At 41.3% G+C, this 72,089-nt stretch overlaps 2 protein-coding genes across 2 annotated transcripts; one reads left to right on the forward strand and one right to left on the reverse strand.

Moving 5' to 3' along the window:
• The first annotated feature begins 32,772 nt into the window (after nt 1-32,772).
• LOC134225116 (uncharacterized) lies at nt 32,773-34,090 on the forward strand. The gene is made up of 2 exons (XM_062704913.1): nt 32,773-32,817; nt 32,874-34,090. The coding sequence occupies exon 2, from the start codon at nt 32,876-32,878 to the stop codon at nt 34,022-34,024; it is 1,149 nt and encodes a 382-aa protein (XP_062560897.1). The 5' UTR covers nt 32,773-32,817; nt 32,874-32,875; the 3' UTR covers nt 34,025-34,090.
• Nucleotides 34,091-34,168: 78 nt separating this feature from the next.
• Nucleotides 34,169-47,398, reverse strand: LOC134222280 (uncharacterized). Its single transcript, XM_062701425.1, has 4 exons — nt 47,218-47,398; nt 35,864-36,015; nt 35,465-35,794; nt 34,169-35,400 (listed from the first exon to the last, which is right to left on the reverse strand). The coding sequence occupies exons 1-4, from the start codon at nt 47,328-47,330 to the stop codon at nt 34,169-34,171; spliced, it is 1,827 nt and encodes a 608-aa protein (XP_062557409.1). The 5' UTR covers nt 47,331-47,398.
• Between the last annotated feature and the right edge of the window lie 24,691 nt (nt 47,399-72,089).

A 72,089-nucleotide genomic window follows, 5' to 3' on the forward strand; every position in this document is an offset into this window, starting at 1 on the left:
ATATTCTTGGGAAATGAAATGAAATTATTAATTTATTAATTATCAATTAAAAAAGTTATTCGTATTGTATACTTGCTACAGAGCTTCCAATTCATGACCAATACCTAATGATGCTCCTTACTGTCAATTTAGGATTAGGAGCAGAAAATTAGTTTAACACTCATTGTTATAAGAGACCGAGGAATGCTCTGCATCTTCGTGAGCGCTACGGGGAAGGAATCGTTGGTTAGTTGAGAAGGTAATTCATGTGAAGCCTTTGGTAAGCGACTAAATATTTATTGTAAACGAAGTTATTTTGAAAACAAGAAGACGAAAACTGTGTTTCAAATCAATCTAACGCAAGATCAATGTGCTTCGTTTAATAAGCCTTTACAACACTATCGATTCCGCACTAAATAATTTTGTGCTCTTCGTTGCAGACATTAGTTTGGCACTTCACGTTCTCCAACACTAGCTGGCGTGATCAACATCAACACGATCGATTGCACACTGGTTAAACAAATTTCTGCTACGCGAGGTAGATTTTTTTCACTTCACGTTCTCCCGGACTAGCTGCCGTCCCACGATCGATTCCGCATTCATATTGTGCAAATAGTAAAAACAATATTATCAAATTTAAATTTGAATCTTGGAAGAATACTGAAGACATTTTATAGAAGAAAACTACATACGTATTTGTCGACTAAGAATGGGGTTATGTGGTAAGCGTTAATAGAAAAAAAAATTATAACCTAAAGTTTTGAAAACAACTTTACGATTTTGTTCAGCGGCGCAGCCAAAATTTTTGATAATATAAAGTCTGGTTCAAGTTTAAATTTGTTTCGAAATTCCGCGAAATTCCGTTAAATTTCGTTAGAAGCTAGTTTTTTCTAGCGAAATTTTTGCAATTTTACGAAACGAAACGAAATCAAGAAATCAGATTTCGCCTTGCTCAAATTCCGCGAAATTCCGCGGAATTTCGTTTCGAACCGCCTAAAACGAAATTTTTCGAAATACCGCATATGCTTAGCGCACTGAATGGACCTCCACCAAAGCCGTTGACGAAGCAGAGTCTCGCACGTCAACTGCAGTGTTTCGGCTTTTGAGACTGCCGAGCGCACCAGGACTTGCTGCTCTAGTCGAATCAACAGCACCGATTCGGACGTGTGAATGCACTGAGCAAAACGAACCGGTGGATAAATAATGTTACTAACGACTGAGTGACTCGATCACGGGCGTGAGTGTGAAAGTATAACACCTTCTAGTACCACTAATAACTTTGTTGTTTTCAGTACTTTCTTCGTTTCTGGGCTGGATTTCGTAGTGAAGAAAACAATTTAGAATCACTTTTGCACTTCAGCACGCTTGAAAAAAAGCTAAGCCAACAGTTGTGTTCCGTTTAGCAGGAAATGAGGTCGTCCAACCAGCTAACAGGCATTTTCTTGTCTTCCCATATTTTTGACATAATAGGGTGCAAAACTTCATAATGCTGCTCACTGCCTTGTTTGAGAAGTTTTGCCGGGAGCTGGTCCTTCCCCGCAGCCTTATTGTTGTTCAGCTCTTTAATAGCTTTTTTAACCTCATATTGTGTAGGCGACTCCACAGCTTGTCCATCGTCGCTAATATCTATTCTGTTCACCGATGCACCGTCACTTCCACTATTCAACAAATTCTCGAAGTGTTGCTTCCACCTGGCAGCCACTTCGGTTTTATCTGTCAGCAAACTCTCTTCTTGGTCGTTGCACATGACAGGAGGCGGCGCTGTCTGTCTACGCACGCCATTGACAGTCTCATAAAATCTCCGCATATGGTCCAATGCACCGAATGAACACAATGACGTTTGAGACGGGCGCTGTTTACTAAAAATGAACACTTGCATGAACTCGATGAATGAAAAAGTATTCATTCTTAGTAAACAGCGCCCGTCTCAAACGTCATTGTGTTCATTCGGTGCATTGGACCATAATTCTGCTCCATTTTTTCCTGCGCTCTGCTAATCACTTGTTCTTCATACTCTTTCTTATTCCTGCGGTGGGTTCGTTTTTCGGCTACTCTTGCTTTCTTGTACCGATCTCTATTCGATTGGGTACCCGACACCAACATCCGGCTTCTGATAACGTTCTTCTCGTCTCTCACTCTTTGACACTCCACATCGAACCAACCCGCCTTGGGTCACCTCTGTGCAGTGCCTACCGGTCTAGGATGTTTACACGCGGGAAATATTCTCGACCTCCTGGGCATAGTGTATCCTGTACTTGCCACACAAGATACATAATCATGCAATGGCGGGCATAGAAAAGCTTTCAATTAATAACTGAGGAAACGCTAAAAGAATACTAAGTTGAAACGCAGGCCAAGTTCCAGTTGAAATGTAGAGCCAATGAAGAAGAAGAAGTTCACCAAAAAAGTCAACGAAACAATCATTAAGTTTTCACAGAGATAACACCTCAGTCACTAATCTAACTTCCCTATCTCATTGATCGCCACAGTCGGTTTTGATCCCATAAACATGTACATTGATCACATAATTGAAGGATTTCAAAACATGTAAAATGTAAAATGCACAACCACTATTCTATAGTTTCAGAAATACAGAGTTGGATGTTTAAATAGATGCAACAATATTCTCCTGATGACTATGGCAGGCTTGGTATTAAAATAGGTAGGCAAGATATTCTGATAACATGTTTTAAGTATATTCAAGCATGTTGCACCCGATATACAGAATAATAATGTCATCAATAGGACCTAACCTGTAAAAACCCTCTGTTACCCTACTTTGCTTAATTTATTTATTGTTCTCCCATCGAAAACGATTAAACTGCATCGCAAATCCCAGAAGCTGGCAAAGCATGTGAACGCGCCCGAAGCGGGCAGGAATTCCTGAACATCGCCCTTCGGCGGCGGCATCTGACGTGGTCTGATCTCCGTGCTGGCACTGCCTGTTGGCCGTATTAGAAAGTCCGCAGATGCTTGAATTATTTTAACACGTTCGAAAATTCCAACCAAATCAGCCGGCGAAATCTTTATTTCACACTGGCTTCGACGCGTTGAGTTCCCGAGCGGAATATGAGAACAAAAAAGTGAATATATGTTTTTTTTTGTTGTTTTTATCTTTATTAAAGAGACTTGCAGCAAAAGATATTTTAGTTACCAGATAAAGATTGTCGCTGTCGTCGCTGTCTGGAACATCTTTTGCTGGCAAGGATAGGGGATCTTAATGTCAATGAAGGAAAAATACATACGATTTGACAGTTAGGTACCACACATGTTTCGGACAGCAGAACAAAGGGAACCGAAGCGACAATCTTTATCTGGTAACTAAAATATCTTTTCTTGCAGCCCTAGGCTGGCTCGTCTCTGGATAACCATTTTTGGTCATTCCGATTGAAACTAACTATAGTGCCGTTATCTGATAAAGTGACGTACACGCCGTTTTCCAAAAATGGTGTTAACGAGTAGTACTTATCAAGCTCTTGAACATAAAATTAGAAAACATGTAGGGGAACTGTTCCTTGAATTCGTACCATGCACCCAAATCAATACCTTCCGAAAACAAAGAATTGATGCACAAATTGTTTTATTTCTCATTTTTGTGATTTTTTTAGCAGTGAGCACGCCGGATAACAACAAAACACGACACAACTTGAGCCTAAATTACCTTTTGTTAAGTCGAGTCAAGTACGAGACACTGAAGACGACCTTACTGTTGAGGTCGAAATACGTATCTGTCAAGGTACAATTAAGTGGTGGAATTAAATGGGACTGTACAAACTCGTCTTATGACAACTAAATTACCTGTTTTGCGAATGTTCTTGACATAGGAGCATGTTATAAATAATGGGACAGATACCCTATGTTGTAAATTGGCACACACGTCACATTTTCAGATTACGGTAGCACAGAGTGCAATCTGTGTACATTATTTTTTAAATAGTGAATTTCAGATATATTGATTTTTTGGTCACATGTGCGTTAACTCATCTAGCTGTGAGTTGCACAATAGGGCAGTTCAAATTTCAAAAATGTTCGAAAATTCCAACTCCCATATGTCTATTAGCATCATTTTGATAATATAGAAGTCCTGGCAAAATTTCAGACAATTTGGTGGCCAATTAGGGGTGGCGCGAAGTCAATTTATGTTTATATGGAAATTTGTATGGAAAAACATTACAGCCAGTGCCCAATTTGTCAACCGTTAAAATTTCACCGGAAATCGCGAACGTGCTCCAACAAATATAAATGTGCGAAACTCGAAAGAACTTCGTGGATTAAATAAAAAAACAAATAAATATTATCACATAAATGTGTGAAAGAATGGTTGATTAATACTTGACGCTTTGCTCATTTTTTATAATTTTGACCCATCTTTATGCCATCTCACTTTTAAACCCTTCGATCTTTTAACGATCGACCATTTGACCTTCGACCTTTTGTCCTACAACCGTTAATTTTATCTTTTGTTCTATTTTTCGTCATTTCAACCTTTTGTACTTCGATCTTTTGACTTATTTTTTTTTGTTTCGACATTTTAACCCTTCGACCATTTGACTCAGATTTTTTGCTTCGAAATTTTGTCCCTTCGACCTATTGATCATTTGACCTTTTGACCCTTCGACTTTCGTCCTTTCGACCGTTTGACCCAGATTTTTAGTTTCGAACTTTTGTCCCTTGGACCTTTTGACCCTTCGACCTTATGTCTATTCGATATTTTGACCTTCGACGTTTTGTCCTTTGACCTTTTGACCTTCGACCTTTTTTCCTACAACCACGGTATGGCGTAGCGTTGCGCTCGAGTTGTGGTTCCTCAGGGAGCATCTTTCGGATGGCCATAGCTTCGTGAACAATAAGACAAAGACTAGAGAAAAAAACTGAGTAAGAAAAAAAATAGTTTTTCATTATTCATGCTGTTTCATGTCCGTCCCCTTTCAGAGCGGGGAGGGCTCTCGAGTCAACTCAGAAACATATCTCGCCTTCATAAACCTTCACAATAGAGCATGGAGAAAAAATATCCATTTGTTACTGTGTTCTATAAAACCAGCGAATAAACTTGAAAATTGCTGAGCTAGGCTTGGATTTTATCAGCATATTTAACAGATTTACATGAACTGAGTTTCTCGGAGACGAGCCAGCCTCGGGCTGAAAGTCTCCTTAATAAAGACACACAAAAAAAAATTGAACTGAGTTCAGTGCGAGTTGGCTCTTGTTTCAGAAGGTAGAACGATCGTGCGATTTGCCGAAATTTTGTGTTTTGCATTGCGCGGCCGGTAATAAAGTTAACCAGTTCAGTGCGTGTTGGCTCTTGTCTTGTTTCGGACGGTAATAAAGTTAATTAGTTCAGTGCGTGTTGGCTCTTGTTTCGGACAGCAGAATAATCGCGCGATTTGCCGAAATATTGTGTTCTGCATTGCGCGGCCGAGATTCTCCGAGTTTTTGGTTCTGATTTTAATGTTCGGTGAATAAGTGTGCGGTTGAACGTGTTTTGTATATAATGCGAAACATTTGTAAATTTCATGTTACTTTGTCCTCCTTTGGACGGTTCGTAAGTAAATTGATGAATATATTTTAATATTTTTTTCAGCATATACTGTTATTGACAAACGCTCTATATTGTCGAATAGAGCTCCCTATTATTCACCTTACCCACTAACACAAATTTTCCTTCCCGAGACATCTATGAAGGTAGTATGGGTTCCCTGCATCTTCACTAGTAGATGTTGAACTAACATTCCTTCCCTTCCTTCCGTGATTGTAAGGACGTGGCCAGGTATACAACTGCTACTGTATAGGAAAAGGTACTAATCCCAAGTACCAATTTGCGACAATATACAGTAGATTGCTCAATTGAGCATTGTATAGCCACCCACGATTTGTACAATCACATATGCTATGCTATGCTATATGGAAATTTGTATGGAAAAAACTTAAAAAAATTTCAAGTCTCCCTACTACTGTCAAATCGTGATGAATTCAAGTAAACATCCTCAACCTCCCTTTTCGAAATCTATATAAATGAAACCTGCGGATAACACATTAGTTATGAGTAGATTGAACGATTCTATTGACAGTGTGAGTATGAGATAAATGGCTAAAATGGTGTGATTAGCCTCAACGTAGCAGTGGAAATATAAATCAAAATTAATGAGTTACCCACTGGTTGAGCTCAAATAGATTCCAAAAATTGAGGTTGGGGATGTTTATTTGAGTTCATCACGAATTAAGAGTTGTAGGGGGATTTGAATTAATTTTAAGTTTTTTTCATACAAATTACCATATAAACATAAATTGACTTCGCGCCACCCCTAAATGGCCACCGAATTGCCTGAAATTTTGCCAGGACTCCTATATTATCAAAATGATGCTAATAGACATATGGGAGTTGGAATTTTCGAACATTTTTGAAATGTGAACTGCCCTATTGCACAACCAACCGAAATTAACTGAAAAGCATTGACAGACAGCCTCCTTTGATTTTATTCAGTTCAGTTGATCGATTCATTAATTTAGATCTAAGGGAAACCATATGACGGTACAGTTTTGTTTCCACTCTCGACTCGGGTAGTGCAGGCTCAGCGCATCCTATTATCTCGACCCCCCCACCCGACGCGTCGTTCCAGGCTAGGGAAGGATGAGTGTGAAATTGATTGCCTGCCAAGATTTGCCGACGATTGCGCGATTGCCATTCAATTCGAGGACGGTGCTCCTGGTTTGAGGTTTCGCTCAATCTTCGTCGTGTTGTATTTCGCGCTTCCATCAGAAAAGATTAACTCTGGAATCTTTACATCCCAATTTTCATTGAATTCAGTTTTGTTCAATGGGATGCAACGACTGACAGGACAAGTGAGATAAATTTTTCTTATTTATCTGGGAAAACGCTGCCAGGCTGATGAATGAAGTTTGAATCGTACATGTTTGCGAGAGAAAAGAAAAAGAAATTTACTGCGAATAAGAAAGACTGCTGCGAATTGTTCTTAATCGTCAATTATGCAGCTTTGTCACCTTTGGTAAATTGCCATAGACAGCTGATGGTAGTACTACCGTGTGGGACCGAAACGTGTCCAATGCTGAAAACTGTTCATTTCATGATGCATTGAACTCATTGTTTGTATGTTTGAATGTATGGTCTTCTGTACCCATGGATCGATTTCACCTAATCTGGAATTCATTCTATTCTAAGAAAACGATTATAGATTGTGTGGAAGAATCGTTGCGAAAAGGGGGAGGTGAGATTGTAAATTATTTTTATTTCTTTTTCTTCTTATTCATTGCCATTACATCCAATTAGAACATTGCCACCTCGCAGCTTTTTTTTTGTTGAGACTAGAAACCATTCCACTGGTTGAACTTTTGTTAGTGTTTTTTTTCTTTCGCGAGTTTTCTAAGCTAAGTTACCAATTTTTGCATTTGTGAGGCTAACAAGATGATACTTTTATGCCCAGAGAAGTCGAGAAAATTTCTAGACCGGATCGGGAATCGAACCCAGGTTTGTAGCTGCGAGTCTTACCGCACGGCTAAGGAGGGCCGAATTAATAAATGGCAATCTTCTGAAATGGGACGCGCATTTTCGTTTTGAGCTGATTGAGTGTTTTAAGTCCAGCATGTTGTAGAATATCTTAGCTCCAGGGAGTAAGCCACTTGAAAACATTAATGTGAGTATATATTATCTGATATGTGGATGTCAAAAGCATATTAATAGATGCGGCCAGTTATTTCTTTTTTATTAAATTTCCATGTCACTGCATCTGTGCCTGCCTTTGCAGTGTTAATTACAGTGCGGTTATATTTATGTAAATATACAAAAGAACATAAATCCACCCAGATTACATAAGCTGATGTCACGTTTTGGTCAACAGGCACGGCCCTAGTCAGGGAACAATCTGCAGCCAGAGCGGAGTCAACCCGGCAGAGAGCCGTGATGAAGGATTAAGCGCTAATCGCATTAATACATCGCGTGGATATTCAACACCCTTTCGACAAATTTTGCATAGCCTTTGCTTTGCGTTTCATGCCGGCTCGCTGCACCAGGCACGACGACACTTGCACACGCGAGGCACCCAGCAGGGGCGTCAATCGGCAAATACAATTATTTCCAAATGAACATCCTCGCCGATGCCACACGAGCTTCCGGATTGTGCGGTGGTGGTAACAAAATTTGCTGTTTTTTTTTCTCTCGCGTAAACTGGCGGCGGTAAGGGAAATTGGGGCAAATGATTTGGAAGACAAAAGCTTATGAGCACCATTCAAATCTTAAATACAGTCATACCTTGAGATAAGGTAACTCAATTTTTATTTTCGTTACGTTATATCGAGGGTTGCTGTCCGGCATTGTTACAATATCACGTAACGTACCTTTCAAGCTTTAGCTACTGGGTTCTCCGTAGTGCTGGGCGAGATCGTGATTCATCCTTCACTGCCACACACCGTTCTCTTGCACACCGCAAAAAATGGTCCTAACCACGCGTCCCTCATATACCCCGAATGCTTGCAAGTCCTCCTCGTGCATGGTCCAAGTCTCATGTCCGTAAAGGGCTATGGGTCTTATGTGCGTTCTGTACATGATGTATGTAATGCGGGTGTTGATCTTTTTTGACCGCAGTTTCTTCTGGAGCCCGTAGTAGGCCCGACTTCCACAGATGATGTGCCTACGTATTTCACGACCAACATGATAATAACTTAACAAAATCATGTTTTAGATCTGCGATGAAATCAAAAGACTGAGATGAGATATGGTGAGGATACCCCATTTTCGCCTATTCGTAGTAACAGACTGGAAACACACAATAGTCACAAAAATGTGCTCGATACGACTACAAATCGAGACGCTTTCACAGCTCATAAAGGGTGACAACATAATTATATTTATTATTATTGTGCTCCCCGTAGATATTAAAATTTATAACGTATATTCCTCGGTTGAGTGATTTTTTCGTGCACGTTTAATTGTGCGTTTTTGCATCATGCAAAGTTTGTGTTCGTCGTTTTTTTTTTGTTGTTGCTGTTGCCATCGACCGCTTTATGGGATGCGTATTATTGGGACGACGATGTGTGTGACAGAAGGGTCCCATTATTGTGCTCCTCACCCCTCGGAAGCGGTTCTACCACCCGCTGTTGTCAACTAGTCTTCCTTTGACACTGTGAGGCACTGAAATGGATCCAACTGTGAGACGTGGGTGCAGCCAGCCAGCCAGCCAGTCAGCCAGACCAATGCTGTTCACGGCTCGATGATCACGCACGTTAATGTTGAATGATGCCGTGTGGTCGATCGACAGCAAACAAATTGACTAAAAATTATACTTTCCACAGGCTTTGATGCTCTACTGAAATGTATCACGCATGCAACAGTGTAATATAATGGGAGATTTATTTCGCCTGCATGACCACAACAAGTTTGAAACAAATCCGTTTGTTCAATAGAAATAGCTGACGTTCTCGTCCTTTGTGATTTAGGTTGAATAAAGATTATTAATGTTAGTAGATACCAATGCTTCAGAAATCAAAGACAAAATTCCAAATCTTTGCAAATAACTACTGGGAAATTTGTTTGATATTTGAGGAAAAGTGAGTTATCTTAAGTGAACTTAAGTAAAATGGTCTCCAGAGCCTTGCGAGCAAATACGTAGGGTTGCCAATCCAGAGATGGCGAGTTCGATTCTCGGTTCGGTTCTGGATGTTTGCGTAGATACATACTTATGCAATGGCGGGCATAGGTTTCGATTAGTAAATGAGGAAACACTAATAGAATATAGAATAAGTTGAAAAGCAGGCCAAGTTTCAGTTGGAAAGTAGAGCCATATAAGAAGAAGAAGAAGAAGACTCAAGTGAACTCTTTGGACGCTATGGGAAGTGACAATTACGATCTGCAAATTACCTATGATAATTCTTACGACGTCTGTCTTTTCTATATTGGATACACTTTGCGATTGCGAAAATCGGAGACCGTCACGAAGAAATGATAGACTTTGAGCCGTTTCTCGATGGATTTCCAATATTTTTGGACCATTCGATCAAGGATGACGCTCCATTGTATTGTTCTAATAATACAAATTTTCAACTATTTTATTATTGAAAATTGGCAAACAATTTAGAAACAGTAAAACAACCAATACCGTGCATGCATCACAAGCACAGACATCAAAATCAAGCGACTTGCGGACTTGGAGCTAATCCTTAGTTCGAACAAGATTTCACGCAGAGCGGACGCAGCGTAGCGGAAACAGCAGCAGGATGACACTGGTAGCATTTGCAACGGAAAACCACCGCATTGATGGTGGTCGTCGGCGTCGATAGTCATCATTCAACTTCAACGAACCAGCATTTTATGCTGACAATTTATCAGATTGTTTACCTCCTACTGGTGACCACTGGGATTACTTTTCAGGATGGTTTATTATTTGGTTCACTTGATTTGTGCGCTTGATTAATTTGGTTGTGGCTTATTTATAAATTCACATCATTTAACCATCGTATATCTTATAAACTCCTTGATTGGTGAAAGAGGGGCCTGGGTAATTAAAAGGTGGAGTTAACGAAATGTTTACATGCTCTTTATTTTATTTTGTGTGAGCCAGTGCTCACTGCGAGGAAAAGTAGATTAAGAATCTCAAAACTGTACCATCAAACATGACAGCTTTTCATTCTATTCTTTATTGGAGTTTGTAGGAGGGTTGCATTCATGACGGGATGGGCAGAAATCTATTAAATTTATTTTCAGAAGATTGGACCTTTTTAAAAATTTATGTTTTCCGAATGAATTAACGGACCATGTTGAATTCTTGAAAAAAAAAAAATAATTGCAAGGGTGTCGTTTTGAATTATTGTTTCATCTTGCCCCGCACCACGCAATTTCTATTTGTCCCGATGAGTTGAAAATGTGGAGTAATTTTAAACGACCAAAATACAAAAATTAAGACTGGTCTTCCATCGATTTGTTATAATAATTATGCTTATATAACATTGAATGATTGCCTAGCGTGAAAATTTTAAGAAAAATCTCTTTCAAGCATCATTCTGATACCTGTTTCATTGGCACTTCAAAGGTGCGTTTAGGGGAGTAGTTTGTTGGAAAAAATAATCAGGGCCTTCGGTCATTTCCGTTCTAAATTACAGCTACCGTTTCAACGTACCCCACATTTCAACTTGCCCCGGTATACCTTATTCAGTTTTTGCGTATGAATACAAGAAGTTTGAAAGCTCTGCATTTCATAAACTGATGTATAGTTTAGGCGATTCCTGCCCTGTAAATAACTAGTTGATCTCCATATTTTATTTAAAGATGGTAATGCCTATCCACAAACTTTCGACGAATGACGAATTTATATTCGACTTAACTATTCAATCATAGATAATTACTTGAAGAGTCAGTCTTCCAGCATATTTCGCGAACAACCAGTAAAATTTTGTTTGAATTTAAATTATGCTAAAAATTTTCAGAATTCAATCTTCTCTATATAATTCATTTTCTTACTTTTATTTTGAAGATACGCATTTTCAACCTCTGTTTTGTTCTTAACTCGACTGTTCCCATTTCTGAAAATTTATTTTGTATTTTATGACCTAATCGAGACTTTTCTCCATATAGTTTAAATGATTTAAAAAACTATGTCAAACATAAGGAATTTTTTTATTTAGTAACTTGTCCTCTTTGTTCAACAGAATGTCCTTCTTTTCGTCATGATTTTGGTAAAATGCCCTCCTTTGTGAAAATTCGACATGGTCACCCTGCATATGGATCACAGAAACTAGTGTGCAACATGTGTGCTGCTCGGGTTAAGATGAGAATTTGAGATATTTGGTAGATGTAGATCAAATAACACATAACGAACGAACATTTTTGTTTCCATTTTTATTAAAGTTATTAAAGACGGATTCCACGCAGAATGACATGTAAATAACGAATTTTCAACATCTGACGTTTAATCATCTTTCTCTTGCACACGCTCGGGAAGGATAGGATTTGTATTCATGCGGAAACGCTTCGGAAGCGTTTCCGTATGAAAACAAACCCTATCTCGTCTATGCGCGTGCAAGAGAAAGATGATAAACGACAAAAATTGGCCATTTTCAAGCCCCCCTCGTCACTTTTTTTGTACTTACTTTACTTACTTATGGGTCCTGTACACCTCCGGTGGTGCAAAGGGCCGACTTGAAAGATCTCCATCCTGAGCGTTGCCTGGCTATCGCTTTAACCTGTTGCCAGGTTAGATTTCGGCCGACTTCTTCTATTGATTTATTGAGGCTTCACCACCATGAGCCTCTGGGTCTGCATCTGCTGCGATGTCCCGCTGGGTTCCAGTCTAATGCTTGTTTACAGATTTCGTTTCCGCCCCTACGTAAAGGTGTAGCCGACCCAGCCCCACTTCCGATCCAGAGTTTCAGTTTCTATCGTCCTATGGTGACAACGACGATGGAGCTCGTTGTTTGAGATCCAGTTGTGAGGCCATTAGGCCCGAATTATATACCGCAGGCATCTGTTAATTGTAACCGTTCGCAAATCGTCTGAGAGAATTAATTAAACTTTGGTGGCTTTAGCGCCACTCTCGCGTACGAGAGACCACCAGTCTGTTGACTTGCCCGACCCGAATGAATTTTTGGAGACAATTCCTCAGTTTTTCCGGCGGTGTGCCGAAGACGAAGGTTCTTCCGGCGGTGTGCCGGAGACGAAGGTTCTTCCGGCGGCGTGCCGAAGACGATGGTTCTTCCGGCGTTGTGCCGAAGACGAAGGTTCTTCCTACCGTGCTGGCGACGCAGTTGTCGCGATGGCGTCGTGATACCGGCGGCTTGCCAGTGGGCGTTCGATGCTCCACACGATGGCGGCGTGAGCTTGTGTCAAAATGGCCGAACTAAAGGTGCGGAGGGAGTGGCGGCTGGACGGAAAGCTTCCGATTTTAACTTCCCGAGAGCGTCCGGAATAACCGTTCCCTCGAACTAGTAGCCCACTTTCCCTTACGACCCGGCTTCACGTACCTTTCCGATTCACCGGGCGAGGACTAAAAGAAAGCTACTAATTCTCGGTTCGGGTTCGGTTCAGCGTACGATAATTGGTGACGTACGGGAACCGCGCTCTCGACACCTGACCACCAGGGGGTGTAACGTAATGGTGGTCTTATCAACAGTTTTTGGCGACTGTCGGGTGGATTTCGCTCGACTATCTCACGAACTGCACTCCCCTCCGTTTGACTACCTCGTAAGGCGGGCCTTAGCGGACACACAAGCTCAATTTGGTCGCACTGCGACCCACAGCAAAAAGGACGGAACCCCAATTCGACTCCGCTGGTCGTCACACAATTCCAGCCCGTACAAAAAAAGCGCCTACGCGCTGGAAGTCCAACGCGAATGCGAACGTTAGTCGTGTGCAAAATTATAGTCATAAATTTAAATTACCTTTTTTGTCTCTATATCTACTCCGGCAAATGGAGAGAATCTCGAAAGTGTCAGACGCACTGACCGAAATAAGCAGCTATCTGGAAGACACCAAAAGATTTTGCTTCAAGCACTTCACTTCACACCACTGTTCTCAATTATTACCTTCTGCAAACTTTAAAGGAACACGTTTCACTTTTGTAGAAATACTTTAAATTGTTCGGAACTTGGAAACCGCGATACTTCTCTTCCTCTAGTGCGAGCGAAAATGAACGAGCTTAAGGATTTCTACCTTCAAGAAACCTTGAAGGACAATTACTGGTTATGTACATAGATTCAAATTGCGATATCAATTTGGCGCCTTCCCAGGATCGAGCAAATGGTTGAAAAGAGCTATCTAGTTTCAGGAGCCATTACTGCACTCACTGAAACAGTATACCACTTTGCTTAGCCGAGACGCAAACCGCTCGACATATTTCCTCACCCGAGACAGTCAAATAGTCGGGCAAATACTGATAATACTATGGTCTCGCTTTGGACTGTGAATCGTCAAGCCGACTTAACGAATTCAAGCATTATTTTGCTTAAAAAGAGAAAAACGTCCAAAGCTAATTAAATTCAAACAATCTATTAATTACAACAAAAAACTAGCAAAAAATAATCGATGACAAATAATTAAGCTTCAACTCATTTAAATAATATTTTACTTAAAAGGATAAAAACGTCAAAGCTATTTATTAATTAAAAATAATAATCTAATTTCATAATATATTTACAAATGATTTTGCTTAAAAAGATAAAAACGTCTGAAGCTTTAAGCAAATTCAATAAAATTATTCCAAAAAATCCACACCGCGTTACATAATGAACATCTGCAGCCGTTGAGTGTTCTCCACTGATACACACCATGTTTCGCTAGCGTATAACAGCACAGATTTCACGCTAGAGTTGAAAAGTTATATTTTGGTGCGTTCACTTATCTGCCTGTTTTTCCAGATATTTCTTAAAATCGCAAAGGCAGCCCTTGCTTTCTTGATCCGTGCGCCTATATCGATCATGGTACCGCCGTCTTACGCCATTTGGCTACCAAGATATTGGAAGCCTTCAACATTCTCCACTGGTTACCCGGCTACTGTGAAACTGGAAGGAGTCACCGTTTTTACATCCAACGATTTGGTTTTGTTGACTATTATTGTTAATATCTTTAATAATGAGTTTTTCGGCCCTGGGCCGGTTCACCTCGTGGTTTTGTTGACGTTGATGACTAAACCTGCCGAGGAGGAGCGCTCGGCAAGGTCATTGAGCTTACTCTGCATATCAGAGCGCCGCGAGGAGTGCAACGTCATCAGCCAATTCGAAGTCGTTTAGGTGCTCCATGGTTATAGGCTGCCTTAACAGCCCGCGGTTTGGTTCACGGTCAATCGCATCTACCAGAATCTCATCGATTACGATGAGGAACAGTAACGGTGATAGAATACATCCTTGCCTCACACCAGCTACGACCCGGATAGGGTCACCCTTTTTGGGCACCTTCACTAAGATACCTTGCCAGTCGACCGGGAAAGTTGCAGTGTCCCAGATATTACGAAATAAACGATGCAGTAGTTGAGCGGATGTCATGAGGTCAGCTTTGAGCATCTCGGCTGATATGCGGTCGACCCCTGGGGCTTTATTCGATTTCATGCTTTGGATGGCTGTTTGAATCTCTAGCAGTGATGGAGCTTCGGTATTGACGCGTGTTATACGTCGGATCCTAGGCAGATCATGCCGAGGTGGTGATGGCCTGGCTGGCACTTGAAAAAGTTGTTCGAAGTGCTCGAACCAGCGTTTCAGCTGGTCAGTTGGGTCGGTCAATAACTGATCATTCGCGTCTTTCACAGGCATCGTTGCATTCATATTCGCCCTGCTTAAGCGTCGTGAGATATCGTAGAGGAGGCGAGTGTCCCCAGTTGCGGCGGCTCTCTCTCCTTCGTCGGCCAGAGAGTCTGCCCACGCACGCTTGTCCCGTCGACATGAGCGTTTTACTTCCTTCTCAAGAGCCTTTTTTGTAGCAGACCTCTAAAAGTTTTGTATGGATCGTCACGCAGCTCTCAAAACCCCCTCCCCCTAGAGGCGTGACGTACTTTGAGGATGGCCCCCTACCTATGATGGTCGTAGGGGAGGTGGGAGTAAAACGGACAGGGGTGCGTTAATCTTCCTCTTTTATATACATAAAAATGAATTTCTGTCTGTCTTATAGACAACTAACTTATAGACTCGGAACCTTATAGACTCGGAAATAACTGAACCGATCGGAGTGAAAATTTGTATGTAATTGTTTTTGGGGCCGGGGAAGGTTCTTAAGATGGTTTTAGGCCCCTCTGACCTTTGGAAAAGGGGGCTCCCATAGAAATGAAACACCAATTTCTTCACAACTCGAGAATTAATCAGATCGGGTCTGCATGTAAATGAATGAATATGAAGTACATACATTTTTACACCTAAATTTTGTATTGTTTACCTCCGAAATGGCCTTCCCGAGAGCATCTACATCTTCGTCTACGCGGATGACATCCTGCTTGTGATAGTCGGAGACACTCCGGCGCGAACGCGCTAGTCTCAAGATTAATGGGTATCCGATCCCAAACCGGAAACTCGTCAAGGTCCTAGGAGTCTCCATTGACCGAGGACTGACCTTTGTCCCTCATTACCAAGCGGTCAAAGTCGGTTGCAAATCAAGGATCAACCTTGTTGAAACTTCATCAAGACCGCATAGGACGAACAACAGGACAACTCGGTATCGTGTCGTCCAAGCGCTGATTGACAACAGACTGCTGTACGGACTGGAACCGACTTGTGTAGCACGTTGTGAGCTTGTCAACATACTCTCCACAGTCTTCAACCAATACCTCCGCATAGCTTCCGGACTTCTTTCTTCCACACCCGCTAAGGATGACTGCACCGAAGCAGGTGTCCTCCCATTTCCCATCGTGTGCAAGCGGCTATTTGTCCAAAAGCCACCGCATACGCTTCCGCCACATCCGGAAACCATAGGAATCCTCTCGTTGTTCAAGGGGATCGGATCATGCACACGATTGCCGGCGTCAGTCTCCTCCCGGTGGCTATGGTCCCATGGCATGGAGCGAAGAGCAGGCATTCCTCCACAGCCAACATAAACAGCTTCATTGCGAGGCGCTTCAAAAGAGGGGAAAACATGGAAGCTTTTCGAAGATCGGTCGTCGAGTTGCTACACACCGGGTTTAGGAATCATGAGCATCGGTACACTGACGGTTCCATTTCGAGAGAAGGCTTAGGCGTTACTGGGAGTAACCTAACGGTTTCGGACAGCCTCCCTGCACAATGCAGCATCTTCTCAGTGGAAACCGCAGCTCTGCTGATTGCTACTACTACCTCCTCCGACAAACCGGTCCTAGTTCTGACTGATTCTGCCAGTGCCATCGCTGTGCTACAAGTAACCACCCGAAACACCCATGGATCCTGGCCATCCTCGCTAGCGAACATCAGTCGACAACCTTTGCCTGGATTCAAGGGCACTGTGGGGAGCCAGGCAATGTCACTGCGGACATTCTGGCTGGAGTCGGTCACCAAGGCCAGCGTTTCACAACATCGGCTCCCTCAGCTGACGTTAAAGCCTGGATCAAATAAACTCTATTACCAATATAGTCCACTCTGGCTGATTTGAAGAGACAACGCAGTAGGCCGTGGTGTCACAAAAAGCAATCAATGTAGTGAAGAGACATTCCGAGGGGTGTATGATTCAATATGCAGCATAACATTTCGAAATAATGTACTAGAAATCATCCCATGACCCCATTTTAATATCTGAGTTTAAAAATAAAATTTTGAGAAATGCAACGCAAATTTTTCAAAATTATAAATTTAGTGTAATTTTTGAAATTATCGCACCCCTTGGCTATCGTTTTCAGGCGTTAGTTATGGGCCAAACACAATTGATACGTTTGCGTGCGTTTTGACAGATTTCCCATGAGAAAACTGTCAAAACGCACGCAAACGTATCAATTGTGTTTGGCCCATTACATCGCTCCAGCTACGCAACCTACAAAAGATGTTTTGGTTACCAGATAAAGATTGTCGCTGTCGTCGCTGTCCGGAACATCTTTTGCTGGCGAGGATAGGGGATATAAATGTCAATGAACGAAAAATACATACGATTTGACAGTTAGGTACCACACATGTTTCGGACAGCAGAACAAAGGGAACCGAGGCGACAATCTTTATCTGGTAACTAAAATATCTTTTCGCAATACCGACAAATATACGAGATGCCTTAGCTGACGATACCGCTAGCCTATCTGTCCTCATCTACTTCCTCAAAGATGGAGGACTGTACCTGACCTAGACCTAGATCCAGCTTGGACATTCCGGGCATCCCAACCCGGGTATAAGTCCCACACACAGAGGTGTGCAAGCCTCCCTGGCCTTCCCAGGGCTGTAAGACCCCACGCTTCCACAGTTCCCATGACTGCGTTTCCTTCTCAACTTTGCTAACATCGTCTCCTCATCTTGTTACCTGGGACGGGACTTGCAAAGAGGAAAAAATGTAACTTCATCTGCAACCAGCAAGCGCTGTCACGAATTGTCAGATGCAACCAGCACCCTTTTTGTGTAAAAGTATTGGTATCCCTCAAAAAGTATTCCGAATGATTTTGTTTTACGAGTACTTTTTCACTTTGAAAAGTATTCTAGAAAAGCCGGACAGCTTAATATTGAATTGTTATGAATACGTGTTTTATTTCCGATAGGAAAATCTTTATAAAAATAAGTTTACAAATCCGTAAATCACAAACACTTTATTGTGCTCAGAAGATTCTACCCGGGATTTAGGTGAAACACTCAAGGAAACAGTTGAGAATCGATGATCAACTGTGATGAAAAGAAGAACAAGTGTCAAAACAAGGAAAAAGAAGCCGTCTTTGCAGGTCTCGTCTCAGCTTGTTACCAATCGACCAAGTCCTGTGTAGCAGGAATACGAAAGCTGTCGCTCTCAGAGTGAGCCACGCATTCTGCTTTTTATTCTCCCTTATGTATTTAAATGCGATCCGAATATTGTCATCGTTTAACTGACGTTCTGATCAGTTTATTGCGGAAATCCTGCGCTCGGAATTGTTTTTTGTCCTTCGCTCTGAAAAGTTACCCCTTTTCGGTCGGTTTTATGGATCAATGTTATGCGCTAAGGTTGGGTTTCCTATCTGGCTGCGACGATTGATCTCCGGAGAACAGCGAGACTCAACAATTGGATTCTTGGACATCCGTAAAGCCAGAGTTGGCCACCCGGCCCTAAATTTATCCATGGAGACTGCCAACGTGATTGATGTCCTGTTTCATTGACCAGCTTAATTTTATGAACCAACCAAATTTTCAACGTTTTTTATAGTGTGTATTGGTTATTTATTTTCTTTGTTAATTGCACCCACGCTTTTTCAGCACCCACCTTTGCCAGTTGCTACCTTAGCGATGACAATATCATGACAAGTGGAGATCTGAAGTCATTGCAAAATTCACAGAAATCAAAAAAATACCTCTGAAAATTTCAAGCATTCATTGAGAAAATTCAAATTTCCGAGTTTTATTCAGATCAGATCAATGGCATTTTTAAATGATTTTTATTGAAGTAACAACAACAACAACAGCAACAGGCAACAAGGTCGAACTGCTGCTTATCCGTGAAGAGCTCTGGCGCTACGTTCACCCGGGTGTAAAGCCAGAAGATGAAGATGACGAAGATTGGGAAGCAGGTGACGCGAAAGCAAGGGCTACGATAGGACTGCTGATCGAAGATAATCAGCACGGACTGGTTCGCGCTTCTCGAACAGCCAAGGAGGCCTGTATGGCGCTGCAAAACCACCACCAGAAAACGAGTCTAACCTTGAAAGTGTCGCTGTTAAAGCGCATTTGCGATAAGCGTTTCACTGATGGCGACGATATGACGGAGCACCTGTTTGAGATGGAGGAGCTGTTCCCTCGTTTGGCCAATGCCGGGCAGGAACTGGAAGAAAACCTCACCGTCGCGATGATTCTCAGGAGTCTTCCCAGTTCCTACGATACCCTTACAACAGCCCTCGAAAGTCGTTCGGATGACGAGCTAACATTGGAGCTTGTTAAGAGAAAGTTACTCGATGAAACGTCCAAGCGACAAGGTACCGGCTCCAATACAGCGTTAAGACTTGGTCATGTTGTCAAGAAGAAGAAGCCTATCATTTGCCATTACTGCAAAAAAGGCTGGGCACAACCAAAACGAGTGCCGCAGATTTGATCGTGACTCGGGAGGTTCCAAACCACAGATAAAAATTGGCAGCATACCTGAAACCATTTCATTCGCACTAGCTGTAGATACTCCTTCTCCGAAAACGATCGTGGAACCAAGCCGTGGGTCGTAGATTCCTGTGCCACTCGACACACTGTGGCAGATCGAAAGTTTTTCCGGGAAATACGCGAAACTGAGGTTAAGTTCGTCAACTTGGCGGACGGAAAGCAAGTGAAAGTGTGCGGAGAAGGATCCTGTGTCTTAGAATGCGTTGACGAAGACGGAAAGCAACGTGCACATAAGTTACGCGCTACACGTTCCAAGCCTTGCAATGAATCTGTTGTCGGTGCCGGCATTAGTTCAGAAGCAAAGTACAGTTATTTTCGACGCGGAAGGCTGCCGGATTCTTTGCGAAAATGCCACTATCGCTGTGGCACGCTTGAAGGATGGACACATCAAACCACCCACGGACGTCGTGATGGTGGTGGGTGGTCACTACAATAAAGACTGTCATCACGTTTGGCATCGAAGATTCGGACAGCGTGATCCGAAAGCGATTGATCGTCTGCTGAAGGGCAATTTAGTGGACGGCCTGACAATCCACGGTTGTAACGTCGCCGAAGAATGCGAGTGCTGATTGAAAGGTAAGACCCCACGTACCGCTTTTCCATGCGAGTCAGTGTCCAAATCGAAGGAACCAATGGATCTGGTTCATACAGACGTTTGCGGTCCGGTGGAAGTGTCGTCGGTCAGTGGTTTTAGGTATTTCATGACCATGATCGACGACCATAGCCGATACTGTGTTCTCTACCTGCTAAAAGAGAAGTCGGAAGTGACCACTAAGATTCAGGAGTATGTCGCGCACGTCAAAACGCTGTTCGGACGAAAACCAAAGGCTATCCGCTCTGATCAGGGCGGCGAGTACAGCGGAAAACAGTTAAGAGTCTTCTACAAGCAAGAGGGGATATCTGCTCAGTACATCGCGGGTTACAGCCCCCAACAAAACGGTATAGCGGAGATAAAAAATCGCTCCCTCGTCGAAATGGTAAGGTGCATGCTTTTCGATGCACAGCTGGAGCAACGTTATTGGGCAGAAGCCCTAGGTACAGCAGTTTACCTCCAGAACGTTCTTTCAACCAAATCTCTAGACGTCACACCATACGAACTGTGGACAGGCGTGAAGCCGAAGGTAGACCACCTGAAGATATTCGGCTGCTACGCTTGGGTTCACATACCGAAGGTGAAAAGGAAGAAGCTGGACGCCACGGCACAGAAGCTAATATTTGTGGGTTATTCGTCGGAGCACAAAGCCTATCGTTTCCTAGAAAAGGGAACTCGAAAGGTCTACGTGAGCCGCGATGCGAAGTTTGTCGAGAACGATGCCGAAAGAAATCGACCGAACGTATCTGCGGACGTCGGAGAGGATCAAGGAATTTTATTCGATGTTGGTTCCCAGTCAAATAGTATCCCAAGAGAATCCCGATTCGAAGCGGAAAATGAAGAGTATGACTCAGCAGTTGAGGAGCAGACCCCTTCAGAGGGCGAATTTGAAGGCTTCAGTGACGCAGAACCACCCCTCCTCGGAGAAGACGACAACATCGAGTCGAATGAACTAAGAAGATCAACACGCTCCACAAGGGGCATCGCACCTCAACGCTTCCGAGACGTCACCAGCGTGGCGGAACCTGCTAGCAACGAACCGCAAAGCTATTCCGAAGCAGTCAATTGTGCCGACGCAGCGGTGTGGCAGGTTGCAATGCAGGAGGAGATTGAAGCTCTTCTGGAGACCGGTACATGGGAGCTTGTTTCCCTACCCCCAGGGCGTTCGCCAGACAACTCTTCGGACCATCCTCGTACTAGCCAGTAAACAGCGAATGTTGGTTAAACACCTGGAGTCAAGTACTCTCGCTTTTGTTTCTTTTTTTATCTCGTTCCAGAGAGCGAGTAATGGCGCTTAAACCTAGGCCTATATGTACACTGATGTACATAAGTATTCGTTATGTTTTCATAGTGATCTATCTGAATGTATGTGAATACTTTTGCCCATCAGTATGTAAGCCAGGGCACTAGACTAAAAACTGTGTCCCATCCAAGACGTCGAGGACCCATGGAGTGTACATTAATCTTCTTAGCAAAGTCACTCCCAACGATTCGTCAATCATCTTTCCCCCTGAATGTGAAACGGTTGGTTCGGCTGTCCCCGTTTCTTCCTTTCGTAGATTCAAAACTCTTCGTTGATCATGTTATTTATTACTAAATAATCTGATTGCCGGGGAGTTCTGGATTTTCTCCCAAATTCACGCCTGCACGGTGGGCCTGGCCGTTTTAATACTTGTGTCATATTTATGATATGCTGCTAATATTAATGCAGACAAGAAAATGCTCGGGAATACAACTGACATTTCCAGGATGCTTTTCAATACTGGCTGTGCATGTGCTAAGACAAGACAAGACAAGTAACATACTTTTTTTTAGTAAAATCCTTGTAAGTGACCAATATCCAAAATTTTTATTCCAAGAGGCACAGTTCATAGATGCTTGTTTAGCCTATGCATACAATTCATCAACTAAATTCATTGTTTGAAGCTTAATTGTTGACTTCTAGCCATCGCTGTGCTTATGTTTAAGATTCACGTAAGGGGTTTAGGTCCCCAATATTACAACGATTTTCATGTCAAAATGACGCGATTTCCTATTACCCCCAGCCCCCCTACACTCCGTGTTGTCCGCAGAAAAACCGAATGTAATGTTATGTTCTCAAGTTTCAATCGAATCAACTATCATCAAGTTTGGTCGATGTGTCATTCTGCGTGGAATCCGTCTAAACCCTAATGTTTGCCAAAAGACGACTTCATGATATTGTAAGATTTCATATTCACTATCAAAAATATCTAGAAGTAATGCTGGGGACATAATTAGTCGCCTCAGCAGTCATTCTATCAATTCCAATGTCCCAGATTCCAATATGTAGCAGCAGTATCAAGAACTAACTTTAACTCCAAGCAGCAACCAGCACAATATAATTCATCCCTTGTTTTATGACGCGTGACTGCTACGGAGAAGCAAATAGCACAAGCCAAGTGCAGTATTACACGTTGTTCAATTTCTTCATACCCTACCGAGCAGTGCTACGATAGCCCACCGATATGGCCGGACAACGACAAACGTGCACCCATTAACGGCATAAAAGCGATGCATTTCAATTCAGTAACCAACTGCGTATGACATCTTTTCGGATCGTTTCGCGTTTATTATTTCCACTTTTCTCACACCACACTTCAGTGAGTCCTCACTTGGTTTCAAATTGAATTCGTTTGTTAACCGTGCTGTCTAACCAATCTTCGACACATGCTTCTCGTAGAAGTGTTGCATTTGTCCTGTGAAAAACAAGCAAGGATGGATCAGTGTCCTGTTTGAGTTGACAATGGGGTAAGATACCTATTATTAGTTCTACGACATGGTAAGTGATTCTCAATAAAGCATATCATTATATTTTTTTTTTGATTTTTTACGTGTTTTTTTTTATAGTGATATTAAGTTCATCACGGATTAAGCTTATTAATTGTGTCAAATGTAAAAAGGCTTTTGTTAAAATTTCGATCAGGAAGTTATTTTTCGTATATGAAATGTTGTCGAATGGTTATTTTTTCATGTATATTTGAAAAAATATTAAATTATAAATAATGTGCATAAAACAAAAATCAAATAAATTCACTCTCAAATGACGTCTTCCAATTTTGGGCATCTCATCTTTCAAACAGTTTCTGTAAGATATGATAACTACTAGAGGAGTTGTTTGTATTGTAAGAAAAAGTATTTACTATGCGGTCGTTATTTGACGCTATTTGAGCCTGCGAACAGACACTAGAAAACTTTCCCAGCTCAAATTAAGTCAGAAGGACAACCCAGCTTACGGAACCAAATTTGTATTGAATCTAAAAACGGGAGGTCGTTTGCTATCACTTCACCATTGGATTTATTTAAATTTGTACATACCTATTCACAATCGCCTATCAACAGCAACAGTCGCATCGCGTGTGTTTGGGGAAACCATTAAATCGTAAATTTTGTTTTGAGAACCCCTGTAGTGGTAAAGCATTGAATGAAATCTATATATTGAATTCAAAAAAGAGTTCTTTGATAATGTGTGTAATAAATTCAAATTAAAGGAAATTAATTTTCAATAATTTTATGGACCCAACCATGAAACCCAGCTAGCCGTCAAACGTACCTGCACATTATTAAGGTGACGCATTTCAACGAAACTAAGCGGCCGACCCCTGCCTGCCGAAGGTCATATGGCGTCAAAAATTATAGAATGCCGCACACAGTTGGTTCCACAGTACATGGGCCAACGCTTCTCGCTGCACACCCAACGCATGTTTTTTGTCACGGAAGGCAACCCAAACTTTTTTAACTGTTCGCCTCTAATTCATATTTTGTTTTCCGAAATAAATTTGGGATACGTGACAATGTGACAATTGTTTTATTATTTCCGTTTCCGCCGTCGTTTCGATTGACGGGTAACATCGATCGATGTGCAATAGGTGGCCTCAAGACCGTTGAATGCAATTCGGGAGAGGGGCAGTTAGAACAGCGTGATGTGGGACCCCATTCTATAAATTGGATTATAGGTTTCGAGAGAAGCCGACATCCAGAGGTGTGCCAAACAAATGAAAGTTTTTCATTGATCATCGGCAAATGTTGTTATCTTGTGCACGTGGTGGGAAACTTTCATAGGCAACACTTACATTTAAAATAAGCTTCAACATCTCTGCTGACAATTTATGAGTTGTAGGTAACTGTTAACGAGACAAGTATGCACTGGGAACATTTCAGCGTAACTACATGTAACATAACAGGAGTGGGGTGAAAACGTGTTGTTAACGATATTATTTATCTCAAATTTGAAGCCCTAAGAAGGGCATGACGGTTGCTTGAAAAATCGACTTTTACTTAGGCTTGGAGAGCCGAGTCCTATATACTCATGAACATAGCTCGTCAAATAGAGCTCAACAAACTGAGCGTGGGTTTCCAGTTAGCCTTGCGAGCGAAGGCGTAGGATTGCCAGTCCGGAGATGGCGAGTTCAATTATCGGTCAGGCCTAGGATGTTTTCGGGTGGGAAACATGTTCGGCTCCCTAAGAATGGAGCACACTATGGGGCCTCCCCCCACAAACATATTTTCTTCCTTTTTTCGAGCTTATAAGATGTTTTTGACGTCGTCATAAAGGGCGTAAAAGGGCGTAATATTTTGACACTTTAAAATATGTATTATATGAATTTCCAAAAGATATTGAATTTTTACCACAAAAAATCAAGAACAAATAGGTGCAGTGCAATGTCTCATAATTTTCTTCATGTAAATTATGTCCATTTTTACGCACCTAATGCTCCTTGTTCTGAAACAAGTGTTGCATTCGTGCTGGGAGTTCATTATAGTTACCGTGGGGGCAACCATACAAAAACTCCATGAGTCGGAATTTTTATTCGCTACAATTTGATTTTTCTGTCTCCGCTATTGCGGGGCATAGAACAAACCAGCACCGCGCACGATGACCCGGTGATGGTGTAGTGTTTCGACTGGAGCATATTACTTGCTGCGTTGGTCAAAGTGGTCGGCAACAGCATATGAAAAGTGCAATTCTTTTCGTTTGCTGATGCAATGGGAAAATTATTGAACGGATTGATTTTTTGGAAGTTATTTAAGGAACCTTCGGAGAGTCATAGGGGGTCAGTTGTTAGATTGTTGAGTGCAGTTAAGTTAGTGCAGTAAGTCAGTTGTTAGATTGTTGAGTGCAGTTAAGTTAGTGAAGTAAGTCAGTGCAGTAAGTTAGTTAGTTCAGTTAGCCAGTGCAGTTAAGTTAAGGCAGGAAGTTAAAAGATGGTTTGATTCAAAAATGCACATCCTGAATACACATAGAGGAATAAAAGAAAACTAAAGCTAATTCATTACAAAAAGTATAATGTACTGGGGAAACAAATAAATAAAGAGTGTATAACCGAGCAATTACAAGAGTTTTCTTTTTTTTGTGTGTCTTTATTAAAGAGACTTTCAGCCCGAGGCTGGCTCGTCTCCGAAGAGTTTTCTTATACATATAGGTAAAAGTGAAAAATTCGGATAGATTGACAGTTACATTAACAATTTCCTCTACATATGGAAGAGCGTTTATTGTGGGCAGCAGGGGCTATGTCCAATGGCTTGACGATCACTCTCCAGGCCATCTGCGAGTTGTGGAGCCTGTCTAAGATGTGGTGGTGTTTGACACTGGGCTCTGTTAAATTTCTATTAAAAGCTGCATGTATCCGCAAGTAGGCTTCGTCAAAGCGACCGTGTGCTGCTCAAAGCGCACAAGCCCAAGTCCTGGTGTTAGGTGGGACGCCTAACAGACTTGACACGATGGTCCTTCGACAGGACAGGAGGTTTGCGCAGGCCCAATAAGCCGCCTTTAAAAACAACCATTACGAACGACATAGAAGAAAATACGACTCGATACAATCGGCAACGGCCTAGGTGACGAATAAAGGATTATGATTGGAAGCTTGGAACATGGGACTGTAAGTCCCTAGACTTCGCAGGTTGCGACAGGATAATCTACGATGAATTACATCCCCGCACCTTCGACGTCGTAGCTCTGCAGGAAATCTGCTGGACAGGACAGAAAGTGTGGAAAAGCGGGCATCGAGCGTTTATCTTCTATCAAAGCTGTGGCACCACCGGCTTCATAGTGCTGGGCAAGATGCGCTAACGCGTGATTGGGTGGCAGCCAATCAACGCAATGATGTGCAAGCTCTCCTTAGCCGTGAGGTAAGACGCGCGGCTACAAAGCAAGACCATGCTGAGGGTGGCTGGGTTCGATTCCCGGTGCCGGTCCAAACAATTTTCGGATTGGAAATTGTCTCGACTTCCCTGGACATAAAAGTATCATCGTGTTAGCCTCATGATATTCGAATGCAAAAATGGTAACCTGGCTTAGAAACCTCGCAGTTAACAACTGTGGAAGTTCTTAATGAACACTAAGCTGCGAGGCGGCTCTGTCCCAGTGTGGGAATGTAATGCCAATAAGAAGAAGAAGATGTGCAAGCTGAGGATACCAACGACGGGACCAACGACCAACGACGAACCCAACGACGAGAAAGAAGCGTTTTATGCACAGCTGGAGCAGACATACGATGGATGCCCACTGCGCCTGCGGGACGTCAAAATCGCCATCGGCAACATGAACGCTCAGGTAGGAAGGGAGGAAATATATAGACTGGTCATCGGACCGGATAGTCTGCATACCGTATCGAACGAAAACGGCCAACGATGCATAAACTTTTCAGGCTCCCGCGGAATGGTAGTCCGAAGCACTTTCTTCTCCCGCAAGAATATCCACAAAGGAATCTGGAATCATGGAAATCTCTTAATCAAGAAACGAAAAACTAAATCGACCACATTCTAATCGACGGTAAGTTCTTTTCCGACATCACGAACATACGCCCTTACCGCAGTGTGAATATCGAATCTGACCACTACCTCGTTGTAGTATGTCTGCGCTCAAAACTCTCGACGGTATACAACACGCGTCGGATTCGTCCGCCGCGGCTTAACATTGGGCGGCTACAAGACGGTAGACTAGCCCAAGTGTACTCGCAGCAGCTGGAAGTGGCACTCCCAACGGAAGCGTCTCTTGGAAGATGGCTGGAGAGGTTTTCAATCCGCCATTGGAAGCACTGCATCCGCTGCACTAAGCACGGTGTCCCCGGTTCAGAGAAACGACTGGTATGACGGCGAATGTGAAGAGTGCAGCATGAGCGAGATTCCTGCAGCTATGAGGGCGAACGAGGGCAGCAGGAACTATGTCCAAGGGCTTGATGATCCCTCCCCAGGCCATCTGCGAGTTGTGGGGCTTGCCTAGGATGTGGTGGGGTTTGACAGTGGGCCCTGTTAAACCTCTATAAAAAGCTGCATGAATCCGCAAGTAGGCCCCACCAAAGCGACCGTGTGCCGCTCAAAGCGCACAAGTCCAAGTCCTGGTGTTAGGTGGGACGCTAAACAGCCCTGACACGACGGCCCTCCGACGAGACAGGAGGTTTGCGCAGGCCCAATAAGCCGCCTAGTAAACCAATCATTACGAACAATATAAGAGATAATGCGACTCGATATAATCGGCAAAGACTTAGGCGACGAATACAGGATCACGATTGGAAGCTTGGAACATGGAACAGCAAGTCGCTAGGTTTTGAAGGTTGCGACAGGATGATCTACGATGAATTACATCACCGCAACTTCGACGTCGTGGCACTGCAGGAGACAGGACAGAAAGTGTGGAAAAGCGGGCATCGAGCGGCTACCTTCTACCAAAGCTGTGGCACCACCAATGAGCTGGGAACCGGCTTCATAGTGCTGGGTAAGATGCGCCAACGCGTGATTGAGTGGCAGCCAATCACCGCAAGGATGTGCTAGCTGAGGATTAAAGGCCGTTTCTTCAACTATAGCATCATCAACGTGCACTGCCCACACGAAGGGAGACCCGACGACGAGAAAAAAAAACGTTCTACGCACAGCAGGAGCAGACATACGATGGATGCCCACTGCGGGACGTCAAAATCGTTATCGGTGACATGAACGCACAGGTAGGAAGGGAGGAAATGTATAGACCGGTCATCGGACCGGATAGTCTGCACACCGTATCGAATGACAACGGCCAACGATGCATAAACTTCGCAGCCTCCCGCGGAATGGTAGTCCGAAGCACCTTTTTTCCCCGCAAAAATATCCACAAGGCCACATGGAGATCACCTAACCAAGAAACGGAAAACCAAATCGACCACGTTCTAATCGACGGTAAATTCTTCTCCGACATCACGAACGTCCGCACTTACCGCAATGCGAATATTGAATCCGACCACTACCTCGTACAACACGCGTCGAAGTCGGACGCCGCGGCTTAACATTGGGCGGCTACAAGACGGTAGACTAGCCCAAGAATACGCGCAGCAGCTGGAAGTGGCTCTCCCAACGGAAGAGCAGCTTGGCACAGCGTCTCTTGAAGATGGCTGGAGAGATATTCGATCTGCCATAGGTAGCACCGCAACCGCTGCACTAGGCACGGTGCCTCCGGATCAGAGAAACGACTGGTATGACGGCGAATGTGAGCGGTTAGTGGAAGAGAAGAATGCAGCATGGGCGAGATTGCTGCAACACCGCACGATGGCGAACGAGGCACGATATAAACAGGCGCGGAACAGACAAAACTCGATTTTCCGGAGGAAAAAGCGCCAGCAGGAAGATCGAGACCGTGAATAGACGGAGCAACTGTACCGCGCCAATAACACACGAAAGTTCTATGAGAAGTTAAACCGTTCACGTAAGGGCCACGTGCCACAGCCTGATATGTGTAAGGACATAAACGCCCTAGCAGCACAACTCACATTGATTTGGTTGAAATAACTCATATATGACCAAATTTAGTCGTATATGAGTATAATCTACAGATTTACAACATGTGTGTTGCTCGGGCGGGAACCTTCTTACGAACGAGCGTGAGGTGATCCAAAGGTGGCGGCAGCACTACGAAGAACACCTGAATGGCGATGTGGCAGACGAAGATGGCGGTATGGTGATGGACCTGGGAGAACGCGCGCAGGACATAATCTTACCGGCTCCGAATCTCCAGGAAATCCAGGAGGAGATTGGCCGGCTGAAGAACAACAAAGCCCCTGGGGTTGACCAACTACCAGGAGAGCTATTTAAACACGGTGGTGAGGCACTGGCTAGAGCGCTGCACGGGGTCATTACCAAGATTTGGGAGGAGGAAGTTTTGCCGCAGGAGTGGATGGAAGGTGTGGTGTCCCATCTACAAAAAGGGCGATAAGCTAGATTGTAGCAACTACCGCGCAATCACATTGCTGAACGCCACCTACAAGGTACTCTTCCAAATTTTATGCCGTCGACTAGCACCAACTGCAAGGGAGTTCGTGGGGCAGTACCAGGCGGGTTTTATGGGCGAACGCTCCACCACGGACCAGGTGTTCGCCATTCGCCAAGTACTGCAGAAATGCCGCGAATACAACGTGCCCACACACCATCTATTCATCGACTTCAAAGCCGCATATGATACAATCGATCGGGACCAGCTATGGCAGCTAATGCACGAACACGGTTTTCTGGATAAACTGACACGGTTGATCAAAGCGACGATGGATCGGGTGATGTGCGTAGTTCGAGTTTCATGGGCATTAACACGGATTAACACGAGTGGTACAATTTTCAATAAGTCCGTCCAGCTATTTGGCTTCGCCGACGACATAGATATTATGGCACGAAACTTTGAGAAGATGGAGGAAGCCTACATCAGACTGAAGAGGGAAGCTAAGCGGATCGGACTTGTCATCAACACGTCGAAGACGAAGTACATGATAGGAAGAGGTTCAAGAGAAGACAATGTGAGCCACCCACCGCGAGTTTGCATCGGTGGTGACGAAATCGAGGTGGTAGAAGAATTTGTGTACTTGGGCTCACTGGTGACTGCCGAAAATGACACCAGTAGAGAAATTCGGAGACGCATAGTGGCTGGAAATCGTACGTACTTTGGACTCCGCAAGACGCTCCGATCGAATAGAGTTCGCCGCCGTACCAAACTGACAATCTACAAAACGCTCATTAGACCGGTAGTCCTCTACGGACACGAGACCTGGACGATGCTCGTGGAGGACCAACGCGCACTCGGAGTTTTCGAAAGGAAAGTGCTGCGTACCATCTATGGTGGGGTGCAGATAGCGGACGGTACGTGGAGGAGGCGAATGAACCACGAGTTGCATCAGCTGTTGGAAGAACCATCCATCGTTCACACCGCGAAAATCGGACGACTGCGGTGGGCCGGGCACGTAGCCAGAATGTCGGACAGCAACCCGGTGAAAATGGTTTTCGACAACGATCCGACGGGCACAAGAAGGCGAGGTGCGCAGCGGGCAAGGTGGATCGATCAGGTGGAAGATGACTTGCGGACCCTCCGTAGACTGCGTGGTTGGCGACGTGTAGTCATGGACCGAGCCGAATGGAGAAGACTCTTATATACCGCACAGGCCACTTCGGCCTTAGTCTGAATAAATAAAACTAGGGCGAACGAGGCACGATACAAATGGGCGCGAAACAGACAAAACTCGATTTTCGGAAAAAGCTTCAGCAGGAAGATCGAGACCGTGAAGAGGTGGAGCAGCTGTACCGCGCTATAACGCCAAAAGTTATATTAGAAGTTAAACCGTTAAGGGGGGGTCCCGTAGCGTAGTTGGCTACACGTTCGCCTTACAAGCGAATGGTCATGGGTTCGATTCCCAGCCCCTTCACCAAACCCTCGTCAGTCGCCAGATCCGCAGCCCATACGGTGGCGTTTGGGGTACGCGCCTTACCGTCACGGCTGCCTGATGACGACTGACAACTTGTTCTTCTCGGAGGCATTCCTCCAACGTTACCCGGATAAATGGCAACCAAACAATGCAACGATCATTGAATACACGACATGGACAAACGGACACAATGGACTCACGATGAGATGGACTGGCAATGACAACAATAATGGTAATGGATATCTAAAAATAGATTCTGTGTGGATTCTGTAGAGCAGAATACCACAGTAGATCTCGGCACAGTAGCGGTTAAGTAACACAGAGTGCCTAACAAATAAATAAAGGAATAAAAAAAAAAAAAAGTTAAACCGAAGAGCATCTGAATGGCGAAGTGACAGACAACGGTGGTGGTATGGTAATGAGCCTAGGAGCAGGCGCGCAGGACATATAACTTCCGGCTCCGAATGTCCAGGAAATCCAGGAGGAGATTTGCCGGCTGAAAACAACAAAGCCCCTGGAACTACCAGGAGAACTGTTTAAACACGGTGGTGAGGCACTTACTAGAGCGCTGCACTGGGTAATTACCAAGGTTTGGGAGGATGAGGTTCTACCGCAGGAGTTCATGGAAGATGTCGTGTGTCCCATCTACAAAAAGGGCGATAAGTTGGGTTGTAGCAATTACATTTCTGAACGTTGCCTACAAGGTACTCTCCCAAATTTTATGCCGCCGACTAACACCAATTGCAAGTGAGTTCGTGGGGCAGTACCAGGCGGGATTTATGGATAAACGCTCTATCACAGATGAGGTGTTCGCCATACGTCAGGTATTGCAGAAATGCCGCGAATACAACGTGACCACACATCATCTATTTATCGACTTCAAAGCCGCATATGATACAATCGTTCGGGATCAGCTATGGCAGCTAATGCACGAAAACGGATTTCTGGATAAACTGATAAGGTTGATCAAGGCGACGATCAAGGATCGGGTGATGTGCGTAGTTCGAGTTTCAAGGGCATTCTCGAGTCCCTTTGAAACGCGCAGAGGGTTACGGCAAGGTGATGGTCTTTAGTGTCTGCTATTCAAAATCGCTTTGGAGGGGGTACCCAAGTAACCATGAAGCTATAAATAGTTGCCCTAATTTTGTTTTATAGAGTAATATACGATATAAGATATATAGCAGTTAAGTCATAAATGCATCATAAAAGTGGAATTAATGTCGAAAAAGGCCCCATTAAGATCAAAATAGAGCCACACAAGTAAATAATCATTTGGCATTTGTAATGTATCATTAGAGCATATGATTTTAATAAACTTTAGTGAAACACAATTAGGGCATATACTATAAGAAAACCGTAAGAATGCATATTTCGTGCATCGCCAGGAAAAAAATTTTTTTTTTGGAAAAAAACAGTAATGAATTATTTATTTCAACGCTTACCGATGTATATATATTAACGTTATTATTAAATGTCAATTTTTTTTACCGAAATCTCTACTTTTAATCCATGCTTGCATATAATCCATGGGTACCTTTCCGAACCGAGTCTCGAACCGAGGAGCGATGATTACAATTACTGCCGGGCGCGCCAACGCTGTGATCCATTGATGAATTATGTTTCTAGTTGTTGAAATGATATATTTAAACCACGTACATTTCCCAAGCACGTAATGTGAATTACTTAGAAAACTTTAGTTGTCTGCGATGCTATATTATACTGTGCGCGAAACGAAGCCACTATAACAAAACATTTTTCAAATGCCGCGATGTCTCAATCTCGAATAAATGCTGCAATAGTGTTGTATCGCAAACAACTGTCAGTTTTCATCTTTTGTTTGGACTGTGTAGTCTGGTCTTCATTCCGAATCAGCAAAAATAAACGGTAAATATCATCTTATGATTATGCTTAAAAAACATTTAGTTATTCTATTTTTATAGCAATGCCTTCGAAAACTACACGCCGCAAAGATAAAGCTGTGAAAACAACAAAAGCAGCAATGTTGTTTGCCAAAATTGCAAGGAGCAAACCTGCTATTGGAAGAGGAAAGCCGTGCGCACGGAAGGATGACTCGAACATTCGCGACACAAAAAGGAAGCAAACAAGTGTACCAGTAAGTGCAGTGACATTGCTTCCAAAAGCTCATGACGCAGGAGCCGTAGTCGAATCCGCCACTAGTGATTGTGGATTACGCAGATCTTTCGCTTCAGTCGAAGATAGCAAGAGCAGCAACCTGGAGAAAAAATTCAAGCAAGAACCTACAGATGTGAACTCTCTCGTGTCTAGCACTACCAGCTTGCTATCCAACAACCTATCTGGTGAATCTGTAACGGCAACCGAGATCTTGAATGTACTGGAAAGGATTGAAAATAAAGTGGATGACATGGCTCGACAACAGGAGAAATGTTTACTTTTGGTGGCACAAGCGAATGCCAAGGTTGACGCTTTAGCATCTACTTCCATCGGAAAAGCAACGGTTGATGAACCAAGAAAACTTTACCAGTTGAAGCTAACTCCTGTCAAAAGTTTCGCAGATCTGGAAGCTGTTGAGGAGCAATGCAAGGATGATGAATTTGTCGACGAAGTCCTTCGTTCGATTGGATCAATCCATGGGAAAAACCGTTTCAAGGGGAACGGAGGTACTGTTGGACACCAGGTGATCGATTATTTTGTTGATCGCAGATTTCTCCGTCAGTGCTCCTGGACCGGCATAAGCAAGACGTTCGACGAAAATCAGCATTTGGTGCGGAAAGTTTCATTTTCGAAGTACGAGAGGTACATTAACTTGATCTATTCAGTAATCCGCAATGCTGATGAGGATTACACAATGGAAAAATGCCATAAGTTCCTAAAACAATGCCTCCGAAATTCTAAACAGCGTTTGGATGAAACAAAAATGGTGAGATTGCCTGCTGCCAGGAACAGGTCTAAAAAGAACCGGAAGGAATATACTGAGGAAATACTTGATGGAAATGAACCGATCGAGGAAGGTACAGATCCAGATCCAAATATGAGTAACATTATCATTGAAGAAGAAGAAGATCCGATCGAAGAGATAATAATGGAGGAATACCTTTCAGAAAGTAGTTAAATTTAATGGTTTTGGTGAGTGAATGAATTGTCATCTCTTTTGTTTATGAATTATACCAAACAAATGATTTTTCTATGACGTTATGAATCGATAATAAATAGAATTGGATTGTTTAAAACTATTTGTATTGTTTATTGTTCCATCTTACATTTGCATATTTGTTGGTAGCGTGTGTACCATTGGTATAAAAGTCATATCGTTTCCATTAGCCACTACTACAAGCTTACATAATATACTGTCTATCTGATAGATCCGCTGTTCGTCGTAAGTTGGGGCGCTATTAATCATGAATACATTTAAACAAGTCGAATCAATTGGGTCTATAAATAGATTTTGGTTTTGCGTAATCATTTGCTTCCCGAATATACCATCAAATTTAGTGAAATCCATAGCAATTATCTGATGCTGTTTGGTCAAAAACCATTTATCAGTGAAATTTGATCTTAATGTGAAATGCAAACTGAGTGAAATCCTCAAAAATATGGAACTGTCGGTTTTTGACTGTTCCTCGAAAGTCGGATAAACATGATTATGGTGAGAATTTTTGTAACGAAGTTTATCTTTTTCTGCCATTCTGTTAATTATTTGAGATAATGGAAGCCTACCTGATCTAACCGTCTTTTTGATTTGATACAAATGGTTTTCAAAAGGGTATGTTGAAATAGATGGGAGCGGACCTTTTGTCTCAACCTCTTCGACGACATGAACTAGATTATGGATATTACTTGTTACTGATCCAAAATGGTCATGATAATCCGCTATGAATTCTTTGAATAATACTTTTGCTACTGGTAAAAAGCGCTGGTAATAATTCGTTGAGCAGATCGTATTTGCGCAAAAAAGTCTTACAAAGTTCTTATAATGATCTTCATTCAAAAAGTGCCTGAGAACAACAATTCCTATGTAATTCAGAAACGATCCAAACTCCGAAGCCTTCCAGTGGTTCACATAGTCCATTCCACGTACGGAACGGTGAATTTCGATTGGAAGTTTAATTTGAACTAACAGTTTCGAAATTTCCTTCAGGGTTTTTGCAGACCATTTGAAAATATTTTTATGCCCATCTCTGTAGGTCAGAAGTAATTTTTTCATCACTCCTAGATGGAGCAGATGAAGAGAATCAGAGACAATAAAATCTTCAACCATATCGATAGGTAATCTCAAAAAAGGTGTTTCTATAGGTGTTCTTATGATTTTTCTATCCTGATGTGTTTTGTGATCTTGATGGTGCTTGCCATATAGTCTGTCACGGAAACCAAGGTTGGTTCTACGCTCAGCACTTGTTTGAGGAAAGATTGTTGTTCGCAACTCTTTGGAATATTCACCAATTGTACAACACTTGAGACAACCATGTATGGAATTGAAGTTCACAACACCTGTAAGTAGAAGGGTTAAAAAAATAAGTGTTTATAAATATTAGGATAATAGAGCCTTTATTACCCTTAACAAACGCTCTAGCAGGTGCGTCGCATATTATTGAACGAACTTTAACTGTTAATTTATGTTCCTTTATGATTACTCCCTGTTCTATGATTGGAAGCATTTCCTCCACGAACGGGGCTAGAAACTGTTCAACGCGTTTAGGCTTATTATTTCCATAGAAAATCCCTGCTATCATGGGTGGAATTTCGGGTCTTTCTGATACGTTGACAAGTATTGGCCATATTTGTGCTGTTCCGTTCTTGTACAACGGAAGTCCATCGATATTAATATTGATAGATGCTGTGCATGATTCTGTCATATTTTCGAAGAAGGAGCGTAAGCAGAGTTCTGGAATGTATAGAAGTTGTCGGAAATACTGCATAGCTGAGTATTTGAATTTAAGTTACAAGAATATACCTATACTGTTATGCCAATAATAACCTCCATCGATTGGCTGCATTTCCGGTTTACAACGAGGTGTATCCAATAACCTCCTGGGATCAACAGGCAACTGATGATGATGTTCATTCAGCTTCTGCAGAAGAGGTTTCAGCGCCCGATGTGGAATTCTGTAATCGATGCTCCACTTTCTTAAGAAAGTTTCAAGTTCCATTCCTTTGTATATTTCCTCATTTACAGCATCGTTCAAGTCAACTTTGTCCGTATGTTCGTGTTGATCTGCATATCGTGTAGTAACTACACGGTAGCATCTATTTACCCATTAATGGGTACTTTCGTACCCATTTTGAAGAAAAGCGGCATAACTCATTTAATGGGTAAATCGCATTTACTCATTAATGGGTACTCCCACTGAACTTCAAAAAATGAGTAAGTTTTACGCCTGGTTTCGTAACAGAAAATGTATTAAATTTACCCACTTTTTTCAAAACAATCCCTGTAAAATTTGAATGTATTGTAATATCTCGGAGGGAATTTGTAGAAATACAAAACACCAAAGTTTGTTGGATTGTAGCTGTTTATTCCATACAAATATGATGGATAACTTACACATCATCTGGATTCAAATCTTTCCACTATTATACATTAATTTCTATCCACTGAAATCATGCCGGACGCGGTGTTCTAAACACTCAGTAGATCCCTCGGTTCTAATTTCAATATTCCTTCATCGATTGTGAAGTTCATCTCCTAAATTTCTTGCTGCTGGGGAGCTGTTTTGACCCGCTGCTGCTACATTCATACTGATTTTCTGCAATAGAAACATATTACTTTTTCTAAGCTTTTCGTGAGGCTTTTCGAGCTCCCAGTAGATTCCACTTACCTTGTCCTGATAAACCAGCATTATGGTTGCTCCATAGTTCCACATTAATTAGTTTATACCGTTTTTATGGTTTTATTCGAGGGATTTTTCTTTTGCCGCAGAAGACAGGCAAAATGGCTGCTTTTCTGTCCGAACTTCTGGAAGAGTACGATTTACCCATTATTTATTACTAGAAGGCATTCTCTATAATGGGGTAAAAATACTCTTTTTGTGTTGATAAAAATTCACCCATTATTTGACATATTGGTATTGATGCAAAAAATGGGTATATGAAATCAATTAAATGGGTATTTGCCAGCTTCCGTGTAGAGCTTTGCTATTTTCGAATTCAGCTTGTTCAAGTTCTGGCTTGCATTCCATTTGGTCAGCAATCGGAAGCGGAAATCGTGATTGGTTTTCCACTGATTGTTGAAATCTATGTTGATTTCTAACATTTTTATTTTCTCGGATTTTTATTTTGGAGTCAGTTAGAGGTATTATTGATCGATATTTATTAACCGTTCGTTTATAATTTCCACTTTTCAAGAACAAATCCCACTTTTTCCGCGAATCCATATGCATGCAAACACTTGAAGAACAAAATGCTTACGTGAAATTAACTAAACAATCAATATTTTCTAGCGTATGATCTATATCAACATTTAAAGTGAAGATAAAAACTTGGTTAATGCAATGCCACTATACATTCAAAATGATGATCTATAGCTTGGCAGCATTTGCGATGCTAGGAATGTGCTAGATTGCATTACATTTGTTGCTTTACGCTTGTATAAGTGCAGTAACCTAATGCTTGTGTCACCTGTCATAAGACGAGTTTATACCATCCCATTGAATTCCACCACTTAATTGTATCTTGACAGATACGTATTTCGACCTCAAAGGTAAGGCCTTCTTCAGTGTCTCGTACTTGACTCGACTAAGTCGTATATCATGAGGCTAGCACGATGATACTTTTATGCCCAGGGAAGTCGAGACAATTTCCAATCCGAAAATTGCCTAGATCGGCACCGGGAATCGAACCCAGCCACCCTCAGCATGGTCTTGCTTTGTAGCCGCGCGTCTTACCGCACGGCTAAGGAGGGCCTTAGATATTATGACACGTAAATTTAAGAAGAAGGAGGAAGCCTACATCATACTGAATAGTGAAGCTATCCGGTTTGGACTAGTCATTATCAAGTGTGACAGTATAGCTAGAGGCTAGCATCCAAGAAACTCAGTAAAATAGAATTAAGTTAAATTGAAACCAGTAGTTCACTTTTTCTGGACAATCATTCCTTGAACAATAAGGTCCCAAGTTTGTTGTTTGTGTTTTCGCTTTTCTGGGCTTGCAAAGACGCCACCATGCCTCGTCCTCAGTGTGTTGAATGAAAGTTAATTGTCCTTCACACTTTTGAGAAGTTTCTGCGTGTTATACTTTAGATTTATGTTCATTCAGGATTACGTCATCTCGATGGGCAGGCATATCGTTTCTCCCTGTTACTGTTGTGAATGAACGCTTCTTTGATTTTTGAATGGAAGAGAGAGGAGGAGTGTGCCAATTCATCCGACCCCGAAGAATCCACCTTGCAGTGAGAGCGAGGCAGTTCCAGATCGAATAGAGTTCGCCGCCTTGCCAATCTGACTATCTACAAAACGCTCATTAGACCGGTTATCCTCTACGGACACGAGCTTTGGACGATGCTCGTGGGGGACCAACGCGCACTGAGAGTTTTCGTAAGGAAAGTGCTGCGTACCATCTATGGTGGGTTGTAGATGGCGGACGGTACGTGGAGGAGACCAATCCATCGTTCACACCGCGAAAATCGGACAACTGCGATGGGCTAGGCACGTAGCTAGAATGCCGGACAGTAATCCGGTGGAAATCGTTCTCGACGACGATCTGACGGGCAGTGGATCGATCAGAACGATTCACGGACCCTCCGTTGACTGCGTGGTTGGCGATGTGCAGACATGGACCGATCTGAATGGAGAAGACTCTTATGTACTGCACAGACCATTCCGGCCTTAGTTTAAAAAAAATAGGTCGTTGCCGATTGTATCGAGTTGTATTATCTCTATGGCATTCTCATGTCTAGTAGAGCCCCCCCCCCCCCAACGCTATAGATCATGGACTTGAATGATAATACTTACCATTAAGAAGTTTGTGGAAAATCGTCTGGACATTATCATGTAAGAGTGACACGAGTTTTGATCAGTGGTGATGAAACTGAGGTGTTTTATGATTCCGTGTACGTATGTTTACTGATGACCGTTGAAAACGATGTTGTTTCATCCAAATGTGGAAAACTGCTGTTTCTCAAACCTTCCTTGTTACAATACTTTACTGCTGTTTCTCAAACCTTCCTTGTTACAATACTTTCTTACCTTATTTACATAATTTTATGTCTAGTTTTGTTACACATATGTACTATGAATATGATGAATATGAATGAACACAGAAAAGGCTCTCTGCAATAAGCTTTCGAGACCCTGAAAGATGAAAACTCAATCATGGCACCAAACTTCGCGAATCTTTGAGTCGCGTTACAGAACACCGACTAAGAAAGAGCATGGCTACAAATGCCTTAGAGGCGTCTACCGGGAAAATCTAAATTGTCAGCTGCTACAACTTTTAAAAGCTTGAGTTCTCCCCAAGGACAGTTGCCGAGAATCTGAAATATGCTGACTGTCATCAAGCCATAACGCACATCAGCTGGAAGGGACATCGCACAGAGCATGAAAAATAGAAACTACATCACCTTATCGTTCTTTTTATTATTTGTGACGGGTTCGGTTCCACTTGCACTCGTGTCACTCAGCGGAAAAATGTAACAAAATGTTTTCGCAGCGCAATCCAAACCGTACCTTTCGCAGTTATAACATCAACAAACGACACGACTCCAAAGCAACAAAAGTTTGAAAATAGAAATGGAAGCGGGGATAAAAAAGCAATCATCCGAGCATGCCACGGCCAGACGGAATACGAAGTTTATGTCAAAGTTTATGACAGAACCAATTAAAAATATCCTGAACAATATAATTTTTTGTCATGTAAATGTGATATGGCTGTTTGTTCGGTAAGCGAGAACACTCTTTTTTCCACCCGCTGCTATCGAGGCTGGTGGGATGGTCGTCGGTAGTTTTCACGCTGGCATGATTTCGCTTGTCATCGTCATCGGACAGATAGATGATGTGTGGCTTTTCCATATAGTTTATGTTTCAATGACAATTGTCGGGCTGAGTATCCCATAGGTAGGTTACTACAGTTAGCTAATTCTTGACTAGCTTGATCGGGTTAAGCTTTTCAGTTGCGATGCTTGTTCATGATGCGTGACATAGCGGAACTCGGTTAAAGAAGCACAGGTCTAACATGTTGTCAGATCACTAAATTAAAATTAATGGTCAAGACCTGTCAAGACATCTATAATAAACATTGAAAAAATAAAATATGTTTTTCCTCCTTGTAATAAAAATAAGGCTTCCCTTTCTCTAAAGTTTGTTTACAAGATAAAAACATTTTCTCGGTAATCTTAACATATGTCTAGAAGAACAAATTTGTAAAGAGTGTGCCAAATTACTGAAAAGTTAACTTTACCACATTTTCCATAGATTAACACATTTTAATTAAAACTATGTAATCAGGTCAAAATGTACCCATCAAATAATGCTTGACTGTGCAGTGCATGTCATAGTTTGGCAAGGGCGTGTGCCATTAATGATTTATTTATAAGTAAAAATTGAAAAGTGAGAAAATAAACGTGAAAAGTGATGAGTGAGAAGTTATGAGTGATGGGAAGGGAGAAACTGCAAGTAAGAAGTATAAATCGATATTTCCACTTGAAATAAAACACTAAATAATTTTCAAATCATCCGAGGTTTGGGTTTTTAGTATTAGTAGTATTAGGATTATTGCATATCTTGAATCTATTATAAAAACTGAACAAAAATCCAAAACTTCATGAATTGTGGAGCACTGGAACTGTTTGAATTAATTTCGAAAAACCTTATAATTTCGCATATTGTGAACACCCCTAACATGATTTTACTACGGGTCGGGCTGTCAACCTATGAGCTAACTGTCAAACAGTCAAATTTTCAAAAACTTGATTTCAAACATCAAAATTATGATCTGATGAGTGTGACAAAATATGTTGTAGCTCTGTAAAAGGTGTTCTTCCGAAGGAAAAAAGAAGATCACAATGTTTAAAAAACAGTTGTAAAAGGGGATTGGGATTAGAGAATTAAGAGTGAAATGGGTGAAGCGAGAAGGAAGAATGATTATTGTAAATTGAGAAGCAATACAGTAGAGTAGAGTGGGGCAAGAGTGCGCGTGGGGTAAGAGTACGTTTTCGATTTATTGAAGTGATAAAAAAAGATAAACTAGCAGCACTGCATCAGTTTGATTTGTATTCTGACCAACTATTGTCATGTGTAATTACAATTGGGTCCTAAAATGAAGAATCGATATTCGATTTTCTTTCAGGGAACGATGAAGGTAATCATTCTAAACGTGTCAGTTTTTCTTTAGACTCAAAAATCGAAAAGGACCTTGTTTAATTTGGAATTGAAAAATAGATGAAAAAGACTTCCTCGACATTTTCGGTCTTGTTTGACGTACGGATTCAAACGCACTAGCAAAACACCGTAGGGCACATGACTCAACCTTTGACAGTTAATATATGGGGCTGACGTTTTGGGCTGATGGTTCATTCGTTCTGAAATGTTGCACAGCCCAAAATTTGCCTTAAAATGTCTTAAACACAAAAATATTATTTTTACTGATTTAGAATTTTACCAGAATTTTTATAACAACGGTACAAGTATTCTTGACCGATGCACTATCGTTTGCAACCATAAACGAGGTAGGGCTTTAGGACCCAATTGTAAACGATTTGATTAAACAACAAGGGAGATATGAAGATAGTTAGTTTTCTGGTCATTTTGCTAAAAATAATCATGTTTTTGTAACTAATATTCCATTACCATATATACGTTCAATCAGGTGAACATTATACCATTTCGATAACCTATTGTATAGAGTACTTTATGGTGCAGAACTGGGAGGGAGATCCAGATACTACACACAAAACAATAATAAAATTAAACGTCACGACGCAAGAAAATTATTGACGGGCAAAATATACCAAAGCAAGCGTCACACGGACTGACCAATTTTTGTTTTGCGTGTCATCGATGTTTTCGTTGATTTCATTGAAGCCGGTGCGTGACTTTCTCGAGTTTCATATATCGTTCCGAGTGAGGGAATTTGAAATATGAAGTGTCTCGTGAAACTCTCTCTCTCCCTGAGTATTGAATTAAGAAGTGTCCGGAACATAGTCGTTTGTCGCTTCCCTATGGAGGAATCACAAAATGCGCCGGAATAAATTAATAACAGCGCGTATATTAATCTCAACCGTCGATAAACCAAATAAAAAATCAATTTGATTACAATTTCTCACATCGTATGTACACAATAATGAACAGACCACCTTCTCCAATGTTTGGAGTATTATTTAAAATTCAGTTTGAGTAATGTTTTAGTTCACAAGACTCAAATTATTAAAAACAAAATTATAAAACACATTTATTTTCATTTTCCTACCTCTGAACTGTTGATTTGATGCACTGCTCGATTGCTACTAGCAGATTCATCTCATTTCAGGCCGTTGTTTTCCACTCAATTTCAAGCTAAAACAAATGTACCCTTTCAAAATACACTTCACAACATATAGAGGACATCACATTTTCACTATAAATATAATCATATTTGAAAAACTAACGCGATTTCGTATAGTTTGATATAGGTTTATTTCGAACAACGTCTAAATTATTCTTGTCCGTATTCCAAACTATTTACATGGCCTGCAGCATCTGCAAGGGTTGCCGAACTAGATTTTTATTTCAAAAATGCTTGAATGAACTTTCATTGTGAAATTCTACTCTTATGTTTGTAAAACAAGGTATATCGAAGAGATAAGCTATGACAAACATAAAATTAAACTGATAAGTTGGAAAACTACAACAAAAACTGCAATTTTGTAATTATATTTTAACTCAAATACAAAACATTGAAGAATTCGGCATCACTGCAATCATATCATTACGTATACACACAAGTAATGGTGTGCGTATTTTATGTTGGAAACAGTATTATTGATATAGGTACAGGCATAGGATTAACTGTTTTTGAATGTTATTGAAATATGTGCATGGCAGTGATGATGTTTTTAGCTAAATACTTCTATAATGTGAAAACCAATTTCATGATATACGCAATGATATATTTTGGCAAATAATTTCATAAATGATCACCACTACACCTTTATTCCTTTTTGCTCATCGAATCATCGGAATTTTGGCGTTTGTTTATCTCCGATGAGAGCGATGCAGATAATGAATTAATAAGCGATAAGCAAAGGGAATCATTGCAAGAAGATGTATCATAGACATCTCCTTTTCTCTTTACAATGGACACAATTTTCAAACGAGTTTCACAGTTCGATTGTATTAGGATTTTTTTTTGCTCAACAACGGTCGTTTCAAATATAGATTGATAATATTCAATATAATTTTCTGCCTTTTATAGTTTTCAAGCAAATGATCAGTATCAATACTCCCCATTTATTAAACACTAGCAGACCCGACGAACTTCGTTTCGCCTAAAATTGATTAGTTCTCGAGTTATGCAGAAATTTCGGTTTCATTTGTATGGGAGCCCCCCTTTCCAAAGGAGGGAGGGGTCTCGAACCATCTTAAGAACCTTCCCCGACCCCAAAAACCTCTGCATATAAATTTTCACGCCGATCGTTTCAGTAGTTTCGGAGTCTATAAGGTTCAGACAGACAGAAATTTATTTTTTACAGCTAGGTCTGCGGTGACGTTTTATGACAACTAAAGTTAGGTCTGAACTGACATTCATATTTTTTAATTCGGTTGAGTTTCCAAGAGGTTAAAACCATTACTTGAATAAATTTTGGAGCTGTGGTGTAAAAGTACGCAGTAACGGGTGGGGCTACGCATGTGAACCTTTAAGTTCTGTTGTCAAACCCGTATCTCCGGCCGAAATAAGACTACCAAAAGGTGAAGATCCACTACCACTTTGTGTAAATATCCATAACTAATGTTGTTATAATTTTGATATGAAATAAAACTGGCTTTATCGAATTATCAAATTATAACAAGGGTTGTTTCAAATAACAACCATTCATAGAATTGAGTTATAATTGATAGAATTGAGTTATGCATTGCTGGTAGGGTATGTAAAGTCTGGAACTCGGAACCGTGATTAAAAACACAAAAACTTCTTCTTTAACTTCGATTTATTTCTCAGTCACTTAAAGACCACACACCGCACGCGTCTTTACTCGTACTCGTCTCTTCAAAGGTTCCCTCTCACTCGATCTCACATCAGGGTTACCAACTCAATCTTACACGAGTTACATTTACAAAAGGCGTATGATACACAAACCATTGTTAGGACTCTACATCCCCCCTTAACTTTATTATCTTGAACACAACTTATGAACAATATTCTTTTAGATAAGATGGCTTATGGTGAATACGTTTTGGACGCTCTGATACAATTTCTAGACCGGGCTGCTCTGTTAGTCTTGAGTTTATCTCATCTTCTAACAAGTTTGTCTTATCGGTGTTTGCTGTGTTAGATTGATCCATACAAGGAAAACGTTTCAAATCAGCGATATTTCGTTTGAAAATCCGGTCTGATTTCTTACATCGCAAAGTTGCTTCTGGACCATCCATGCTGATAATTTCACTACCGGACTCTACCGGATCGAAATTGCTTGACAGCTTGTTTTATTTAATCATGCGTTTTGTAACAACGTTATCCTCTTCTTTGAAAACAGAATATTTTGCTCCTCGTCGTGTGTTCGTGTATTCCGCTATTTTTATCTTATTTGTCCAATCTCTATCACGGACTTCCTCCTCTCAATGCGTCCTCCTCTTTCATTAAAAACCGGAATCTTGTCTCGTAAAACTCGTCCAAACATCAGTTTCGAAGGTGAAACTCCAGTGGTTGCATGTGGAGGAGAATTATACATGAAAAGAAATGATCGCAATCTCATATCCAATCCGAATTTTCCGAAGCTTGGCAGATTTTCGCTTAAGTATGGCTCGATTAGCTCTCTCTACCTCTACGTTTGCTTGTGGCCAATATGGTGTCGTTTTTAACAATTCTATCCCATATTGATCACAGAACGACTTAAGCTCTTCGCTTATGAATTGGGGACCATTGTCGGAACGGATGGTTTCTGGCATCCCAAACCTGCAAAAGGTTTCATGTAGCACATCAACCGTAAGTTTTGCAGTAGTTTGTTTCATGACCACCGCTTCAATAAATCGACTATAGTAGTCGACTATGACAAATATTGAATGACCGGAGGGAAGCGGTCCCATAAAGTCAACGGCTATGTCGGTCCAGGGTTTATCCGGCAGCCTAGTTCGCCGAAGTGGTTCCGGTACTCCAAGCGAACCGACTAATATGCATGGTTTACAATTCTTCACGTAGTCTTCAGCATTCTTATCAATACATGACCACCAAACTTTTTGCCGTAGTCTGCGTTTCATGGCTGCAATTCCGGGATGTGCTTCATGTGCGAGCTCTAGGACGCGTTGTCGTAGCTTTGAAGGAATGACTAACCTGTTCCCTCTTAGAAGAACTCCTTCAACTTGACACAATTCATTGGCAAACGGTTTGAATTCTTTAGGAACATCGTCTAATGAGGGAGATTGTAAAGTTTTTGAAAGTTTATCAAGGACCTCGTCGTCATTAGTAGCTTCAACAATTTCATCGTATTTAATAGCAACCGGTGTCGAGCTCTCTGCTACATAACGGATAAATACATCCGTAGAGGCATCAAAGTGTTCAGGAGATGACATAGACAATCTGGAAACCGCATCCGCAATATTGGCATTTCCAGGAATGTGTTCAACGTCGTATGAGTACGCTTGTAGTCGAAGGACCCATCGCTCGATTCTAGCGCAGGGTTTGGACCTAGCACTAAATAAAACTTAAGTGCCTTGCAATCAGTCAGAAGAATGAACTTTCGGCCTAGCAAATAAAGTTTGAATTTTTCAACCCCCCATACAAGTGATAGGGCCTCTCTTTCTGTCTGAAAGTATTTTCTTTCTAAATCGGTTAGCGCCTTACTGGCAAAAGCGATAATTCTCGTGTGTCCTTTGCGATCACGTTTGCGTCGGCTCCCGAGTCGATAGTCATCGGAATATCCACCCCACCAACCTTGAAAGTGAATACATTCCGACCCATGGCAAAGAACACATAGTCCAAATCATGCTGTTTATCTACTTCTTCAGTAATTGCACGAATTCACTTTGGGGCTGGCCCATTTCCAGGTGATTGTTGGCGTCGTTTCTGTGCGTCTCCACGTGAATAACATCTCTTGGCCCAATGGCCAAGTCTACCACAACTAGCGCATTTAGTATGCTTGGCTGGGCACTCTTCATTTCCTTGGACATGACCTCTACGACCGCAGCTGTAACAAATGAAACGTTCGCTTTGACGTTCATTTACTCGTTTTTCAACATCAGTTCGGAACATCCCTTCACGCCTGGCATTCCGAGCCTTCCAGTTCATTCCCGGTGCAGAGATTCTGTTAATCTCGTGAGCACTGCTCCTGAACGATGTGGACTGCATGAATTTCTTGGAATGTTCGGCTGATTCAGCCATACTTGTTCCCAAAACAACTACTTCCTCGAGGCTTCTGTCTTTTTGAAGTAGTTTGATGCGCAAATCTTCTGATGCACAGCCTTGAGCAATTCTATCTGCTATAAGTTCGTCCACCACAATTGAATCATACCCACATCTTGATATTTGTTTGCGAAGTCGCATCACAAAATCGGCAAAGCGTTCACCCGACGATTGGGTAATTTGATGGAAAACATGACGTTCGTATGTCTTGCGACGAAAAGGTTCGAAATATTCGTCGAGACATTTAATAGCAACATCATAGAAAGGCGGATCCATCGAAACATGTGGGACTTGGTTTGAGCCCGGTAGATGACGCAATAACTCCTGAAGGCCTGGCCCACCCAAGTAAGCCAATTGCGCTCTTCTTTCCGATTGTGTGTCGATGTGTTGTGCAATGAAAAAAGATTCGAGATCCAATTTCCACGTCTCCCATTCTGAAGGTAGTTTACTTGTTTCGATATTGACATCAAATGGCTTGATACGACTTGGTACACTCATCCTATATTCGAAATTTTAGAAAATTTTGATGTAAGAAACACTTTTTATTCTTATTATGTGATGTAACTGCTGTATCGTTATTATTGTTGTCATTATGTATTCACACATCCTATTTATGTTTGATGATGCTTGTTTTAAAAGCCAAAAAAATGTTGAAATGACCCAATTAAAAATTCCACTTTTACAAAATAAATTTAGTACTTTTATAATAAGATGTATCACAAAATCAGTGAGGATATATTATTCAAATCATTCACAATTTATATGAATACAACTTTCACTTACCTTTTACCTTTCCATCTGCCGGTAGTTTCACGTGTGGACAATATCAGGATTTCCAAAAAAAAACAGAAAATGATACTAGAATCTCTCCTGTTCAATTGCCAACATAAATACATAACGAAATTATGTATGATAGGTACTCATAGGTTACATAACCAGCCCTGCTGTTTCTACCGTGGTCAAAACCTTATTTTGTTTGTCAGGTACATAACCTTTTATGTGCTACACAAAATTATGTCCTGCTTCGCAGTCCAATTTTCATGACACACGACCATACATCATAGCAGTAAAAACATACACAAGTATGACAGGTACACAACCTTTTACAAATCTCGCTTAACTTTTCAAAGGACCTAAGTAACATTTTTTTCATGATTTAATTTGAATAGCGCAATCAACAGAACAACATGAAAGCTTTTGATTGCAGTACTCAAATTAATTCATGAAAAAAATGTTACTTAGGTCCTTTTGAAAAGTTAAGCGAGAAATCTTCACATCTTTCTCTTCATGGTACATAACCAGACACAGTTTACTCTCTGCATTTGCCAGGCGGGTGCTAAGTTGTCAAATTTTTGTTGCCACCAATCGAGCGAATGCCGACGGCACTAACACCAAGCCGTAGTCTATGAAAAATAAACACTGCAGTGAGTGAGAATGTTCTGAAACGCACAAAGTTTGGATAATACAAGAAACAACTGTTTCTGCTCAGCACAGAGTTTCTTCTACCAACATAATTATTTATCTGCATATTTCGCGTAAGGAATAAAGTGAAAACACTACATATTTACGGATTTGGTGTATTTTTGTTCGTTGCAATCTTTAATTTAATATGTGCTTTCGACACCACTCTCTCTTGTAAAAACGGTAAACAATACAAATTTTTACAAATACCACCACAATTTATAATAGTATATGAGCATTTTGACATTGGAGTATAAATTTATGCGCCAAAAAAGAGGGTACTGTCATACTTGCCAAACTCCATATGAAAAAAATCCGTTGTCCCCCCTCTGGCATTTGCTTTTGGTACACAACCATCGCTCAATTATATTAGCAAAAAAACGCTTAAACCTGGTACACAACCATTTGCATTCTTCGCCGTGGTACACAACCATTTCCATTTTATGCCACTCCTTCCATAGGCAGCACCATTCCATTTATTTCAGGTACACAACCTCATTTGCACTATGCGGTACACAACCAAGACTTTTTTTCCGTAGCCACTTGTGTGTGTGGAGATCATCAATCTAACCAAATGTCAATTTCGTATTTATGTCGAGATGCACACTACATTTTTCCGACAATCAACGACACATAATATCTTTTCTTTCTTCTGTTCCTCGTTTTGTTTATGCGAAACAATCATACAACAATAATAACGATATTAGTCACTAACACAGCTAACAGCCCTTCGTTTCTTTGGCTCTGCACCTAACCTCACTTCTTACCTTTTGCTTTTCGAGGGCAGAGACCGGGACCCTTTCCTTTTTTTTCTCTTCTACCGCGCTTGATATTTTTCACTCACTAAAACTCCGCGTTTTCCGAAACGTTGGAAAAACCTTTTTTTTTTGATCCTCGTCGCCACGTGTAAAGTCTGGAACTCGGAACCGTGATTAAAAACACAAAAACGTCTTCTTTAACTTCAATTTATTACTCAGTCACTTAAAGACCACACACCGCACGCGTCTTTACTCGTACTCGTCTCTTCAAAGGTTCCCTCTCACTCGATCTCACATCAGGGTTACCAACTCAATCTTACACGAGTTACATTTACAAAAGGCGTATGATACACAAACCATTGTTAGGACTCTACAGGGTAGAGTTTGCAGAAATCGCTCTCAATAGCCATGATAACAAATTTATCAAACTAGTATGCGAAAAAACAGAATCGGATAGGCAGCTCCCACAGAGAAGTGATGATTTTTTATTCGTTCTGGCTTGTTTTGTATTGTTGACCGCACATCTGTGTAGAACAAGTTTAAATGCATCATCAGTACAAGTACTCACCGCGTTTGGAGCTTTCTAAAAGAAGTTTATCATGGGGAATAGCCTCCCGTAGTTCTTTATCATGACAGCTTCCGAAAAAAGTCTCTCACGGTATGTTACACATCGCATATGTATACAGAGATGATAAGTGAGAGATTTGTTCATTTTCTTTTGGATTCAATCCCTGCAAGCGCCAGAAAAATGCAGGAGGAAGGTTTGCGCAGGGTGGCTTTTTTGGTAGGCCCAATTACACTATTTTCTTACTCGTTACTCACCACTGCCTCATTTGAGCCTCTTCCTATAATGTACTTCGTCTTCGACGTGTTGATGACTAGTCCAATCCGTTAAGCTTCGCTTTTTATTCTGATGTAGGCCTCCTCCATCCTCTCAAAGTTACGTGCCATAATATCAATGTCGTCGTTGGAACCAAATAACTGGACGGACTTGGTGAAAATCGTACCACTAGTGTCAATCCCTGCCCTTCGTATTACTCCCTCCAAAGTGATATTGAATAGCAGACACGAAAGACCATCACCTTGCCGTAACCCTCTGTGGAAAATTTGATTGGCCATTGAATTTTAAATAGTTACAATGCGCAAAGGTTTCATTATCCCAAAATATTCCTCAATGCCATATTTGAAACCATGGGTTAGAGGTGCCTCTGAAGAAACTAAGTCTCGATATCGAAGATCATCTGAAAAGTAGGAAAAATTTATATTGATTTTTACAAAATATCAGTACAAAATCAGGTCTTCAGTTACCCTTGCGGGGACGATAGGCAAAGAAGAAACAGGATGCTGGGTCATTAGGCCGAAGGTCATTAGGCCGAATGGTCATTAGGCCGAACGGTCGTTAGGCCGAATGAGAACTGGCGAGTGAGAAATGAGTTGTGCGAAGTGAGGAAGAAGGAAGATGGAAAAAGAAAGAAAGAATAAGAAAGAAGGAAGACGGGAGAAAGAAGGAAGAAAAAGGAAGAAAGAAGGAAGAAAACGGAAGAAGGAAGAAGGAAGAACGAAGAAGGAAGAAGGACAAAGGAAGAAGGAAGAAGGAAGAAGGAAAAAGGAAAAAGGAAGAAGGAATAAGGAAGAAGGAAGAAGGAAGAAGGAAGAAGGAAGAAGGAAGAAGGAAGAAGGAAGAAGGAAGATGGATGAAAGAAGAAAGAAGAAGAAAGAAGAAGAAAGAAGGAAAAAGGAAGAAGGAAGAAGGAAGAAGGAAGAAAGATGAATGAAGGAAGAAGGAAGAAAGATGAATGAAGGAAGTGGAAGGAAGAAGGTAAAAAGAAGGAAGAAAAAAGATTAAAGAAGGAATGAGAATAAGGAAGAAGGAAGCAGTTAGCAGGGAGAAAAAAAAGCGAAGGAAAAATGAAGAAGAAAGAAGGAATAATTGAGAAGAAAGAAGAGAAAAGAAAGAAGGAAGAAGATAAAAAGAAACAAAAAAAGAAAACAAAGAAAAAGAAAGAAGAATAAAAAAAGGAGAGAAGAAAGAAAGAAGAAGGAAGAAAGAAGAAAGGAGAAAGAATAAGGAAACAAGAAGAAGAAAGTAGAAAGAAGAAGAGTGGGGAAAAGAAGAAAAAAAAGAAGAAGAATACATAAAGAAGAAGAAAGAAGGAAGAAGAAATAAATAGCATAGAAGAAGGAAATAGGAAGGAGCAAAAAGGAAGAGCGAAAAAGAAAGAATCAAAAAGATGGAAGAAGGAAGAAGCAAGAAGGGAGAAGGAAGAAGGGGTAAGGGGAAGAAAGCATTTCTCACTTTTCAATTTTGCTTCTTTTTGCTAATTCGGCCTAATGACCTTCGGCCAAATGGCCTTCGGACTAATGGCCTGCCGCCAAGAAACAGAAGATATCATAGTTTGGGCAATTTTCAGGTTATTTGGCATCGGCCTTCGATAAATAACAAATTAAATTAAAAAAATGTTATCGAGTATACAATTTTATATGTTACGCTTAACTGCTTCTATGTGTATGGTCGCAAATTATATTTGTGAATGAAAAATTAAAATGATTTCAATGAAGTGTTTTGTTCTCAATAGGTAGTCTACTCAAGAACATTTCTAATCCATTTCATCCCAGTTCTCCTTTATTCCAAATCTCAGTAGAGGAGCAAATTGTCAGTTAGAACCTGTTTTCAGCAGCTATATCCATGAAAACCACGAAGAAATATGATTCTAATCAATTATCGATCGATCAATAAGCAGTAAATAAAGCAAAACGCCTCTGACAACCAGATTAAATATCAAATGACTGATGGCGGGAAGGCTCGGTTCCACAACGTTTAGATCAAAGTGCGTGGTGCACCACCCCGCACTACCCCGTTGTCATAAAATATTCAAATGGGCTGTTAATAAATTTAAAGCGCTTTGGTGAAATAAACGGACAATATAATAGGGACAGCAGCAATATGTAAACAACTCACCACGCGCAGAGTTCGATTGATAGGAAAAGGGGTGGGAAGCTCAGTTCAGCTCGCTGGCACGATTAGACCTGGCCGATAAGGCCGCCTCGCTCGGAGTTTATCGCCGTCAGAGTGGCCCCCGAAGGATACATGGACTGTTAGATTTATTAGCGAGATTTATACGCTTAGTTTCGGAACACGGCCGCAGAGACATCATCGCTTTTGACGATCCGATTTATGGCGAAAACCTCGTAAAAGAAAGGTTTATTATTCTCGAATGGGGCAAAATGCGGCGTGCATCGCCATAGGAGGAATTTTAATTATGTAGCTTCCAGATCGAGCACCTTCGTTGGTTGATATGATTTTTTTTTGTATTCGAGTTTAATACTATTCGGTGCTTGCTGGTTTCAGTTATCAGTAATCGATTTTTGACTCGTCGTAAATTAGTGTTTATAGGGCGAAAATTCTGTGATGCTTAGTTGGTGTGGCTTTGGAAAGCTTTGTTGTTACCGACATTCACTTTGAATTCGATCACAATATGTTTTTTATGGATTGCAATACGAAAGTAATTCAATGCCTTTGAATACCTTCCATAATTGCATACCGTACTAACCAAGCGGTATATGCATATTAAATGAGGTTTATTGTTGAGTAACTGTTCCAAAAATATGCTGTAATAAATGAAAAGTGAAATAAACGAAACTGGGCCAAATGACTGTCCAGTAACCATAACAAACAATGCATCTTTATGTTCAACACAAAAATTACTCATGTCCAAGCCTTTTGTCATTTATTATACCATGTTATGCTTTATTAATAAGTCATTATCGAGCATTGAGAATGTATGCATTTCAAAAGTTTCGAGGAGAAGCTGATTACAAAAAGCGCAACAGCCACAATTGTAATTGTTTGTTGCGGCCAACATGTTGTAACCACGTAATAAAAAAAAACAAAATGTGGAGAATGAGATCTATAGAACTGTTTTGCAATCGTTTTCATCATCAATTCTACAATTCGATTATTTACGTCAACGGTAATTGTTTTACAATACGTTCTTAACAGTTGCACAAACTTCCGAAATCTGGCGTTAAGTTTTTGCATCCATGTACGTGATGTGCTGGAATATAAAATGGTATTCAAAAATATTTTGAATGAAATATTGAAACGTTACTCATTCAATTATTTAACAGTAGGTCACTATTTATAAATGACGACTTCCTTATTTCTCAATTACCTACCAATTTAGGTTCTATTCGACTTATTTTACCTCTTTATGGATCTTTTGGGAACAACTTGTAACCTTTGCTCCTGCTAGAGGAATGGCAATAAGCAGTACCTACTTCGCACGTAAGAATATCCACAAACACACCTGGCAACATCCGAGTGGAGACACTTGCTCACAGATAAACCACGTGCTGGTCGACGGACGACATTTCTCGGATGTTATAGATGTAAGGTCCTTCAGAGGTCAGAACATCGACTCGGATCGCTATCTTGTAGTTGCGAAAATTCGGGCGCGACTTTCCAGCGTCACGAACTCAAGAAACAACAGAACGATGCGTTTCAATATCCAACGGTTGTCAGCTGAAGGAATTGCTAAAAAGTACCACCAGAAGCTGGACGAGGTGGAGGAGATGCCACTGGATCTGACGACGTCAACAGATTGTGGGAAAATATCCACGAAGCTGTGACTAAAACCGCGCAGGAAGTGTTGGACACTACACAGCGACGCCAACGAAATGGTTGGTTTGATGAGGAGTGCCAGTGAGTGACGGACGAGAAAAATGTTGCTAGGAGTCGAATGCTAGTGGCTCGTACCCATTTCAACAGAGAGCGGTACAGTGTAGCAAGGGCAGAAGAGAAACGAATTCTCCGCAGAAAAAAAAGGCAACACGAAGAGAGTGTGATAGCTGAAGCACAGGAAAACATGGATAGAAACGATATGCGGAGGATTTACGCAACTGTCAATGGCGCGCGGCATAAGATTGCGCCAGTGCCCGCCTTGTGCAATAATCGAGAGGGGAATTTGCTGGCAGACAAGACTATGGTGGCAGCCAGGTGGAAGGAGCACTTCTAAGTTTTATGGAACGGTGAAAATAAAGGTGTATTAAGGAGCAGAATGGACGTAGTCAGCGACGGTCAACCACCAACGCTGGTCGAGGTTAAGAAGGCTCTGAACGAGCTGAAAAACAGTAAAGCTGCTGGGAAGGACGAGATCCCGGTCGAGGTTCTCAAACACGGAAGTGAGCAGCTGCATCAATTAATCCACCACATTATCCAGAAAATATAGGAGGATGAAGAATTGCCTGCTGGCTGGCTGGATGGCCTCATATGCCCAAACTATGAGAAAGGGCACAGACGACTAGAGTGTGCACATTACAGAGGGATCACCCTTCTGTACTCGGCGTACAAAATCCTGTTTAACAGACTGAGACCGATTGAGGAGTTCTTCGTCGACGAATACCAGGCAGGTTTTCTTGAGGGCCGATTAACGACGGATCAGATGTTTAGCCTGCGGATGATCCTTGATCAATTCCGGGACTACTACTTGCAGACTCACCATCTGTTCATTGATTTCAAAGCAGCGTACGATTCAGTGAAGAGAAATGAGCTGTGGCAGATAATGTCCGGACATGGTTTTCCGGCGAAACTGATTAGACTTATACGTTCAACACTGGATGCAGGGTGATGCACTGTAGAATTTATTGTTCAACATTGCACTCGAGGGCGCTATTAGAAGATCTGGCGTGCAAAGGTACGGCCCCATCATCACACGGTCATATATGGTCCTGGGCTTTGCGGATGACATCGAACTTATTGGAATCGATCGCAGAGCAGTAGTGGAGGCTTTTGTCCCACTGAAGAGGGAGACGGCGAGGATAGGCTTAACCAATAACTCTACCAAGACAAAGTACATGGTGGCAAGTAGAGATAGGGGAAGACACCACGAACATGCTGGCTGCACTCGGTGGAATCGGACATGGGGACCCTGAATGTTTGGGGAAACTGGAGGAACATCGCCCAAGATCGACACCAGGCATAGGTGTATCGACGCTGTTGCCAACCAGGTATCCAGGTAGGTAGGTAAGTATATTACGAGAACAACATTTGAAAAGGGCGTAATAGCCAAAATTCATGCTTCTTGGATTATTATCTACATCCAAAAATGAAGTATTTTAGTTTACCCTTACTTTTCCCAAAAAAGTTCAACAGAAAGGCTTTCAATTCACTCCGAAGGCAAACTTTTAATGAAAGGTTCGACAAAACATTAATAAAATTTTATTTAAAATAAATAGTTTTTGTTTTGACATTCCCTTTTAAAATTACGAAACAAAGGAAACCAATAATTATATTTCAAAATCTCATGACACGCTTTTTACTACAACAAAATGTTTATCTACAATAAGGCAGGGTATATCAGTTTTGAATAGAATTTTCGAAACTGTCTGAATTGTTCTTAAAATTCTAAAGCATTTAAGTTGGTCTAATATTTCGCGGTGTTCTGATGCCATACGGTGCCAAATGGTGTTATCCTAACCATTTTTATTATGCATTCTTGATTTATAATCAATTTACTTCAAAAGCTTACTTATTAAAATATAGTAAATCTTTCATTAGTCGATAAGAAGGGACCATCAAATTGTGGAAATATCGAGATGAGGAACATTCAATTCCTGGAAAGCTGTTCAAAGGGACCATATTTTTTTCCAAGTTCGTTTATTTGGTAGGCTCAGGCGTGTATCACACTTTACGGAGCCATGTTTCTTTTTGATATATACAATCAATGTCATTTTTTTTCAGTTAGTAAGAGAGGGATAGGAGCCAGCGTGCTCGTGGTGACTCGAGGTTAGTTTACAATATTTAAGGATGGACGAGGCTTAGGATTCGGAATCAAGGAATTTCGGCTGCTCATTCCGGGAATTTGGCGTAAGGGACGATGTGGCGTGTCGTCGTGCTCGAGGATTGGTTCTACTGGGAGCGTCTTCCGGATGGCCTGAGTAACGGAGATCTACGGAACATAGAGACAAAGACAGTACAAAAAAAACTTTGACAGAAGAAAAAAAAAACAAAAATTAGATTTTGATGTCAGAATCAAAATTAAACTATAAATGGCCTGCATATAGACCGCATCACGATCCCCCAAAACACCTCGAATTTCCTTGAAGGGTTGTTTACCTCGGGCCACTAGGGTATCCAATAGTCGCTCTCTGGAGGCGTAATTTTCCGAACAGAACCAAACTACGTGATCGATGTCATCGTAACCGGCTCCGCACCTACATAAGTTGCTATCGACAAGGTATAATCTGTACAGATGTGCGTTTAGTGAATAGTGATTGGACATAAGTCTCGACAGCACGCGAATGAAGCCTCGACTTAAGTCCTCACCTCTGAACCACGCTCGCCCAGAAACTTTTGGAACTATGGAAAATAGCCACCGTCCGAGTTCATTGTGTGTCCAATTCCTTTGCCAACTTTGAAGAGTACTTTGACGGACTAATGAGAAAAACTCGTTGCTCGAGAATTGTCTATCATAAACCTCACCTTCCTGTGCGCCCACCTTTACCAGTGAGTCTGCCTTCTCATTGCCGTAGATTGAGCAGTGAGATGGGACCCAAACAAAGGTAATCTTGAATGATCTTTCGACCAAAACACGCATCTGCTCTCTTATGTTTGTAAGAAAGTAAGATGCGTGCTTAACAGGTTTCATCGACCGGAGTGCCTCGATAGAACTAAGACTATCCGAGAAGATGAAATAATGGTCTACGGGCTGATTTGAAATTGTCCCCAAAGCGAAGATGATTGCTGCCAGCTCAGCAACATAAACCGAACACGGTTCCTGAAGTTTTCGGAAGGTGGTTGAAGTTACATTGAAAACACCGAAGCCAGTGGATCCGTTAATGCGAGAACCATCAGTGAAATATCTGTTATTGCAATTGACATGTTCATATTTTTTCGTAAAAAAGAGAGGGAATAGATATTTGTCGAAGATGATCTAGTATTCCTTGAATAGCATGTTTCATGGACAGATCGTATTCAATGGAGGAACTGTCGTTAATGAAGTGAATTCGAGGTGGATTATAACACGGAAGACAAAGATCTGTTGATATGTAGTTGAGATAAACTCTAAGGAATCTTGAACCACAAGACAGTTCAAGCATATTATCGAAGTTATCTAAGACAAGTGTGTTACTTGTTCCACATTTGATGAGTATTCTAAGTGAGAGCTCCCAGTAACGGTACTTTAAAGGAGTGACTCCAGCAAGCACCTCCAGGCTCATGTTATACGTTGAATGCATGCAGCCAAGGGCAATACGCAAACAACGATACTGAATTCGTTCCAATTTGATCAGGTGGCAATCAGCTGCTGAGAGGAAGCAGAAAGAGCCATACTCTAAAACAGAGAGAATAGTTGTTCTAAAGAGTTTGATGAGCTCTTCCGGGTGAGCACCCCACCATGTTCCACCATGGAAACTGAATCAAAAGCGCCCTTAATGTCCAAAAATACGGAAGCCAATTGCTCCTTGTGCGCAAAGGCCAGTTGTGTATCTGAAGAAAGCAACGCTGGACAATCGTTTGTTCCTTTTCCTTTTCGAAATCCAAACTGAGTATTTGAAAGCAATGCATTTTGCTCTACCCAATGGTCGACTCTTAAAAGGATCATTTTCTCCAAAAAATTTCTCATGCATGATAGCATGGCAATCGGTCGGTATGAATTGTGATTAGACGCTGGTTTCCCAGGCTTTTGGATAGCTATTACTTTGACCTGTCGCAATTCTGGTGGTACGACGTTGTACTCCATGAAACAGTTGTACAGGTCAAGTAATCGTCTTTTAGCGATATCTGGGAGGTTTTTAAGAAGATTGAATTTGGTATTATCGCATCCCGGAGAAGAATTGTTTGATGGAAGAAGAGACATAGAAAGTTCCAGCATTGAGAATGGTACACCCAAAGAACCGGGATCAAGCGTAGATTCTCGAAATAGCGGTTCAGCTGGTGCGGAATCTGGACAGACCTTTTTTGCGAAGTTGAATATCCATCGATTGGAGTATTCTTCACTCTCGCTGGTGGAAATGTGGTTCCGCATGTTACGGGCTGTTTTCCAAAGTGTTGTCATTGAGGTTTCTCGTGATAGCCCCTCGACAAAACGTCGCCAGTAGCTACGTTTTTTAGCCTTGAGAAGATTTTTGAGCTTTCTTTCAAGCCTCAAGTACTCTTCGAAAAGCTCAGACCGTCGGTGTTTACGATAAGCCTTGCAGGCATCAGATTTTTCAGAATACAACTTAGTACATTCATATAGGAGTGCACATTGGTCCAGGTAGCATACAAAGCGGTAATAAGTTGTTCAAGCCGAACATAGCAGAGATAGAAAAAAACTTTGTTCTACAAAGTTGCTCCTAACGGTGAGGGGCTTTTTGAGGTTTTTATAAAAATTAGGGTGGGCCACATTTGAAAAAAAATAAATATAAAACTTTTTCATTTGTAGAAATACGGCTATACAATGTTCCGCGAAGTTATAGTTCAGCCAGATTCCAAGAATTTTGCTAAAAAAATTATTTCTCTAGCTCTTAAATTGACTGATTTAGAGCAATTTTCCCAAGTTTACTTAGGGTGACCCTCAAAAAAACAGTTTTTTTGCTCTAACTTTTTTGTTTCAAATTTCTCAGCAATGTGATGTTCAGAGCACTTTTTGTGCTTTGCAGGGCGCAACTTTTCATGAACTTAACGTTGCCATATCTCATGCGGATCAAAAGTTATTGAGGTTTTTCTTCGAAAAAACCGTTTTCTTTTAACGGCTGTATCTATGAATGGCGCAAACATTTTTTCAATCTGTTTTCTCGACCTTATTCTACTACTTTCAGGCTTCATTTCAGGGTGTTTAAATCGAGGGGATAATTGAAAATAACCCCATATTATTGCAATGAAAAATTACCGTTTTTTCCATTTTCAAGCACTAATTTGCTATTTTTAAGTGTTTTGCTTCCATGGCTTACTTTGTGATATGGAAAACGCCACACCATTTAGTTATAAAGCCTGAGCAGAAGCTAATATCTTGAAAACAGCAGTTTTTATGAACTTGATATGAATAAGAGGTAACATGACAAAAAATAATAACAAAAATTAATATCCAAAATAAATACTTTAGGCATAACATTATCAGATATTTTAATACAAAACAAAAAATAATTATGTTTTGCCTTTGATATTGTAATAACAACATATGTTGTGCTTTCAATATTTTGTATATTACTTTTTGTTATTTCGTATCTTATACATGTCAGTAATTTTCGCTGAGACCGAGCCACTATTTGCACGAGGTCTTTGAAAATGCCCAAATTTATGTTCATTAGAATGCTTTCGGCGAGTTTATTAGGGATCCGAGTTAAATTTTTCAGAAAGATGGACCCCTCGTTAGTTATGGACGAAATCACTTTTATGGACCCCTCGATTTTTGTCAATTCTTGATTCACCAAAACTGTCATAACTCCAACATTTCTCAACCGATCTTATGGATCAGCATATCGTTGGAAAGAGGAAGAGTGTATCCTCAATTTGCAATAATAACAATGGGGCAGCCATATTGGATTTGGTATTGGATTCAAGTTTTGAGCCTTCCAAATAAATTACTGCTGTAGACATGCTCTTCATTTTCAAAATATATTTGGCGTAGAATAGTGTATGAAATCAATGAACTGATGTCATAGTCTCATATTGTTTGTATAAATAATGTTCTTTCGTCAGATGGGCCTTTAAAAATAGTTTGGTGAATCGTACAAAACTTTTGATAGAAAAAACATACACCTGAGATTTTTGAACACAAAGCTCTATATAAGCTAAGATTTCCATCGATGTGGTGATATTCAAAATCGGTGATGGCAAATTTAGCGGAAAAATAGTTTAAAAATAAATCCAAGATGGCAGCCAAATCAAATATGGCTGCCCCATTGTTACTATTGCAAATTGAGGATACACTCTTCCTCTTTCCAACGATATGCTGATCCATAAGATCGGTTGAGAAATGTTGGAGTTATGACAGTTTTGGTGAATCAAGAATTGACAAAAATCGAGGGGTCCATAAAAGTGATTTCGTCCATAACTAACGAGGGGTCCATCTTTCTGAAAAATTTAACTCGGATCCCTAATAAACTCGCCGAAAGCATTCTAATGAACATAAATTTGGGCATTTTCAAAGACCTCGTGCAAATAGTGGCTCGGTCTCAGCGAAAATTACTGACATGTATAAGATACATGATACATGAAATATTCAAAGCATAACATATGTTGATATTACAATATCAAAGGCAAAACATAATTATTTTTTATTTTGTATTAAAATATCTGATAATGTTATGCCTAAAGTATTTATTTTGAATATTAATTGTTGTTATGATTTTTGTCATGTTACCTCTTATTCATATCAAGTTCATAAGAACTGCTGTTTTCAAAATATTAGCTTCTGCTCAGGCTCTATAACAAAATGGTGTGGCGTTTGCCATATCACGAAGTAAGCCATGGAAGCAAAACATTTAAAAATAGCAAATTAGTGCTTAAAAATGGAAAAAACGGTAATTTTTCATTGCAATAATATGGGGTTATTTTCATTTATCCCCTCGATTTAAACACTCTGAAATGAAGCCTGAAAGTAGTAGAATAAGGTCGAGAAAACAGATTGAAAAAATGTTTGCGCCATTCATAGATACAGCCGTTAGAAGAAAACGTTTTTCGAAGAAAACCTTAATAACTTTTGATCCGCATGAGATATGGCAACGCTAAGTCAATGAAAAGTTGCGCCCTGCAAAGCACAAAAAGTGCTCTGAACATCACATTGCTGAGAAATTTGAAACAAAAAAGTTAGAGCAAAAAAACTGTTTTTTTGAGGGTCACCCTAAGTAAACTTGGGAAAATTGCTCTAAATCAGTCAATTTAAGAGCTAGAGAAATAATTTTTTTAGCAAAATTCTTGAAATCTGGCTGAACTATAACTTTGCGGAACATTATATAGCCGTATCTCTGCAAATGAAAAAGTTTTATATTTATTTTTTTTCAAATGTGGCCCACCCTAATTTTTATGAAAACCTCAAAAAGCCCCTCACCGTTAGGAGCAACTTTGTAGAACAAAGTTTTTTTCTATCTCTGCTATGTTCGGCTTGAACAACTTATTACCGCTTTGTATGCTACCTGGACCACTGTGGAGTGGCTGGCCTTCTTATGATAGATGTATTTGGGACGCGTCGTTTGAGATTTTAGTGCGCTCTTTTAATTATGGTAAGAAAATGGAGGGGCCCTTCTTAGCCGTGTGGTATAACGCGCGGCTACAAAGCAAGACCATGCTGAGTAATTATCGGCATGTGGTCACTACCATGGTGATAGTGAATTAGAGCATAAAGACAGATCTATTCGACTTTCTTGACCTTGAGGTCCTTTTCGAGTTACTTCACCTTGTAACCTCTCATTCCGGTTGCATTTATTTATAAACAAAATGAATTAACAATTGAACAGAGTTTTTTTCTTTCTGGTTAAATTTATTATTATTATAGAGTTTTGGCACTTCCTCAGCAAGGGTGCTGGGAATTTTCACCTACCCCGGGCAATCTGAATGCCAAAGGGATTAGGCTCTGTGGATCTCATTCGCCGGTTGACTTAAAATCCTATAATAAACGTTTGCACCGGATGTATTAGTTATGGTGGTTCAGGAATCTTCTTACGATGCTGCAAGTTCCAAGAACCACTGTCTTTTGGATGCTATGGAGGTTATGAGATAGTTCCAGCTCTCCTAAGGATCTCAGAAGAGATTTCAGGACGATTCCGGTTGCTGAGATAACAACCGGAATTATACGCACGTCCTCCAGGTGCCACATCTGCTTCAACTCCTCCGCCAAGTCGTGGTACTTCGTTATCTTGTTGGAGAATGTTGTTTTGACATTATGGTCTAGCGGTACAGCAATGTCGATGAGGGTTACCCGCTTCATCCTTTTGTCGTAGACCACAATATCGGGCCGATTGGCACGAATGAGGACATCCGTTATGATCTCGCGATCCCAGTACAGCTTCACGAAACTATTTTCCAGAACCGGGACAGGCACATATTTGTAGTAGGCGACAAACTGGTTAACCAAGTTGTGCTTTAAAGCAAGCTGTTGGTGCACAATCTTGGCTACTTCGTTATGACGACCGAGATAGGCTGAATCAGCTAAGGCTGAACACCCGGACACGATATGTTCGATCGTCTCTCCTACTGAATTGCACTTCCTGCAGCGGTCCTCCACGTTTTCGTGCAATATATAGTGCCGATAGTTCTTCGTCGCAATTACCCGGTCCTGGATGGCTACCATGAATCCTTCTGTTTCTGAGAAGAGTTCACCGCACCAGCCACGTATTCAACGCCGCTTTGTCGATATATTCCAGCTCCAGTTGATGGGGTGCGTCCCATGTAACTCCTTCTGCTTCCACGATGCGATCATCTCGTCGACAGATTTGATGTCGCAATTCAGCTGATAGTCCTCCTGCGCCAGATGCAGGGCACTGAATCCGTGGTCAGCTTCACACACAGCGCGATAGATTTCGTGGCGGTTCTGGCTTTCCACGAAGTATCTTCGCAACTGCTGGATCTGGGAAACACATAGTGTTTGTATATCGGTGACGCCTCTTCCTCCTACTGTACGTGGCAGGGTGACTCTCTCAATGGACGATTTTGGATGGCGCATGCGATGCTTAGTGAACGCCACTCGTACTGCTCGTTCTAACGCCTCCAAGTCAGTCTTGGTCCACTTCACCACCCCGAAACTGTATGTCAACAAGGGCACAGCAAACGTGTTTATCGCCTTCACCTTGTTGCCGGCCGACAAGAGGCTCTTCAAAATACCGTTGACACGATGCAAGAACTTTTCCTGCAGCTCTTTCTTGATCGTCGTATGGCGAATTCCTTTCAGTTGCAGGAAACCTAGGAACTTGTACGTTTCGCCTTCAACCATGTTTCGAATCTCCTCCTGTTCGTTGACGCGGAAACTGTCGGCATCCACCAGGTGACCCCGGTGTAGATGTATAGATCGACATTTATCGATACCAAACTCCATCCGGATGTCGTTGCTGAATACCGTTACAAGCCGCAGAAATTGGTGCAGCTTCTCCACAGATTCCGCAAACAGCTTCAAGTCGTCCATAAAGAAGGTGTGGGTAATGTTTGTACTCCTTTCCCCACTCTTCAAATGATAGCCATAGTTGTGTTGGTTGAGTGCTTTGCTAAGAGGGTTCATGGCAAGGCAAAACCATAGAGGACTAAAGGTATCGCCTTGGAATATGCCCCTCCTGATGCTGAGAGTCCTGGACCGTAACACCTTTTCTCCGTCGGTAATGTGTAGGGATGTGCTCCACATCCCCATAGCGTGCTGCATTAGCCTGATGACGTTACCGTCTATCTTATACAACTGCAGTACCTTAAGAAGGTACGAGTGAGGTACTGAGTTGTATGCCTTTTTATAGTCGATATACGCCATGCTCAGGTTTCTTTGCTTGTGGGTGGCCTGTCCAACAACGACTGCATCAATGATGACCTGATCCTTGCAGCCTCGTGTGTTACGTCGACAACCTTTTTGTTCCTCGGTCATCAGGTTGTTGACGTCGCAATGGTTCTGCACCCTCCTCGCTATTACCGATGACAGCACTTTGTACAGACTCGAAAGGCACGTTATTGGTCTGTACTTGGCTGGGTTCAAAGTGTTCCGATCCTTCGGCAGAAGATAAGTGACACCCTAGTGATGAATTCCGGTAGCTGCCTGGGGTTATCTAGTACCGTGTTGAAGCATTCCGCCATCCGCCCGTGGACCGTTTTTTTATACCAGAAATTATGCACAAAATCGGGTCCTGGTGCAGCCCAATTCCTGGTATACCGAGTAGCCTCACGTATGTCTTGGGCGGTCACGTTGATAGCGGTCATGTCTCCAATTCCACCACAATATTGCTCTTCTTCTGCCATCCACACCCCGTCGCCGTTGTGTATGACGGGGTTCTCCCATAGATTGGACCAAAACTGCGTGACTTCTCCAATCTCCGGAAGGCCCTCGCCAAAGTCGGCTTTGTCGTTTCGGATGTGGTTGTAGAACTCCCTTTCGTTGATGTTGAACATTCGATTTTGCTCCTTCCTCTTCGAACATTCTCCATAACGTCGCAGTCGCTTAGCAAGAGCACTCAACCGCTGTACATGGGTGTCGAGGATCTCAGTTATGTTCGCCTCGGTGAGATCACGGAGTTCTGTGGGTTTCACAATTTCAGCAACATTCCGAACTAGCCTGGTTGATCGATTCCCCTGCTTGTACTGTGTTAATCGACCAACCTTTGACCGCAGTGTGGCGATGCGGGTCTCCAGACGTCGCATCCACGCGGGTTTTCGTGCTTTGGGGCGTGCGCGTCCATCACTCTCACCTTGTGGGCGCGTTCGCAATCCCAACGTTCTTACAGCAGCCACTGCAGCCGAATAAACGATAAATTGCAGCTCCTCAAGGTTCTCCACGGTTTCCAAGTACTGTGGCAAAATATCCTGGTTAAGGATGCTTACTGTACTCGTCAACCGATAGGAGTACTGCAACTTGGTCCTGGAGCGGCGGGTGCAATCGAATCGCGACGGTTACTTGCGATTGATGCATCCAACCCAACAGAACTCCTTCTCGACGTATCGCTCGTTCTTGCCTCCTCCTCCTCTCCTAGTTCCCTCTGCACTTCCCGCTTGATGTACTCTGTGACATAATAGCTCTCTGGCGTGTGTACAACTTGTTCTGGTCAAGCTGGGGTGCAAACCGAGGGAACATCTCCAGCATCGCCGGTCTGCCGGACATATCCGTCTCCATCCTGGTGCAAACGTAGTAGCAACGGATCACGTACTGATTCATCTCCCTTGTCCACATGATCCGTTGCCGTCGGCGGCCCGCTAACGTGAGTGATTGACGTCGATCAACCACAGCAACATCAGCAGGTGCAGCATTGCCTTGGTGATTTCTTCTGCTGCCGTTTCTGTTTTGCCTTGTCGGCACGGGCTGAGCCCGATGACTAGAGGGTCGCTGTTGCACCTCTCCTTCCTCTAGCTGCTGGCCGCTCGCTCTGTCCCCGTTCCAGGACCAGCTCCAGTAGGGCTCCCTCCTCGGGCAATCGCATGGGTAGTATTCTTCTTGAGCGTAACTCCATATTTGGGTGTGCTTTCATTCCCGGAAGCTACGGGTTCTGTAAAGTTATTTAATTCTTTACAGTGCTAAATAGCTAGGTTCAAGCGCCAGTGCTCGCCCGAGGGTGGTTTTTCATTGGTGCTTAGGAATTGGGCCTTCAGCTCCCACCTACTCGAAATGGTGGTTTTTCATGGACGCCCAGGGTATTTCACCTGAGCTCCCACCTTAATATTACCACCACCACCACCTTATTATTATTATTATTATTATTATTACTCTTTTTTTATTATCTCTATTATTATTATTACTATTATTATTTTGGCTATTGTTTAAAAATTATGGATTCGTTGAATTGGAAAAAAAAGAATGAATTAAAAAAAAAACATATCGAAACAATCTTCCTCCAACCCCATTGAACACCCCTACATCCCTCCTTATCACACACCGTTACACCATTACGCCACTGTTGACTACGACTGTCAACCAAAAAAATCCTATACCAGGGAAGACGAATCCCTTTAAAAGCCGCTGTCATCGAGACGGACGGTCTCTAATAGGTGAACACCTCGAACACCTCAAGTAGTGCTTGTCTTAAATCTTAAAATCTTTTTCTCTAACAGTGTGATCGCCATAGTGTAAAGTACAGGCAAGAAAAAGAAGTGACCTAGTTCGATTGGAAGCTCGCCAAGTTCCGTCGGAGAAGCAAAGTGAAGTTTTGAGGTGAAGTCAAGCAAGCAGAAGAAGCCGGTTCAAGTGACGTTCCTGGCCCTGGTGAACCATCATCCCGGTTCCTTCGTAGGACTATCGCCCCTCGTGCGTCGTAGTTGGGAAAACTAGTCGATCGCCCACCCGCTGAGCCAGTGTGGAACGAAAGCGGATACCAAGGGATACGGTCCAGGCTTGAAGAAAACATGATGTTGCGCAGTGGATCGTTCTCCGCCGCCCGCTATTCCGGTCACCAAGCAGCCTACATCGCAGAAGGACTCGACATGCCGGCAAATTTGTAAGGTGTGTAACGATAACGTTTCCTTTATCCTTCCAAAAATCGCTATGAATTAAAAACCATGAATTGAATCATAACCGCTCACGTTTTCCTTAATTTTTGAAGCTGAGCCCTGTTCATTTCTCTTTTTTTCTTTGTTTGATCCACCTTGATAAATAAGGGAAGTCCTTCCGCAATCCAGGAGACCAATTCTTATCGGAGCTATTCTATTTAACTTGAAACGACCCTGATTCGCAGGACAATAGGTGTCCTTAGCAAGTAAAAAGTCTTACAACCTGTGTTCAAAATATTCAAGTTGAAATCGTTGCACAAATCATAAAAAAATGGCGCTCTTCTTCTTCTTCTTATTGCATTACATCCCCACACTGGGACAGAGCTGCCTAGCAGCTTAGTGTTCACTAAGCACTTCCACAGTTATTAACTGCGAGGATTCTAAGCCAGGTTACCATTTTTGCATTCGTATATCATGAGGCTAGCACGATGATACTTTTATGCCCAGGAAAGTCGAGACAATTTCCAATCCGAAAATTGCCTAGACCGGCATCGGGAATCGAACCCAGCCACCCTCAGCATGGTCTTGCTTTGTAGCCGCGCGTCTTACCGCACGGCTAAGGAGGGCCCCAATGGCGCTCTATAATCGTCATATACTTCGCCCCATTCAATTCCATGTGCATTCATATCACCCAATAATAATACTGGAGATGATGAAAGGGAGACTGTGCTCCAAAGTTGTCGACGATTAAGTGAAGCGTTTGGTAGAAGATAATCAGAAGCTATGCAAAGATCTTTATTCTTTACATTTATTTGGCAAGCGACGATCTCTAACCCATTAACAGACGGAATGAGAATTCTGTAGAAGGAGTAACACTTTTTGAAGAACGCCAAAAGAACGCCACCATAATGACCATCCCCAGAGGCGCATCCCCGTTCCGAGTCGTGGGTAGGACAAATAGGAAATGCCGATTTGGGCAACAGTTCTGGTAGCATTGAGCGATTCTTAGGTGTTACAAAACTATTGTGTCACTTACATCCGTTAACACAAATAATGATTTTGGACTAATCACTGGAAGCAAAGCACTCTTAATAGTCGAGATTTGTCTTGGTCACGTTCTTGTGAATGCTGGAGGAAAAAGAATGGTTAGTTGGGACACCTATACTTAAGAAAGGAGCAGAGAACTCTTCGTCCTCTCATCAGTGCCACGGGAGGTTTTGGAACTGTTAGTGTGAAAGTTGTAACGGTAGGAATCGTTTTGGTAGAGCATGAAACACAGAAAGAACTAAGGCATACAGAATAGGAAAGACCGAGTCTGTGATCGAACCCATGATCTCCTGCTCATAGGCAGAAACGATAGCCACTAGACCACAGACCAATTTGGGCAACAGTTCTGGTATTGAAAAATCGATGCAAATTTTACCTATACTGCTGTGGAAGCATAACTGTTCCATGTTGATATAAAATCCTTATCAATATGTAGAAGTGATGCTTTCAATATAATAAATTCTAAAATAATCAGATCTCAAAAGTTCTTGCAGCCAGAATATTTATATAATTTGAGAAAATTGCCTTTTAGTAAAATATTGCTTTTCCATTATTGATTATCGATCATATTTACCAGCTTCCAGAAGAAGTCACCGGACACAGAAATTTAAAAATATATTTAATGGTTTCAATCATTTTTTTCAACTGCTAGGATTTCATATTATTTCAGGATCTAGCGATCCAAAGCAAACTACCAAAAAATCACATGATTGTCGAAGCATCTGTTTTCGGAGCTCAGAATCCTTTACGGATCAGATTTAGAGCGGTCTTCGGAATGTTTCTGGTTCCTCAGATTTCAATAGCTTTTTTGAGGTTTGAAGAAGACTTTTTCCGCAGGCTTCTAATAATCCATTCAATCGCACACTCAAAATAATCCACACGTTAATGGTACGTGGAAAATCACGTAGATAGCTAGAAATGAACTTCTTTAAGGTGTCATCTGATGAAGGTAGCTTTTATTGAACATCAGATAGCATCTAAATAAGCATCCCGTCGCTATTACTCTGATTGCTTCATCACTTCTACGTGAAAATCACGTACACGCCTGAAGTTCATTTTGACAGCAGATGCCGTCATTCACTCTAAATACTGAGTTTTGACGTCGAAAGTTTTGGAATTTATTATATTGTTATACATTATAATTTGATGGCTAAAAACTTTCTATTGTTATTGATGAAGATACTTTGATGTTTAAAAGCATGTTAAGCGTAAATGGAAATTGATACTTTTGTTCTTGCTATATGTAATAGTTAAGATTGATTGTGAGAGCTTCGGGAACCCGAGATGGTGACGCAAAACAAAATTAGGAAGCAAGTAAAAGATGATTTTTTCTACTGTATTTAAATGGAATAAATATAATGTATTATAAATTTGCTGGAACTTTATTGAATCGTGTAGATCATTAAACAAATAATTACTGGGCTACAACCTTATTTAATTGTGCTGTATCCAATATCCATTGCACAAGGTTATTTCAAAATCTACTGATATTGAGAACAAATAAATTTCTGTACAAATAGGCTTAACATAGCTCAGTAGCTTATGTTATATTTTAGTTTATTTTGAGTTGTATATTTTTCACTAGAAAGAAAATTTGGGTTAATAATGGCGAGAATAATAGTCAACGAGAAAACACATTCCTTTTGCTCTGAATATATACAAAATCCACTAAAACATCGTTTGAAACCTACCGCTTCATATCGTGGATGCCACCTACAAATCACGTAGTTATCACGTAGCCCTAGGGTGAAGAGGGTGTTCATGAGTTCATTTTTTTGTTTATTTGCGTTTCACGTAGCTGTTACGTGAAAAAGGTGATGAAAAAAACCACATATGTTTTCACGTAATATTGACGTTTGGATTATTTTGAGTGCATGATTGTTTAAACCCGACTAGAAGGTCATAACTAAAACTTAACATAATTTTAACATATTGTGATCTTTATAACATATTTTGATACAATTTTGTTCTTAGTAGTTGGTATCTTTCAAATGTTGTAACAGGATTTTAACATAATAAGATTTAAAAAATTGTTAATACCGAATTGCCCAACAGTAGGCAATTAAAATAGATGTAGCAAAGTCTCCTGCCATAGATATCACAAACGCTGACGTAATTTGAAAAAGTTGTCTAATTTGTAATATTTTTAGTTTCATGTTCTTGAAAAATATTCTTCTTCAGAAAAAAACTAATATTTCTGAATGTTGATTACAATCTGGAGACCCATCACGACCTGTAACTGCACAGTAAACAGTATATTTTGTATCTGATTCTGTTATAAATTTCTAACAAAATATGTTATTTTTATGATAAAATTGTAACCAAATTTGATAGTTTTTTGTTTCGAGTAGTGTAATTTTTGATAGAAATTTAGATATTTTAACAACATCCTGCACCATATTTCTAACAAATTTTGTTATAAAAATTTTGTATAACATAATAACATATGATGATATAATTTTGTTATGACCTTCTAGTCGGGAAGCATTACCATAACTTCTAAAATATTTGATTAATCGCATTTGCAGATTTCAACAACTTCTATTTCAACTCTGCAAGACATCTTTGAGTGCTTTAGGGATTTTAAAAAGTGCCTGAAGTCCTAAACAACAATCAGTAGTCTATTGCTCTACGAAAACATCTATAACTATTGTTTGGACTCTGATTAACTTTAAAATCACCTTCTGCTAACACACAAATTCTTGCCATCCATTGACTTCATATGTTCTTACAACAATCATGGGTAGGACAATCCTTTGACTGTCCTACCCAGGAAAATTCATGCGTAAGACATGTCCTACCTGTCCCACCCACTCCCGGCGCCACTGCACTGATCATCCCGATCTTGGCGAATAATATTAAAATCGTGGAAGTTGATTTCATCTTCAGAAGAAAGCCATGTTTCACAGAGTGCAAATATATCGCAATCGGAATTGCGAATCCAAAATTTGAACAAGTTCAATTTATATTTCAGACTATGACAGTTCCACTGCAGCATCTATCTTGAGTATTGGACGTATTATCCATCGAAAGGTACAATTTCTGCAAGAAGGGGCCATGAAACAGTGAATTGTTTCAGATATGATTCTACTCTTGGTATAATGCGGTCAATAATTGCTCTCATAGCATTTGGTATATTAAATAATTTCAAAATATGATCCACAAGGTCCTTAAAGGATATCAATCCTCGCTGGGACGAGATTCTTTTCTTGGAAGTGCGAGTAGCAGTTTTCTGCTCAAAGATATTCCTTGACTGATGTTTTTTTTGTAACATCGGATTTAGGCAATGGCGGGAATGTTTTACTGCAACATGGGTCAAAAAGAGCAGTATAGATAGGCTGCTTCGGAATTTTAAATAATTGCCTTTTATCATCAGATTTTGGCAAGCTTTTTTAACAATCCATTATTGACATCTCACAATTATGTACTAGTTTGATACAGTATTCTTTATGTAACATAGGGTCATGAACGATCTACTGCTATTTTGATCGTGTAAAAATATCGGAATATCGACCGATTGATTATCATTTTTCAAATATTGCTGGAAATGGCTTCTAGAAAAGGGTGTGCAATATAATCACTTCCACAAACGTGAACAAAAAACTCGTAGAAACTCAACGTTCAACTTTGGTAAGCTTGGTAAGCAAAATTTGGGCACCAAACAGTAATTCACAAAAAAATGTACCTTTTTGATCTAAACATTGAAAAAACTTCTAATCAATCTTCTGGAACAAACAAACCATTTGTTTCCCACATCGGATTTTGTCAGTTAATTTACGCATTTTTATTATCATATCAATTAGCAGTGAACATGTTCGATGCCGGGCGAGGCAGAGCCTGAAAACTGAAATTGTAACACCATTTAGGAGTGTCCCGTTTGTGGCAATAAAAATTCAAACTGTGGTAAATAACAAACGTTCGACCCCAGCCCACCTAAACAGAAGATGCACAAATACAATGCGCGCACGACGCGGCCGCCGTGGCTGCTCAATTTAAGCCTACTTCCTTCTATTGTTTATGATAATTTGTGCCTCTATAAATTATGTCGATTTAAATTCCTGCTTCTGGCTGATTTGCCTCCTTCACTCACGCTGAACGCTGAATATGCTCTCGAAGCATAGCATTATGTATGTTGCTATCTGCTGCGCCAGGCTCGGTTCGATGAAGGGAAACGCCAATTCCTCGACTGTGCCGTAAAAGCAAACTAGTTAATTTGTTCCGAACCGCACTCCCTACGCACTACAGAATGCACTTTTATGTAGATTGGCTCGATGGTTCGATTCCCGATTCCCGTTGCTACACTTTCGACGACAACGCTGCGAAGGCGTTGGTTGGCAGCACCCACCAGAGTTCTGTAATGCCACACCGAGTGCCACAATGACTGCTGCCGTTTGGAGTCGAATCAACCGAGGGAGAAAGAAATCGTATAGGCAATATAAAGTTTATTGCATGTTTACGCGCTTCAGTAAAGACGCATTCAATTTATTAAGTGGAAAGCAGCATAACGTCGATGACATCTTTTCTGGTTGGGATTGATTTATGCTGTATGGTCTTTTGGTGTACTCATGCTCATGTTGCCGGACAACAGTATGTACTATAACGTTAACGCATTTATGGTATGTATGGTGAATTCAAATTGTTCATTTATTTTCTACAGTTTTACTTGAATCGTATCTTTTGAGAGTATTTTCGACAAATATTCATCATCATAGCCAACGTCAATGTATTCTTCTTCTTCTTCTTCATTGGCATTACATCCCCCACTGAGACATTGTCGCCTCGCAGCTTAGTGTTCATTAAGCACTTTCACAGTTATTAATCGCGAGGTTTCTAAGCCAAGTCAGTCACATTTCTGCATTCGTACATCATGAGGCTAACACGATGATACTTTTATGCCCAGGGAAGCGAGACAATTTCCAATCCAAAAATTGTCTAGACCGGCACCGGCTACCCTCAGCTGCGCATCTTACCGCTCGGCTAAGGAGGCCCCCTAAGGCAGCGTATATTGGACAGTATATTCGAGAGTGCATCACTGTGATTAAATCCATCTAATGCTACGAAGGATGTGGAAATCTTAAACGAATCCTTACACTTGATTTCTATTTGTCCAGCGGTCAGTCAGTGAATCAGTCGAAAAACCATGTTCTAGCATAATTTGTCATTATTCATTTCGTTCAATTGAATTGTACGCTGCTTGGAAACCATTAAACAGATGGTGTGTCTGTAAGGTGTATTCGCAGAATTTATTGAGGATTTGCTCATTTCATCCGTCGTTGATCAACCTTCGTGAAAATAAGATTGGTGTT

Source organism: Armigeres subalbatus, chromosome 3 (genome assembly GCF_024139115.2).
Source record: "Armigeres subalbatus isolate Guangzhou_Male chromosome 3, GZ_Asu_2, whole genome shotgun sequence".
Lineage (NCBI taxonomy): Eukaryota > Metazoa > Arthropoda > Insecta > Diptera > Culicidae > Armigeres > Armigeres subalbatus.

Excerpts from the sequence above, each read along its gene's own strand:
- LOC134225116 (XM_062704913.1), top strand. The coding sequence starts at position 32,876 with ATGCCTTCGAAAACTACACGCCGCAAAGATAAAGCTGTGAAAACAACA.
- LOC134222280 (XM_062701425.1), bottom strand. The coding sequence starts at position 47,330 with ATGTATTTATGTTGGCAATTGAACAGGAGAGATTCTAGTATCATTTTC. Across the intron at positions 36,016-47,217 it reads GGCAGATGGAAAGGTAAAAG|AATTCCACATCGGGCGCTGA; the intron begins GTAAGTGAAAGT and ends CATCGATTACAG. Across the intron at positions 35,401-35,464 it reads TGCTAGAGCGTTTGTTAAGG|GTGTTGTGAACTTCAATTCC; the intron begins GTAATAAAGGCT and ends TTCTACTTACAG.